Source organism: Dreissena polymorpha, chromosome 8, assembly GCF_020536995.1.
Source record: "Dreissena polymorpha isolate Duluth1 chromosome 8, UMN_Dpol_1.0, whole genome shotgun sequence".
Lineage (NCBI taxonomy): Eukaryota > Metazoa > Mollusca > Bivalvia > Myida > Dreissenidae > Dreissena > Dreissena polymorpha.
This window is the reverse complement of record NC_068362.1, coordinates 11,471,478-11,543,566: the sequence shown is the minus strand read 5'-3', so window position 1 is coordinate 11,543,566 and position 72,089 is coordinate 11,471,478. Positions and strand designations below refer to the sequence as shown.

At 37.0% G+C, this 72,089-nt stretch overlaps 2 protein-coding genes and 1 long non-coding RNA gene across 3 annotated transcripts in view; 1 reads left to right on the top strand and 2 right to left on the bottom strand.

The window, feature by feature from the left end:
- Positions 1 to 13,289: 13,289 nt before the first annotated feature.
- LOC127842075 (uncharacterized) lies at positions 13,290 to 32,129 on the bottom strand. The gene is made up of 2 exons (XM_052371393.1): positions 31,512 to 32,129; positions 13,290 to 14,430 (listed from the first exon to the last, which is right to left on the bottom strand). The coding sequence occupies exon 2, from the start codon at positions 13,999 to 14,001 to the stop codon at positions 13,507 to 13,509; it is 495 nt and encodes a 164-aa protein (XP_052227353.1). The 5' UTR covers positions 14,002 to 14,430; positions 31,512 to 32,129; the 3' UTR covers positions 13,290 to 13,506.
- A 6,022-nt stretch (positions 32,130 to 38,151) lies between these two features.
- On the bottom strand, positions 38,152 to 45,748 carry LOC127842076 (uncharacterized). The gene is made up of 2 exons (XR_008031481.1): positions 45,070 to 45,748; positions 38,152 to 38,999 (listed from the first exon to the last, which is right to left on the bottom strand). It is a non-coding gene; the product is annotated as an uncharacterized LOC127842076 (long non-coding RNA).
- Positions 45,749 to 65,299: 19,551 nt separating this feature from the next.
- The window catches only part of LOC127842362 (NACHT and WD repeat domain-containing protein 2-like), an 8,141-nt gene continuing 1,351 nt past the window's right edge, over positions 65,300 to 72,089 (top strand). Inside the window, exons 1-5 of the mRNA XM_052371823.1 lie at positions 65,300 to 65,317; positions 66,785 to 66,889; positions 68,381 to 68,523; positions 69,902 to 70,004; positions 71,338 to 71,550. Coding sequence (XP_052227783.1) covers positions 65,300 to 65,317; positions 66,785 to 66,889; positions 68,381 to 68,523; positions 69,902 to 70,004; positions 71,338 to 71,550 — 582 coding nt within the window. The remainder of the gene's footprint in view (positions 65,318 to 66,784; positions 66,890 to 68,380; positions 68,524 to 69,901; positions 70,005 to 71,337; positions 71,551 to 72,089) is intronic.

Here is a 72,089-nt window from a genome sequence, read left to right as displayed (position 1 = left end):
AATTAACAAAGAATCGAAACAACGCTGAAAAATACGAATGGCTATCGGCCATTTTAGTCCTAGTTTATAACATCACTTGAGGTAATTAGGTCAACAGTTTACCGTAACATAATTGAGGATATTTTACACTAAATTTTCAAATTCATTACCATATTCATTGAAAAGGGATATCAATGTTTAAATGTTATAGTTTTTCAAGATTATTCATACATTTTTTTGTTTTATTTGATTAAACAGTGTTTGTCTTTCATTCTTCAGCAGAACAGTGAATGCACAAAAATGTGCTATCTCTTCTCAGGACCCTAACATCACAGCAGTGACAGCAGATCACAAAAAGATCTGGTTAATTATCTTTCATTGATTGTCATTGTTAAGATTGTCAATACTTTTGTATTCACAAGTTAAATGAAAGTGTTGAGCCTGACTTATAAACAAAACTGATAGAATTACTTTTTGTTAACCGTTTTATAAAGTGTTTTGTCTGACCTAATTGATAGGCAGACGAACTTGTAAACATTGATGAAAAGGTTGACAAATACCGATTTTTTTGATTTTTTTTTACTAGATTTTAATTAAAAACATATACATAACGAAGAAAATGAAAAAACTTACCAGTATTCCACTCATTTTCACCCAGAAAATAGTATTCAATGAAAACGAAAGTAAGTCTGCTTGTAGTCCAAATTTTTGACGCTCTCAAATATTAAGCTACTTATATAATGGGTAATATTTGGAGCGTACAAAGGGGGAAAGACCAAATTAATGGTGGGAATTTTTTCTTTGTGTCTATATTGTTGCGCAAGGATTTTGTGCGCAACATTCAAGCCCCGATATAAGACACTTAATATCAACGGATTGCAATAATGTTTACATACCTGTGTAGATAATTCATTTCTCGATAATGTTCCGTAGAAATTATGTAATGACACTTTGAATTTTGCACGCCTGATCAATTTAAATCCAACCACTATTCAATTTTTCAATATCTCTCGATTCGCTCGCTGTGTAGATATAAATCGATAACACGACCTCGCTGTAAAGCATCTGGTTTAAAGTGGGAGAATAAACAGCCTAAATAAAGTTTGCGTTCGCCTGTTGTGGTGCAGAGCGTTACACAACGCGTCCCGCGATTTTTGCCTAAATCACCGACACTCGGAGGTCATTATTTATTTTGGGTGAAAAATCATCACGATCTCGCGCATTTCATCACGCTAGGTCGAGCATGATCACCGTGTATGCTATAAATATCATCTCCGCGGTGATTCACCGCGATTCACCCGTTCACGGTCAACGCAGGAGTGAAGAACGATTTTTCTATGTTACATGTACATGTCTAATCTTCACAAAGATTATAGCAATATGGGATTATTAGTATTGTTGGCAGATATAAGAGTAGCCTTTTTAAAATATCAGCATGTATTTCACACATGTCCCTGACAGGTTATTTTTTACTTTTTAAATGCTGCGTATAAAACAAAACAGTGTTCGCACCTAGCTGTATGATACCGCAACTGGAGGAGTGATAATTGCGTTATTGATATGCAATTAACAGTTTGAAGCCATGGAGAACTCATAACTGATTGTAATGTAATCGTCGTATTTTCCCACCGAGTCTCTCGCTTCCCCAAGCGAATTCTGGTTAATATTGACGATAAGAGTCCTAAAAAATGTCATACACGCTGTATTGTAACCGTTGCGCTGTTTCAGTTCCTTCATTATTGAAACAGTTATTGTATTGTATACTGACTACACACTTAAGTGTCATGTACAGTTCATAATCTTCTTCAACGACCAATAAAAACTTAATTTATATTTAGATTACATGCAACATGTACACGATCATTTTCTGGGAATCAAGAAAGCGAGTTTATTTTGTGAAAATAAACCAATATCTGTTTATTGAATTTGTCAAACTTATATATATATATATTAGCAAATCTTATAAAATAAACATCGTTATTTTAAATGTTTTAAGCAATTTAAGTCTTTTTCTGAGAGCATATATGGGAATTAACTGTGTGAGCTACTTCAAAATGTTAACAGCTATACAATCATTGTTTTGACAGACAACGCGTGCTTATCTTAAGTTTGTTTCTGGTAATACACCGGATATTGGATGTTTGGGGCTTGATTGGATAATAAAACAAAGATGCAGTCGGCGGTTTTCAGTAGAACTTTTGTACAAACCAAGTTAATCAACAGTGCGTCATGCTTATCTAACATTTAAGGATCATCAACACAGGTCCAAGCAACTTGCATGGACCATAATACACAGTCCTATGGTTACATTTAGTAGCACACGTGGTCAGAGACTAACAAGTTTGAGTAATAAAGCAAATAGATTATGAAAAATTGCATGGGGTCCGAAATGAAACAGAATGCCACCAAATCAAACGATTCACAGCCTAATTTTAAGTGTAACAAACTATGTTTGAAACATTTAAAATAACGATAATTCCTAATGAGCACAGCTTCCATTTTCAAAAGTATAGGCTGTTCAACATTGCTCGAGAAATTGTAAAGACAAACGTCTAGTAATGTTCCATTAAATGAATTTTACATGCTTCTATTTTATTAAATAGATCTAGCAGCCCAATGGCGATTGGAGAAGCATACATCACCTGAAGCAATGTGTAAATTTAAATTTAGATGCACATGTTAGTCATTTTCTGAAAATCAGGACGAAGTAAAAGTATTAATTTTACAAATAAACCAACATTTGATTTTATTCAAATGGTCGACATTGTTTATATCGTCTGTGTATTTGAGCAACTCTTAAGCAAATAGATATCGTTTATTTCAACGTTTAAAGCAAGTCTCGTTTCCGATATTAAACTATAAAAATTTCTTCGGTATGGTTACTGACCTACACAATCATGCATTGACAGATGACATTCGATGGTAACTGTATGAAGTATGCAGAGAAGCTGACGAAATGTTAAAACAATCGTGTAGAAGTAAAAATATCAGACTATTATGTACCTGTTTCTTTCGGAGTGAATACTCGTTGTGGCTGCGGAGAAACTTGAGAACAAAAGAATCTGTAGCCGCGAACTTTGTTGGGTTTGCGTGATCCGTACTGTACAATTGTTATTTCAACAAATAAAGATATTGTTTGTAAATCAGGATTCGACATTCAGCAAGTACGGTGTTTACTTTCATATTGGAATACATTGTCGCGATCTAATGTAATCGTCAATAGTGATGACATTAGTTAATAAGTTGAAATTTAAATCTAGTAGTCACCGCGAATCAAGGTGTTTTCGCAATGATTCTACAGCTGATCTTTATCGTCAGATGGTGGCAGTGAGATCACGGTGGAATCACTGTGAATCAACCACAGAGTGGATTCACCGCAATTTGCGGCGAATCACTGTGATTTGCCACGTTGGCCCAAACGCGGTGGTCGGTGATTTAGGCAAAAATTGCGGGGCTCGAGTGTACATAGTAAACCGATGTTATACTTTTCTGGATTAATTTAGCATTGTCTTTTTTCCAAATTGACAATTAAAAAGTTCTGAAATAAATTACATCTTTTTTTTTTATACTGTACACAAATAATTTTGATACAGATTGTACAGTATACCGTCCTCCTATGTAACATAGGATGTAAGTAAACAAAACAACACAGACAGAGGTGCGAAAAAGACATGCATAAAAACTTGCTGAAACTGAAAACAGTGAATAGAAACTGCACCATATCTGTTTTGAACATATGCTTATTAAATCGACAAAGATTAGCATACTAGATCTAGTTAGGTAAAAGTCGGTGTAAAAAGCTCATGTTAAATAAAATTAAGCGTACACGTTACACCGTAATGCCTTTCTTCTGATTGGTTCATTTTCAAATCGGTTTCATGACATGGCTACAGGTCAGTGATTGGTTTGCGATTTAAGCAGAAGTTTAACTGAAAAATTTATGCCTTTCCAACTTCAATTCGACGATATTTGAGGTAAAAATGGACTTCTGAACTAAAACTGAATGAGTTGGTAATGTTATTTTTCAATTTTACGCAAATCAATGAAAATTCAAACTTTCTGGTTTCCAACACATTTTGGACTTTTCCCCGATAAGACGTTCCAACGAATTTAGCCCATATAAAAAGTATCTCTAAATTCTTTGGGCGTCCTATAAATAAGACTTGCCTGCTTGTTGACAATGTAAACATCGGCTAGGTGGCGCACAACGAAATACCGCGAGATAAGTGATACGGGCAAAAGCCGCTGAGCAAAACTGACTGCGTGCTTTGTACTCAACAACGAAGCAATTCTGGACCTATAAAGCTTGACCGGGACTGAAACATTAGCAATTGTGACTCTGTAATGTTCAACGTTAGTGGACTGTTAAGAAACTGCAATTATTGTGAAGAGACTCTGTATGTCTGTAAGCAAAAAGAATATACAGCATAACAAATATCAGGTGTGAAAACAATGTGAAAGAATACTGAAATTATTAATTTGCAATCAGGCATGAATTGTTGATATTAAAAATGATAGTTCCCAGGCAGCTTTTTTTTCTGTATTTTTTTCTGTATTTCTATTACTAGTATTACTAGTATTAATTCAAAAAATGTATGCCACAATTAAAAAGCACTTTGACTTTGAGTAATACATTGTACATTAAACAATATCTAAGTGGTTTTTAAGTTTCAGATTTCTTGTTTATTATATAAATGAATGTTAATTTTTGCTTAAATATAAATGTGCATAATGCAGTGCCAGTAGCACACTTTGCAATATTTTTATTACAAAATAGTGTGTTGTACACTTGAACATAAGTCTTATACCTATAATTAATAATCCTTGGCTAAAAATTCATTTGACACACCTGAGACCATGTTGTGTATTACCATTATTATTTTGCACATTGTGCTGACACTTTGAAAAAAATGCAAATAAGCAAAACGCAGAAGTTTAGTCTTGTCAACTGTCTCTGATTAATTTTTTGAAGACCATATAAGAAGCAAAAGTGTAGGCTACGGTATTCATTTTATTTTATGACTGCTTGTTATTATTTCTTTATAGGAGGCGTACTGGATGAGTGGAGTTTTTCTTTGGTTCTACATCTTTGATGAAGTCAACTCATTGACATTTAGTGCCATGACTGAGCGTGTTTTTGAACTAACAAACGCGTGGTAGGAACTTATCCGAATATATGCAAACTCATAACAGTGTGTCTAATACTATATGTGTTGAGTGCACAGAAACAAGGGCGAGAAGATAAGGGTATAAATGAACATACTGAATGTGTTATTTTGTTTATGAGCTTGAACATACAAAAACTTGACTTTAATCAATTGGGATGTACATGCAGTTTAATAATCGGGTTGTTATTTTATAATCATATTCATGTGGAAACTGCCTCATTCACATGCAATACGCAGCTGCTGTCTATATGTTTAATGCAACATTCCATAATGACTGAATATCCTTACTTTCAAAACATGAAAATGAATTAAATGAAATGAAAATACTAGGAAACGAAATAATGAAATTAAATACAGGTGAAAAATATTTGATTATATTTTATTTAAATATGGTTGGTAAATTATTTACTGGTAAAACAATTCTTGTTGATAACAGTAAATTCATGATAATAAGTATGTTGTTGTTTATTTTTTGTCTCACACATAAAGTGACAGGTACACTCATATATTTAGCTTTAAGCTTATGATGTGGGTCTTCATCATAAATCTAAATTTTTGCTACTAGTATTTTCACCTTAGCACCAACCCTAGTAATGTTCAATCTGTGTATCACATAAGCGATAGTTTTTTACCAACTGTTAATTCCTGAGGATTCCGAAAATACAATAAGTTTACCACATTTCATGGACATGAGCTCTAACCAGTCAGGATTCGACATTAACTTTTTTTTACAGCCAGACCATCGGACCAGCTCCTCTAAAAATGTACTAGCCCGAATATGATGTCTACTAGACCATAAATGACATAACAAATTAACACAATTGTGTCGTGTAACTGTTTAATCAATTATTTATCAGTAAATAATTAGTGAACACAAGAAAGTCATTTTGATGCAATGAGTAAAAATAAAATAAAACTATTTAACAACATTAATTGTTTGTTATAATTTCACTGTTTATCACCAGTTAAATAAATGATGTCTGTGCAGCAGGTGACATTTATTCAAGGTCATCAAATTCTGGCCTCCTTGACCACTGTGCTCCATGCAACCACAGCTCCAAGGCCCTTTTTCCAGCATAATCTGTGTCAGTTTTACCGTCGGATTCTCTTTATTAACTTATTTGTCGGATGAAAATCCAATCTTGAACAAAGCCATTCTTTAAATTACATTCTCTCGTCTGCTACGCCAAAATGTTTACATTGATGATTACCGATTGTCAATAGAAGTCGTAAAAACATGATGTAAAGTTCTAAGACACTTCAGAAAATCATTAATATTCATGACAACTTGACCAATGGAAACAAGCAATTTCTGCGGGAAGCTCTCCTTCGCGTCTAAAAAAGCGATGAATCATGTGAATTCTCCGCGTTTTATTTATATACGCTAGTTTTGTTCTGATCTAAATAACGGATACGAGAGTTATTTTACACATTAAGAGAAAAAGGTTTTCGGTTAGGTATAGTTATATGAATCAGTATACAGCGATTTTCCTCCTTCTTTATAAAGTACCGGTAAACGGCACTTTCCCAATTACGAAAAAAATACAAATTTCCCAATTGCTGTCCTTAAATTCCCAATTTAAGGTAAAAAAAAAAAAAAAAAAAAATTTTTTTTTTTTTTTTTTTTTTTTTTTTTTAAGCAACATTTAGTTAGTTTCCCTTTGCAGCTCTATAGCTTGAACCTAGGTTTATATAATATTGACAGCTTGAAAACACTTGGTTATCAATTTTAAAGTATTTGGGAGCAAAAAATCAAATACACCAATTTCCCAATTTGAGGTTTTCACGACTCGATTTTTTCCCACTTTTGAGATTTCACGACTTGATTTTTCCCAATTGGACCGGTACGGGTACTTTTCCCAATTGGACAAGGAAAATCGCTGGTATAGATTTGTTATGTACGACCAGTCGGACAAGCTAGCCCACAGTATTACTACCCGACCACCGATCTTACTAGACAATGTCTGTCGGACGTGCCTTAGTGTCGAACCCTGACAGTGCGGAAGATATGCAAAGAGTATTGTGTGAATTTGTGTCCAAAGCCAAAGGTGATATTTCTGGTCTGTGTAATTTTGCGCAGTGAATGAGGTCTATGCACTTCTTTCAAGATAGATGCAAACACTCCCGCAAGCATTGTTGCATTTATATGTTTATTAACATTAATTAAGTACAAAAAGTTTTTCATTTACATATGCAGGGGATACATTTACGATTGTCGATGATTTAGACATGGGACCAAAATAATGAAGTACGGCACCTTTCTTTTTTATGCTTAAGTTAAATAAAATCGTTTTAGAAATAATCCTCGCCCCTAAAACATAAATGGCATCCCTGCATATGGAAAACATCAATAAAACACAGTTTCGCGAGATTAAATTTTTTTTTTAAATTCTAACATTGTTTTTAAAAGTAAACAAAAAATGAAATACATGTTTAAGAGTTTGAAAACAGTACAAGGGGTTATTATACATAAAGCATAGCTTCATAAACTTGTTTAAGATTAAAACAAATTATATTTTATTGCTTTGCTAAATTATCCTCTAAGGCCCGAATTCCGTGGGGGTCCGAATTCCGATGACATTTGTTTTTGTCTCGTATCGCGAGAGTTAAGATGACGTCATGCACGCGCAGTTCGGTGAATAATGACAGATGCCAACGCAACTGTCACCTACAAAAGACGCTCGAAATGAGACCAAAACAAGGTAACACTCGTGTATAATGTTTCTCACACCTTAATTTGTATGTTTTCTACTATTCCTAATTCATGGCCCCCTTTAAACCCCTTTATTTGGTCCCAAACTCGCTTTTAAACATGTGACAGTCCGTTTGCATTGTCGGCTGGAGTGACTCGTAGAAGTAGACCGGAAGTTTTCGTTTTTTCAATTAGGCCAACCTATTTTTTCTATTAGGTTGCTGGTCGTATCCCTTAGACTACTTTTTCATATTTTTTCAATTATATGCATTTAATTGCTGAATGTGTAAATAAGTTAACCTATTATGTGTTTGACTGTTTAAAGAGTTATTTTAAAAGAATATTTATAAGTTGGAGCTCTAAGGAGAGGTGACACTTTACTCTGTTTGTGTTGTGATTAGGAAGAAAAAACGAAGGAAAATATAAATGCATAAACTAATTGTAAATAAGTTTATATATTTTGACTGTTATAACAAAAATTAAAGAATATTTCCAAGTTAAAAAAAAATACAGAAAAACTAGCAAATAGCAGTTGCTTGGCCTAAATACACCATTAGGTTTGAGTAATTTCCCTTTGAATGACGTCACCGGAATTAGGTCCTTTCTAAAAATGGCAGACAGCTTCGACCAGGGCTACTTTACAAAGCCGAATCTTATTTATTAAGCACATATTTGCCAAATTTGGTTTGGTAAATGTAAATAAAGGATTTTTCCATAAAGGTATGTACACAATTTTGTGTTGTGTTTGTTTACTTTCACTTCTTTTTAAAAATCGATTCTTACCCCCAAGGACTTGGTCCTTCGAGGATACATATTGTTTTGTAAAGAAATTGAATGTTTTGTTGCATGATAATGTGCAGACATATATTTATTTTATACCCGTGTTATCTTAAACAAACATCAAATAAGCTTTTGCCCGTTAATTAGGTAGCACCTATTATCATATTACCGCGAGTCAAGTGATGTTGAGTATATTGCAATATAACTAAAAATAATAAATTAACAAAACATTGTCATAGACATCGAGCGCCTATGCATGGTTCAAACCTCAAACGAAATACAAAGAAAACAATGTATTGCAACCGTTTTCAATTACATACAATAAAATCCAAACACAAGAACCAATACTAACCACTAGAGTGAACTTGGACTCGTTTCCTCCGATTTGATCATGTGACTACACTCACAAAAATATCATGTTAAAATAATAAGTACGGGTTATAAACCACTAAACAAATCGGGAGAAAGTCGACCCGGTCACAAATAATAATGGCATATGTATAATACATCAACAAAGATTTCTCTGCGGATAAATAATAATGCCGACGTACCACATTGATATAAACTAGATTGTTTACTGGTAAAAAAAGAAGAAAAACTTGATGATTTCACAACCAATCAATGATGTACACAAACGATGTTTTCCATTGACAGTGAGGTATCAAAATTTTAGAACAGAATATATCAAAACAGCGAAACCCATGTATCAGTTATTGAATGTATGTAATTAGAGCTCATTATCATTGTCGACCTGAAAAGGCCCACAAGTCAACCGGGGGTGACTAAAAGCCGATTCATGTCACCCTGCGGTGACTTCAAGCCGACGGTAGTCACCCTTGGTGACTAGAATCGGCTTTATCAAGTTTATGTCACCCCAGGGTGACATGAATCGGATTCTAGTCATTCCCGGATGATAAGAATCGGCTTCTAGTCAACCGTGTATTTTTTATCAAACGGCACCGCATCCACAAATAATTTCCGCAATTAATTATTTTTATTTTTTTTAGACATTTAACTCTTCTTTCGTTTTTGTAGTATTGTTGCGTTCCGTGGTACTATAAATTCACAACGCAATTCCGATACGAAATGTTCAACGGGTTTATTCACAATAAACGGTTATAACTGTGTACCGATAAACAAAATGCTTAATTCCGATACATTCAATAAACTTAATATTCATCGGATTTAACAGTCTTGACAAAGTAGCGTAGTCAAATAATAGTAAACAATGGATGTCAAAAATTCAATGATGCTCCTTTCAACGTAATACGGTAGTTAAAGTTAGATTTAATAGTTCAATTACTCCATATTTAAAAGAACTTAGAATAAGCTATTACTTATTTCTCAAAATTCAACGGTTCAATACAAAAGTTACTATTGTTAATGCTAATCTTACTTTTTAGAGAAAACATTGATAGATGTTACCCCTTTAAAGATTATAACTAGAATGAACCCTGTGACCAAAATTTGGTCACTTTATACTATCGCGGCGTCATTTGTGACCAGAAATTGGTCACTGTGACCAAATATTGGTCACTGTGTGACCAAAAGCGGGTCACAATAACTGCCGTGACCAATTAGGGAACGCTCGCACGCTTAACACTTATAAATAATAAAATGGGCTTTAAATGACAAACCAATTTAAAACAGATTATATGAACTAATTAATAACCTTTACATGCTAATAATAGCGTAGATTTCTTACCTAATGCCTAAAAATAGGTCTTGCGATAAAAATGTTATCACAGCAGTTTGTTGCTATGCAAGAATTACCCATAAGTCAGCATTCCAAGATGGCGGACAATGGTGAAATGACATGACGACTTCTAGTGAAAAATGTGAATAACAATCAGACTAACGAAGATTATTGTGCAATACCTATGGATTCATAAAATATATGTGTTCATTAACCCAATACAGTACTTTTATTTATGAACAATTCGCTAAGAATATAAATAACTCGAGTAAAATAAACTTAATAAATTAACGTTATCATGCCTATCGGACTGTGAAGGCCAATCACTTATTGATATCCTAGACGAACATAGTGCTGAACAACTCGTAAATTTTCCCACGAGGGACGAAAACATTCTGGATTTGTTCATTACAACACTACCCGGTCAATTTGAAAATATCTACTCGCCAGACAAGTTTAGTGATCATGATGTTATCGCTGGTACGTTGAAGTGTGACATCCCGTACAAGAAACAACCAAAACGTTCTTATTTCCAATATTCCAAAAAGGAGATTATGATGCAATGAGAAAGGAAACTTCGGACTTTGCTAAGGACAAGTATTTCAACGGTTATCAAAACACCAGAACAGTGGAAGAAATAGTAAATTAATCAAGAAATTCTTATTAAAATGTGTAGACACTCATGTTCCAAGTAAACTATCTAAAAGTCTACAATATTTACCTTGGATTACCCGAGAAATTAAAACATTGGTAAAACGTAGAAATAAAACTCATGCAAATTAAAAAAAAACTGGAAATCTCAGACTGAAGATTAAGTGGAAATTGTTATGAAAACAAGTTAAAACTGAAGTTCAAGATGCTCATGACAATTATGTGAATAATTTAATTGGTGAAATTAAAAAAGACTGTAAGCCTTTTTGGAAATACATAAACTGTCAAAAATCCGACAAACAGGTATACCTCCGTTAACAACAAAATGTGGCTCTACTGTAGAATCAGATTTAGATAAAGCTAAAGTTTAAAATGAACAATTCACCAGTGCCTTTACGCACACTGAATATACGTCAGTTACATATGAAACACCTTTATACGAGAAAATGGACTTAATAAATATTACTGAAAAAGGAGTTGAAAAATTGCTGCAAGGCTTAAATACAACCAAGGCCATGGGTCCTGATAGTATACATCCAAAAGTATTAAAAGAACTTGCAACTAGTATATCAAGCGTCTTAGCGCATCTCTTTCAACAATCAGTAAACATTGGTACTAATCCGGAGGATAGGAAATCAGCAAATATTTGTCCGTTATACAAGAAAGATGACAGATCAAACCTAGTAATTATAGACCTGTGTCGTTGACTTGCATATGTTGCAAACTTCTAGAGCACATCATCTGTTCCAACTTAATGCAACATTTTGATAACAACTCTATTCTGAATAAAAATCAACATGCTTTTCGTAAAAATCACAGTTGTGAAACCCAACTTGTAACCGTCATTAATGATTGGGCAACATCTATAGATAAATCCAAACAAGTGGACATTTTTATACAAGACTTCGAAAAGGCGTTCGTCACCGTGCCTCATGAATTATTAAAAACTAAATTACACAAATATGGAGTTCCTATAAACATTCTACAGTGGATAGATTCATTTTTAGTAAACCGTAAGCAATGCGTTGTAGTAAATGGCGCCAGATCAGAATCCTCAATTGTTAAATCCGGAGTACCGCAGGGAACTGTGTAAGGCCCGATCCTATTTTTGGTGCATATCAATGACATCTCTATAGACATAACTTCGAATATTAGACTTTTTGCCGACGATTGTGTTTGCTATAGGGAAATTAATAATTTTGAAGACTGCTTAGACTTACAATCAGACATAAATAAACTTGGTTATTGGGCCACTTCTTGGGGTATAAGATTCCAACCCAGTAAATGCAACACGATGACTCTTTCACGTAGAAATAAGAAAATTAATTTTGACTACACATTGAAAAATACTCGTCTAGACGTCTTATCTTGTATTAAATATCTTGGAGTGAATATCACATGTGATCTGAATTGGAACAAACATATAAATGAAGTCTGCAACAAATCGTACAGAACGTTAGGTCTTCTCAAAAGAAATTTATCCATGTGTGCTCAAGACGTAAAACTTCAGGCTTATAAAGGATTAATCCGCCCAGTGCTAGAATATGCCAGCGCGGCCTGGGATCCACATCAAATTTATTTACAAGAAAAACTTGAAAGCGTACAAAAGCATTCAGCTAGATTCATCACTTCTAATTATCGGGACTACGAACCAGGATCCATGACTAAATTTTAAAAGTATTAGAACTTCAACCTTTGAAAGAAAGAAGAAAACAAAATAGATTAATATTACTATGTAAAGGTCTAAATTCACGTGCAAATTTACCATTGGATCAACTCCATCGACCTATTCGTTTTACTAAAAACATGCATAATGAACATTTTAATAGAATTTCGACAATGACAAACGTACTAAAGTTCAGTTTCATCCCAAATACAATATGTGCCTGGAACTCTCTTCCTCCGGACTTGATTCGCAAGTATCAAACAGCTACAAATGATCCAGTTTCTATGTTTAAAAACCAAATTAGAGGGGGGCTCGAAAACTAAGTATGTTTTACAGCTACTTGACGCACGCGCGGTGAGTAATTTTTTTTCAATGTTTCACCGCAACACATCAATATCAAGATCAAGATCAAGAAAAACAGAACAGAACAGAACTCGGAACAGACACTCTCTGAGTCATCCTAAATAAGAAAGAACAATGTCCACATTCCTGGTTAAAATTGCAAGACGCAAACATGGTTTGATTTATATGTTATGGGATCTGTTAATAGTCAGATTCATATACATATTCTGCTTATTATGTTTGTCAAAACGCACTGACTATTGGAGTGAATGAATCCAGAACAAGTATTTACAGGAAAGGTAAAACATTAGATGAAAACCCCAGTGCATATCATTACCCCCCCCCCTCACAAAATTTGGCTAAACTACTGTAGCCAATACACATTTCAATAAAATTTAAAGTTAAACACAAACATCACCTATAGTTTTAAAACATTAACACTAGTAAACAACTGTCATCGTCACATTAGTTAGTGCCGTTGTAAAACAACATTAACACAGTAAATGTAATATGACACAGCTAGTGTTTTTATTTAAGTTTTTTGTTTTTCTTTCTGCAGTGCGTCCCGAATCTCCTTAAGCACATTAAGCATGTCCTTGTGATTTGCATTGATGGCACTCAGTATTGTAGAATGTCCCTCCCTAATTGTGTTTTCCATCAGTATTGTTGATTGCCTTATTGCCTCCCTGATCGGATCCTGGACTATAGCTGTCGGCACCTGTGAAGCTGTCATCGCAGTGGAAAGCACCGCTGGCTGTTCTGATGTTACTACCCGTGGCATGGGGCTCATCCAATCCCGCTGTTCAACAGAAGACAGTGTTGGTACAACCTGCTGATTAGGTTCCTCATAAGAAACCGTTTCCTGATCATCAGGGGCGGTCAAAAAGCCCAGCCAGACGTTGAACTCCTCCTCCTCCTCGTCGTGCTCGTCTAACAGGGGCGTTGGTGCATCGTACTGACCCATTGGAGGGTCAGTCAAACATCCTGGCTCGATGGATAGATCAGAAGATGTTAGAGAGCCGCCCATTTAAACGGACGTATGGAAATTCAAGGCATGTTTCGTTTGCTCCTGGTCCGGTCGTTCCAATTTTGACGCAGAGCCCTTTTCAATGCTGCTTAGTGGCAACACAGGATCTTGGGTTTGCACTGTGTCCTCTATGGCTTCTACATAATTGTCGATGTCAATCGGCCGTTCCGCTTGATCTAGGAGCACTGGCGTATTGGTCATACCAAGTTTACTTGCCTCATCGATATGCCTCCTGTACTTACGTACATGGTCCATAAGTTCGTGTTGCTCAAGGCAGCGGAAATTGCATAAACTGCAAGAGAATGGTACTCTGTTCATCGACACATGGTATTTTAAAACATGGCCTACCACTCTAGACTTTCTGTCAGTTTTTCCACAGGCACGACGTCTATACTTCTTATGACGATCGTCTACAGCTCGCCACATTTTCTAAAATAAACAACCAGTAGTGACGTAACAATTTATTATTACTAAACTTAATGAACTTGAGAAGCGTCATTGTTCTTTTGCGCCACTAAATGTTAGATTATACTTAAAATAATCCCTTTTTTGTAATAACCCCCCACCAAAATATTTATGCACTTTTCTTTTCTTTTCTTTTTTTACGCAACGTTTTTTTTTCGCGCAAGATCCCAAGTCTTTGATTATGAATTAGGTATTGGCTCACATATTAGTTATTCGCTTATGTGTTTCTTAAGTTTCTGTTTCGCAGAGATGAACCATTTAGGAATGTGTTTGCCGCTGTACGGGTTCAGTTTATCGTGATGCACCATTTTAGTATGGCCCTCTCGGTCAGTTTGCAATACAAACTGACAATACTTGCAATGCAAAGTTTACTGTTGAATTGTTTTTCAATGAGCATGGGCCCCTCGTATATATTTTCGAGTTTCGGACATAACCCAACTTTACGGCCCTCATTAAGACACCATACAAGGTCGCCCATCTTGAAGTCTATTAACGAAGCTTTTTGTTCAAAATGAACTTAACTGCGTTTTGCCCTTTGTTTAAGGTGTTCCATCGCTACCTTTCCCGTAGTTGTCCCGCATATCAGGCCTGTTGCATGGTGGTGATATTTCTCATCTCGGTGGAACCTCCAGAAGATGGATCAGCATATATGATGTCTGCTTGGAGTCTAACTTCACGTCCAGTTACCATCATATTAGGGGAGAAACCAGTCGCTTCATGCGGTGTTGCTCGGTACGCACCCGCCAAACTACCTAGGTGTAGATCCCAGCTTGTTTGTTCACCCGCCAGGAAGGACGTTACCATTTAAATAAGTGTGCGGTTAAACCATTCTACCTGCCAATTGCCAATTTGGATTCGGTGCACTCGTCCTGGACTTTGTCATTTGTAATCTACTGCACAGTTCCTTGAAGAGGTTAGACTTGCAAAAATAAACAATCTCCCTTGTTCTTCAGGTCAACGGGAGTCGCCATGTTCCCGATAACAACAGACTGGTTTATCACAGTTACTGCGTATTTATACGCACAAGAACGTAAAATACCAAAAATAGTACAACCCGACCGCTCAGTGCGCGATGTCATGTATAAAACGCGGAACGTTTAGAAAACTGATAACTGTTCAGACCATTTTTGTAGGATCGGGAATTTTTGTTAAAAAAACAATGTCAAATCTAATTTTATTTTTTTCGGGTTTTTGAAAAAAAAAACGTCTGCCGGTTTTGTATACCAATAAATATATCAAAGTACTGGCAGTACTGGTGTGACGATGCTTTAGAAGTGGATGGATATAAAACATCAATTTAAGTTTATCTATATCACCACAATTGTGTATGTTGATACGAACATTTGGGTACGATAACAAATTTGGGTACGAAAATTTGGGGTACGAAAATTTGGGGTACGAAAAAAAGATTGTTACGAAAAAAAATTGCGTACGAAACATTTTTGGTACGAAAAAAAGTTTAGGGGTACGGGGAAGTAGTACCCGTGGGTAACTTGACCCATTGAGCGAAACTGGGAGGCGGGTCACATTCTTGTTCATTAAGTATGGCAATACATTCATGATGATTCTCGAAAGTAGGTATGAGCACATAGCCGGACCATGTGAGCTCAATCGTATGAGCACTTGACTATCCGAGTTCGCCCACGAACATATGGATAAGTTACTTAATAGCGAAATGACCTTAAACATGTATATGCTGAAATCTAACAATCGAACGAAATATCAAACATGGTATGTACACTTAGGTGGTTGTGTAATTTCTGTTAGAATATCGTATTCAATATGTAAATTTTAAATGATTGTGCCCGCACTTGAGTTTGTTGCCTTGTTTGAGTCTATACGCGCCTAGGCTGCACCCAGTGTATGTATTTGTGTTTTTCCAAGGTAATGAGTTACCTCCGCGCTGAGGCTGCATAATGTTGGGACCCGGAGTGAGTCCAGCACTCCTACCTAATAAGATTAGATTGACGACAGTTGGGACGAATTTTGAATGATAGCTGCAATTTCCAGCTATTTGTTTTGTACTGAAATACTTTTTAATTTTTTATATGCTCAAATGCTGCGGGGGGGGGGGGGGGGGGAATGAGATTTTCCGGAAAAAAAAACAACTGTCAGGAATGGTGACCACAAAACATACAAAATATAACATTGCGCCGGGAGCGGGAATCGAACCGGTGTCGTAAAGGTGAAAAAGCGAACGTCCTTACCACTGCGCTAGCGGGACGGACAATAACGCAATGAAATGTTGTTTTATCTATATATATCATAGCAGTGCAGCGTTTACAATTTGCAGGTTCGAAATCGTTCGCATTCTTCAGTTTTGTGATCACGTAAAAAGTTAATTTTACATGTTTTTATGCGCAATTTATTTACTAAATCGAGAACAAATATCAAACAAAATAGAGAAAATATATAGTTGTTTCATTAGTCCATAAAAATAAAAAGGATGTAAAATTACTAATTTGAAATTAACGTTCTGATACACTTATTGAATCTGTTTCCCCAGGATATGCTGTTCTATTAATATTTACCTTTATCAACACGAACGACAACTCTGCTAGGAGAATGTTATCAATGAAAATCAACGAGCAATCTCCTACGCAGTGGCGAATGCCAAGGGAAGTAACTGAAAAAATCGAGTTATCTCAATCGGACTGGCTCGGTCTTTTACATAGGGCGCCATTGTGAAGATTTTTTTTACTGGTTATCAAACCTTGGACGCTGCTGTTCCAGCATCGTCAAAAAGTAGTCGCCTTATGTAATTAACAGTTTGAAGCCACGGAGAACTCATAACTGATTGTAATGTGATAGTCGTATTTTCCACGAGTCCCTCTTTTCTCCGATACATACGTTTCAACTGTCTCAATCGCATACATGCAACTTCTTCCGTCTTTATCCATGACTCGATAATCCAGCTTATGCCCGTTTTCATTTTTTTAAACGAATTCTGGTTAATACTGACGATACGAGTGCTAAAGAATGTCAAACACAAACGTTAACAATTTTTTGAAAGTATTAAATGAACTTCTGCATATGTTTCTATTTAAAGATTTGATGAAATGAGCGCCCAATCAGATCAGTTGTAATCCAACATGAGTAAATCACCTGACTCGGTTTGCACGCGTCGTGTACAGCTATTTTCGGTTACAAATTCTATCCAAAAAGTGCACATAAATTAAATGAGTTTCTTTGTTCTAATAAAAGCGCGCAAAAATTGGCGTGGCTGTATTTATTTGTAAATACACATTTAATAGCAGCAGAGACGAAGATATCTACCGACTGCATTTTTTTTATAAAAAAAATTAATAATCTCGTGTTACACTACTTGTCCCTTATTTAGATCGCAAATGTATTGATTAAAATAATGACATTCAAAACAATGTATTACGGGACATTATGGACCAAATCGTTAGAGTTGCATTCTCACATGTTAATCTCTTTTGTTTAAACACCGCAGACAGCAGTCTACACAATAGGTCAGTAGATGTGCAATGCGTGTTTTCATAACGCCCAATACTTAATCCAGTTCCGTCCAGATGTTCTCTTGAATCAGTATACAGTACAATTACTGTTTCAATAATTACTCAACTAAAGGACCGTAACGATGAAGATACGACGTGTTTGATTTGAAATTAATTTTGAGGAAATATCAAATTAATTGCGGTATAATTGTGTTAAAAAATACCAAATAAACTTTTAACCGAAATCAACATAATTCAATGTTCTCTGCGCTACACAGTTTGTATAAAAATATCAACACACGCTACCTTTATAATTTTTGCGCTCTTTTGTCGGGAAATATACATGATGACTATATTGGAAGCATTTGTAAACGTCGTGTTAACATTAAACTAGAGATGTGTTTGTCAGAAACACAATGCCCCTTAATGCGCCGCTTTGAATTATTTGTTTGACCTTTGACCTTGAAGGATGACCTTGACCTTTCACCACTCAAAATTTGCAGCTCCATGAGATACACATGCATGCCAAATATCAAGTTGCTATGTTCAATATTGCAAAAGTTATGAGGAAGGTTAAAGTTTTGGTTAAAGTTTTTGAATTTGTTTTTTTGACCTTTGACCCTGAAGGATGACCTTGACCTTTTACCACTCAAAATGTGCAGCTCCATGAGTTACACATGCATGCCAAATAGCAAGTTGCTATCTTCAATATTGCAAAATTTGACCTTTGACCTTGAAGGACGACCTTGACCTTTTCACCACTCAAAATGTTCAGCTCCATGAGATACGCATGCATGCCAAATATCGAATTGCTATCTTCAATATAGCACAATTTGACTATTGACCTTGAAGGATGACCTTGACCTTTCACCACTCAAAATGTGCAGCTCCATGAGATACGCATGCATGCCAAACATCGAGTTGCTTTCTTCAATATTGCATAATTTGACCTTTGACCTTGAAGGATGACCTTGATCTTTCACCACTCAAAATGTGCAGCTCCATGAGATACGCATGCATGCCAAATATTGAGTTGCTATCTTCAATATGGCAAAATTTTACCTTTAACCTTGACCTTTCTACTTTGAAGGATGACGTTGACCTTTCACCACTCAAAATGTGCTTCTCCATAAGATACACAGACATGCCAAATATCAAGTTGATATCTTCAATGTTGCAAAAGTTATGACCAATGTTAAAGTTTTTGGACGAACGGACAGACGCCATATTTTTGACATTAGACCTTGAAGGAAGACCTTGACCTTTTACCACTCCAAATGTGCAGCTCCATGAGATTCACATGCATGCCAAATATCAAGCTGCTATCTTCAATATAGCAAAATTAGACCTTTGACATTGACCTTTTACCTTGAAGGACGACCTTGACCTACCACCACTCAAAATGTTCAGCTCCACATCCATGCCAAATACCAAGGGATATCTTCAATACTGCAAAAGTAATGGCAAATGCTAAAGTTTTTGGATGGACGCACAGACTGACAGACAGTTCAACTGCTATCAGTGGCATTAAAAAAGGGAAAAACAAAATGTTGGGGGAGGGGGGATTCTGGGGTGGGGCCTGGGGGATGTTTTGGGTGAAGTCTATTGTGGTATGTCAGGTAAGCGTTGTTTTGTAAAAGTATGAATCAAATCTAGTCCTAAATAAAGAAGTTATGGCAATTTAAGCAAAATTTATTTATTTGACCTTGAGAGTCAAGGTCATTCAAAGATCAAGGTCTAATTCAACTTGCCAGATACAGTACCCTGATGATAGTAAGAAAGTGTTTGAAGTTTTAAAGCAAAAGCCTTGATACTTTAAAAGTAAAGTGCATCTAAACACAAAATTTATCAAAATATTAAAAGTTACTATAAAAAGGGCCATAATTCTGTCAAAATGCCAACCAGAGTTAATTGCAACTTGTCTTGTACAGTCCCCTTATGATAGTTAGCATGTGTTCCAAGTCTGAAAGCAATAGCAATGATACTTTAGGAGTAAAATGGACCAAAACACAAAACTTAACCGAATGTTCAATGCTCTTAGTATAAAAGGGGCCAAAATTCTGTCAAAATGCCAGTCAGAGTTACTTACTTTGCCTACACAGTCCACTCATGATAGTTAGTAAATGTTGCAAGTATGAAAGCAATAGCTTTGATACTTTAGGAATAAAGTGGACCTAAACATAAAACTTAAACAAATTTTCAATTTTCTAAATATAAAAGGGGGCATAACTCTAGAAATAATGCTGACAGAGTTATTCAACTTGACATACACAATTGTGTTGATGCCATAAAGAAGTATTCCAAGTTTGAGTTAATTATCTTTGATAGTGTTATAGTAATTTGACTTAACAAACAAGAATATCTGTGAAACTGATGGATGGTCCCCGATGATGCGCTTTGTCAATGTATGTGTTAATAAACACCTAAAAGAATCTAGTATAAGCCTCGGTGACCTTTACCCAGTGACCTCAAACCTCATCAAAAGGTAGAGGTCCATGCAAGGTACCTACATGCCAAATATGAAAGCGATTGGTAAAGTATTGAAGGCGCTATGAGCAACGGTAGCAAAAGTGTGCCAGAAAGAAGTCTATTATTAGCCTCGTTGACCTTGACCTTGACCCCAGCGACCTCAAACCTCATCAAAAGGTAGAGGTTCATGCAAGGTACCTACATGCCAAATATGAAAGTGATTGGTTAAGTATTGAAGGCGCTATGAGAAACGGTAGCAAAAGTGTGACAGAAGGAAGTCTATTATTAGCCTCGGTGACCTTGACCTTGACCCCAGTGATCTCAAAAACCATCAAAAGGTAGAGTTCCATGCAAGGAACCTACATGCTAAATATGAAAGCGATTGGTTAAGTATTGAAGGCGCTGTGAGAAACGGTAGCAAAAGTGTGACAGAAGGAAGTCTATTATTAGCCTCAGTGACCTTGACCCCAGTGACCTCAAACCTCATCAAAAGGTAGAGGTCCATGCAAGGTACATTCATGCCAAATATGAAATCGATTAGTTAAGTATTAAAGGCGCTATGAGAAACGGTAGCAAAAGTGTGACGGAATGAAGGAAGGAAGTAAGGAACTACAAACTGGCAACTTTATGCTCCTCTGAAAATATTTTCGAGTAGCATAAAAACTTTCACCAACGCCGACGGCGATGCTGACGCAGGGGCTAGAAGTATAGCTCTCATTTTTCTTCGAAAAGTCAAGCTAACAAGAGGGTCAACACACATCCTTGTTAACTGCCAATACTAAGACAATTTTTGTGGGAATAGCAGTTAATTAAGATTGCATCCGTTTTCTGAATAAGTGCCTCTTGACTTACTTCATAGAAAAAACATGTAGAATGCATTTTAGCACAAATCTTTCCCCATCACTGCCATGTCATGATAGAGATAAATTATTATGTATATTGAGCATCTATAATACAGATCCATGTGAGCTGATAGGGTGTTGGGTAGTTAAGCAGGACTTAAAAAAAAACATGATGAGACATACTTGCACAAGAAACAGCTTTTAATATACCATGTATAGATCAGTAATGTAAAGTCTGTAATTGGTCACTAGCCTTAGATAGAACAACAAGCGTCATCAGATAGGATGCAATGTGCTCACATTATGTTCTTTGGTTAACAGTCAAAAGAAAATAAAGTACCAACTGAACAATTGTCATGATTTCAGATTAGCAATGGAAAGTGCTATTAAACTAAAAATCTGATCCAATTTTGATCCAGGCTAAGTTCTGACTGGCCTTGAGGGTATACAAGAAAAGACACAAAAGGCAAAAGGTCCTAAGGCGCTAATCTAAGGCTTTCAGACTAAAGCATTATGAGCAGGTGGTTTTCGCAAGGTATTACTTTTTTTATTTAAACTACCCCAGCACCTGGCAGCCATTTTTTTTAAACAACAACATAATCATTCCAAGAAATAATTACAACACATTTTGTGTTAATGTGTTTAACAACTTTCCCAATGAGTGTGTTACTGTAAACAAATGTGACTGCTGGAGTCGTCAAATTGTTTTCCTATTGCCACAATAGAGAACTGCTGCACCTCATTGCTGTCTTGTTTTTTTAACAGACATTAAATGACTTCCACTACGCATATGAATTATTATATTTCATCTTGATAAATAACTAACATAATCATCATCATCATCATCATCATCATCATCATCATCATCATCATCATCACCAACATCATCAGCATCATGTTATCCTCATCATTATCATCATCATCAATATAATCATTTTTCTAATTATCACCATCATCATTATTTTCATCATCAACATCATCATTATCATCATCATCATCATCATCATCATCATCATCATCATCATCATCATCATCATCATCATCATCATCATCATCGGTCTATGTTGTTTTGGGAACATATTGTTTCAATTTATTGAACATGCCTAAACCAATTTGGGTCATTTATTATCTGTCTTTTTTATTATATAGCACGCACCAATTCCACAAAATATTTAAAAACATATTTGTACAAATATTCTTAACTTTCATTGATTGTGAAATCAAAATGTTTCTATAATTATGTCATTGATCCAAAAGCATGAATAAATGGTTTTCTGTAAAATCCTAGTATTAAGCATATGTGTTCAATCCTTAAATTCTGCTATTTCGATATGACAGAAGTGGTTGCATTTTATTTCATTAAGATGTATATGCTTGATCTTATAAAATTGTTAATTTTATTTTTAACTAGCAATATACATCACCAACGTTTTGTTAGTCACATATGGTGAACACTGTCCCAGAAGTGGTTGTCACACACTGCTCATTATTCCTTATTATCAAATCAAAGGGTTATGTGACTTAATCAGTGACATCACAATTTGATCCAAAGACAGGACAAGTTCAAGGTCAAAATGAGATCAGGTGTACATTGTGTTATAAATGTCATCCTGTCATACATGTATAACAATACTTTACAACATTATAATTGCTGCTAGAAAGACAGACAGGCAAACAAACAAATGAATGGACAGCAAATGGCAATATACCTCTAGGCCACGACTTTTATATTTCTTGGTTTACAAAACCGCCGACCCTAATTTTTGGAAAATGGGAAAAAAAATAAAATCGGAAAATCGTCTTTTTTTTATATATTTTATTCCCGACCGCACTGAAAAACGAGCGAAACGAGAAAAAAAAACGATCCGGTTTGAGTACGGTTGCGAATAAAATCAAGTAAGTACAATCAACGATTGGTTCACATATATTACAGAGATCGGGATATTTTTCAATGTGACACAGTATGTACCAGTCCTTTTATGGGCACTTCTCAAAATTTATTTAATAACAGACAATAGGAAAATCAGCGTCAGTAAAATGTCGACCGCATCAAAATTTATTTCCTAGTCTGTGACGCAACTATATTGTTTAACATGTTTATTATATTAAACAAACCCGATATTATAGTAGATAAAAAAGTATTACCTTGCAATTTGATAATTAGTATAAATAATCCAATAAAACACTGCCATTATTTACGATATATGTGTTTAGGAATTTTGTAAACACGTCCGCCATAGTTTATAGGAACTGTACAGAAAGTTTGGAAATCGGAACAAATCGGTATATCTCGGAAAATCATTGATAAATGTATTTGTCGTTTTAATGCTTAGGGCCGAGTAATTTCGGCAAATCGGAACTCAACTTGCGTAAAATACTAACTCAATTAACCGTTAAACTCCGCCTCCGTTCTCTGCAAAAGATTCGAAGGCGGAGCTATACACGTGCTATAATTAAATTGGAGGATTGCAATTGAGAAACAAACGCACGATTGGTTCGACATGTTGATTGCTAGACAAAGGAAGCCAATTTTGTCGGCGCAAAAATTGTCGCTTTATTGCTTCAGACAGCAAGCGGCTTTCCTTTGATGACGTCAAACTGTCAATTCACACAGACTGCACATTTTCGTAAGACTTTAACTGGCTCCTTGTTTACAATTCCAGTAAAAACACTTGCTAACATTAAACTTTGGATTAAATTATCAAAATAAAGCAAAAGCCAAGTTGACAAATATGATTGTATTAATTCGCGTCAGTTCAAATAAGACGTTTTGCGTTGTAAATCAACGAGTTTTCATGACAACAACTTTAACAAACATTACCGCGACGACGCGGGGATCGATCTACCTCGATTTTTTTTCATGGACGATGTCATAAGTCCAATAAGAGCAAACACATACTTTGTGTATGAGTAGTTTATCTTATATAAGATTTATGCAACGGGCATCGCATTGCGTAATGGTGCGCATCGAATTACGGAAATGAAGCGCAGTTTTTCGTTTTAATGGGAGAAGAACGCATGTCATTTAATGGAGTGTTTAAAATTGCCTGATGTTACAAAAAGGTGCTTTTAGGTGACTCATTTCATTTGAAGATATAGATGTGTTTCATTGCATAATTTGATTTTTCGTCTCTGTGTTAAGGTTATAAAAGATATGATGTCTTTGTTCTGATGTTATTAGTATTAACTTATTTTTCCAATGATGTTTTTTTTGTTTTTTTTTTTCGACCGCCCGATGGACCATTTTCAAAATAATTTTTGTAAACCAATAAAAAAAAAGTCGTGGCCCTAACACCAGGAAATGCCAGGAACATGAATATATTGTCATAATAAGGGTTAACCAAGAAATTGGCACATGCGAAAAATGTAAAGGCCAAATAAGGTAAATGTTAATATGAAAATAAAGTCAGATGTGTTGAGAGTGGTCGACAACAACACCCATACAAGTATTAAATTTTTGTAGGAGGTGGTTTTGATGCTAGTCAAAATTATTAAATTCGGTTGAACAATAATTGTGAACTTCTGAATGAGTTTAAGTCCCACAGTTGGTCAATGTCTGTCATTGTCAAAATAAGGACAGGTGATGTGTGTTGATAGTGTTCAAAGATAACACACATGTAAGTATCAACCCTTTGTAGGAATTGTAATTGATGTCTGATGAAATGCTTAATTGTTTGTTAAACAAGAGATTGGACCCTCTGAATAACTCTGAGCCAAAAGTATGTCAGTGTCAACAGCAACAAGAGGTAGGTTTGATGTGGGTGTGTTGATAGTGTTCAAGGACAACATCTATGAAAGTATGGAAGATTTGTAGTAAACATTATTGATATTACCGGTACATGTATATGAAATGTGTCATTTTGTGTTAACCGTGTAGAGATGGAAGGGTGGGTCAAGCAATATGTACCTCCAACATCAGTCAATGCCGGGGCATACAAAATATTTTAGGATTGTGTCTGCTCTTAAATATATTAATGTTAGTACAAGACACACTTTGGTGTCACTATTTTTATCAACGGAAATAACAATTGGTAAAGAGCATCAAGCAGATCTTGTTTATGGAAGATCCTACTTAAATGTTCACTGTGGAGAATAGATAGCTAAGTACTGCTATTAAGAATATCCTAGTTCATGCATGCAACTACAACCAAATTAGCCCATTTATGCCTAGTGGACTCTCCCATCCTTCTAAATTGAATCAATTTAATCCAAACTTAGGGATGTCTAGTATATTTATTTATATATTTAGAATATTTCTTACAGAAATTTCTTTTAGCAAACAGCGCAGACCCTGATGAGACGCCGCATTATGCGGCTTCTCATCTGGGTCTACGCTGTTTGCCAAGGAATTTTTTCTAGACGCTAGGCATAAATGGTTTATGGTTTAAAAACGATAAAAAGTTTACCACTTTACAGTCATATCAGATAATCGCTAAAAATTGTTCTATTTATTCGTAGCTCAGGGTTGATACAAACAGGGCAAATTGTTATCAGAAAACACAAGTGGGACTTCCACATTCATGCTCACAAGAAAATCCTAGTAAGGCTAAATGAATGTTAAAAAATTATCTACAACATAACATTTTTGCATATTTTAATACAATTACCTTAAGGATGTTTCTTATAGGTTGTTTATATTTGTATGGCAGAGAAGTTTGCCTAACTGCTCCAGATGTATATTTTTGTTGTTATAAACACTAATCCAAATAGAAATTAAATGAAATAGAGTGTGGGTAAATGACATGAACTTAATTACAAAAATAAGATCTATGCCCTGCAATTTTGTTACCTTATAGAAATTAAGCAATTTAACAAAGGGAAGATAAAACGCTGCTAAATGAACGTAATATAAAATTCATACATCACTGTAAAAACTAATTTCTTTGTCAACGTATGGATGGCCATGGTTTAGTTGTAATATGCAGCAAAGACATTGACCTGATTGTTGGTTTATCAGTGCCCCAGATAAGCTGCGTGTCTGCGTCTTTCACCCTATTAAAATGTTTAAAAACGCAAAGAAATACAATATCATGCGTATTGAAAACGCAATCATTTTGACTTTCACGCAAATTTGTCAAATTTGATGCGTATGATACAATAGCTTCAATCATTTTTTTGGTATTTTCTCTTTGGAATTATTATAGTAACGCGCGACGCTTGTATTCAGCAAGCGCCTGGATGACGGAGCAGGCAAACAGTCAAAGTTATTCAAACGCTCTGCGGACTATATTTCTTAGTTAAATAAAGCGTCTGACCAAATTATTTTCGACGACATACATGTGGTTTCAATCTGACTTAATCCGTTGCTCATTGAGCATGTATTTGTAAAGCGCCTGCACTTTCAGTTTCTATTACGATGAAAAATAAAAATGTCTAAGAGAGGTCGAAAGACGTCCGCGATTGTTGCGCCAAAATATCAGTCGATCGCAAAAAAATTCTAACAAGGTAAGCAAGAGCCAATGAGTGCCGAAAGTTTAAAGTTGATGTTATTGACAGTTTCAAGGATTATAGATGTCACAGGGATCGTTAGGTAAAAAATAATCTATTGTACTATATACATATATACAAGGGTTACAACTGTCAAATTTCCTGCACAACATCATGGTCTGAACAATAGCAAAAAAATCGCTTCCAAAAGCAATAATTACACCAAAAAAACTGTATAACAACAGCTCAGACATTTATCTATCAGATAATAACTATGTTTATAGCAGTAAAAGTGTTCATAGTTGTGTTTGAAACGAAAGTTTCATGAAAAACGGTAAAATTTTCGAAATGCGACACAGGTGTGCACACCCACTTTGACACATTTTGTTTCATAATTTAATAATTACAGAGAAGTTGAGCAAATTTTACCTTGTTTTATTATCCATAGACACTTTATTAATCAAAGTAGACACCTTCCATAATTGCATGTAACTGCATATATGTAAAACACCGTAAATATTAAATTTGTTTACATTTCTACTATCTTCAAGGATGTGTATGCAATTTGTCAGGTAATGTTACGTGGAACGTGAATGGCTGGATTTATTACTGCAGTGGAATTTCAACCAATCAAATCGCATGTTAGAAATACATGTGAACTATCCAAAATGAAAGTAAAACATTGTCATTGTGAAATTGAAGCAGATTGATATGAATTTCTAGCAAAATATGCTCACTTAATAGTAATTATGTTCTATTTTACTGTGAAAAAAAACTATCCAAGGAATATGTACCAGCAAAAGAGCTTTATAACAAAGGAATACGAAAATTACTTCTAAAATTCCCAGTTTTCAGCTGTGCACACCTGTGTCCAAGTAAGGATTTTGAGAATTTTGAATGAAACTTTCTCTCTTAGTTCAATGAAAAGCTTGTACTTTATAGTCAAGTGTATTATTTTCTGAAAGATAAATGTCTTGGCTGTTGTAATACAGTTAAATTGGTGTACTTTTTGCGTTTGGAAGCAAATTTTTCGCTATTGTTTACACCATGGTTGTGTGCAGGAATTTGCACAGTTGTATCCCTTGTATATATATGTAGTATAATAGAATATTTTTACTTAACGGTCCCTATGATAGATGTATGAAACATCAGTTTATTTAAGTTTACAGTTAACAGTTTTATTGAATCAATACAAGTGTGCAGCTTCAACAGAAGTAAAGCCGCAATGATTTTAAGATATGCATTTTTATAACTCATTTCACCCTATTTCAAGAATAAAATCACCCTATTATTCAAAACCAATGGGTGAAAACCCTATTTCCCAAATAATTATCTGAGGCACTGGTTTATGCAGCAAACACATTGACCTGATTGTGTGGTGTTATGCAGTGAACACATTGACCTGATTGTTGTGTTATGCAGCAAACACATTGACCTGATTGTTGTGTTATGCAGCAAACACATTGACCTGATTGTTGTATTATGCATCAAACACATTGACCTGCTTGTTGTGTTATGCAGTGATCACATTGACCTGATTGTTGTGTTATGCAGTGAACACATTGACCTGATTGTTGTATTATGCATCAAACACATTGACCTGCTTGTTGTGTTATGCAGTGATCACATTAACCTGATTGTATGATGCAGCAAACACATTTATCTGATTACTGTTTGATGCAGCCAACACATTGATCTGATTGTTGTATTATGCAGCAAACACATTGACTTGATTGTTGTGTTTTGCAAAGAACACATCAACCTGATTGTTGTATTATTCAGCAAACACATTGACCTGATTGTATGATGGCGAACACACATTGATCTGATTGCTGTTTTATGCAGGAAACGCGTTGATCTGATTGCTGCATTATGCAGCGAACACATTGATCTTGTTGTTGCATAATGCAGATAACACATTTACCTGATTGTTGTGTTATGCAGTGAACACATTGACCTGATTGCATTATGCAGCAAACATGTTTATTTGATTGTTGTTTTATGCAGCAAACACATTGATCTCCTTGTTGCATTATGCAGATAACACATTGACCTGATTGTTGTATTATGCAGTGAACACATTGGCCTGCTTGTATTATGTAGCAAACATGTTTATCTGATTGGTGTATTATGCAGCAAACACAATTTGACCTAATTCAGTTGTATTATGTAGCAAACACATTTGCTTGATTGGTGTATTATACAGCAAACACATTGAGCTGATTGAGTTGTATTATGCAGCAAACATATGGACCTAATTTAGTTGCATACTGCAGCCAACAAATTGACCTGAGTGTTGCATTATGAAGCAAACACATTGGCCTTATTTAGTTGTATTATGCAGTGAATACATCAACCTGATTTAGTTGTATTATGCAGCAAACATATTCATGTGATTTAGTTGTATTATGCAGCAAACATATTCATGCGATTAAGTTGTTTTATGCAGCGAACACATTGACATGACTTTGTTGTTTTATGCAGCTAACACATTCACCTGTTTTCGTTGTATTATGCAGCGAACACATTGACCTGATTTAGTTTTATTATGCAGCAAACAAATTGACCTGATTTAGTTGTACTATGCAGCAAACACATTGACCTGATTTAATTGTATTATGCAGCAAACAAATAGACCTGATTTTCAAAATTTCGATTGAAATAGGTTTACGTTAATTCATTATCTTCAAGGCTGTCTGGTTAGTGCAGTGCTTGGTACATGCAATTTTCACTTCTGCAACCCGTGTTCAATGTCAGTTCCCAGGGCATGTGAGTTTAGTAGGTTGTCACCATACCAGACAGGTGCGTTTCCTCAGGACACGCCGGTTTCCTCTCACAGCAAAAGACCACACCAAAATTATATTACTTTCGGTATGAACAAACAAACTGGAAACTGCAGCTTTAAATCAAAATTCATTTCCACTTTCTTGAGTCTAGTAATCAAATTAGGTCGGAGTGCTGGGACACACTCTGGGTCTTCACATAATGACGAGTGCTGGGACACACTCTGGGTCTTCACATAATGACGAGTGCTGGGACACACTCTGGGTCTTCACATAATGACGAGTGCTGGGACACACTCTGGGTCTTCACATAATACAGCCTCTGTAGGTAAGACATCTGGAACACCCTCTGGGCCTTCACATAATGACGCCCTGGCCCAGAAAGACCACATAAACTTCAAAATACACGCACATAATCTATGATTATGATCATTCTTTTTTTCATAACACAGCCACTTTAACTAACATAGATCTCTTTCCAGCGGTTAAACAATGCATGGTCATCAGCATGTTTCTCAATATTTAACATTCCTGCCAATCCCTCTTAAGAGTAATATTTTTGTCTACATTTAATCTCGATTAACATCACAAACACCAGGGTGTACATGAAAGGGTATATTACATAATCTAGTCTGAGTGGGATATAGATCAAACATCAAGGCATATTCACATTATTCAGGGATTGGCTACAATATTTTACCACTGAAAATTGAAGTGTGATATACGAGTAATGACAGTCCAAGTGGGACAACTCAAAATTTAAATTGTACCAAACTTTTACCATTGAAAATGGAAGTGAGATATACCAGTAACGAAAGTTCAAGGGAGACAACTCAAATTTTAAAATTGTATCAAACTTCTCTGTTTGTCCAGGAATTATAAGTAAATTCACTTCATTGAATTTTAAAAGTTCTTAAAGGCCCGATTAAGGTGGTGATCCGTAATTATTTACCGATTTTTAAATATTTCTTTTCATATTTTATTTATAAAGGTTATCAAAAACAATATATATATATATATATATATATATATATATATATATATGCTATTGGACATTACCATAAAAAGAGCAATACAACTTGTTTTGAGCTCAAAATACCGTGTCCTCCAAGTCAATTGTGTTTACAAACAATCAGTTTATTTACATCGCTGTTTACTCGGGAAAGTGAAAGTGAAAGTGACTCAGGTCACCAAAAATATATCGTTAATTTTCAACGTTTTCCGGTATCACTCACAAAGCAGGTCTCTTTTAAATGGTTTAAACGTTTGTAGTGATCTAATAAGTTACTTTCTGCTGGTAAAAAGTTGTTTAAAATATAATTAAAATTGAATTTTCTTTCGGCTATTTTAGCATAAGTCACCGCTTTGAGGCTACACATCACGTTAGTTGAACAGTTGTAAACATTTCATCCAATTATGAAACGGGTATATCTTCCATAATTCTTGACAACTTTGCACCTAAGCAGTGTTATTAGCTTTTTATGCAAAAGTAACTGAAACCTTTATATATTAAACCAGTTTAAATGCATAATAATTGGATTTGTCACCTACATAGGGTCTTTATTATTGCAATGTCTTTATAAAACTAAAATACATACTGCATATACTTTTAGACATGAACTAAAGACATGAACATGTCATATACATGCTTTAATGTTACAGGTTAATTAATGAGATTTATGAAAACACACAATTTAAAATAATTTTACTAAATTGATACAAGTATTAAATAGATAATGTCATAATGACTTGATAGTTGCTTAGAACAACTTAATATTGACTGCAATGAATTGACAAAAGATTACACTGTGTGACACAGTATCAAATATGGATTTCTTCTTAATTGGGTTAGGAATTGTGACACTATTCCAATGTTTTTAACTTCTTTCCTGTGTCTTCAATGAAGACGTCAAACAATTAAACTTGAAATGACAGGCAACACACATTTGACACCAGACAATGACTGACCAACATAGCATTTGAACCTCAGTTGAACACGCAATCTATGATTGGGCTGCATGCCACTAAGGCTGTGGCTATTATTGATATAAATGTAATCTTACCTGACACAACTTGGCATGTGATTCTTGACTTGACAACTATCCGAGGCACAGTCACTATCACCAAAACAAGAGGGAGGCCAGTTCAGGTCCAGTGTATGGCTTGAACTTTATTTCTGCTGCTCACTAGACAACCACTTTCACTTCCAACTCAACAGGAGGGAGGTCAGTACATGTCCAGGGTTTGGCTTGAGTTCCGTTTCTGCTGCTCACTAGATAACTATCCCAACAACTGTCACTTCCACCTGAACAGGAGGGGGCCAGAATAGTTTCAAGTGTTTAGCTTGAGTAACATTTCTGTCACTTCCAACTAGACAGGAGGGATGTCCGTGAATGTCCAACTAGGACTTTAGTTCTATTTCTCTTGCGTAAAATGCTTAAGCCCCTTGCTTGCCAAAGTGCCCTCTGTACATCAACTGTGTATTAAAAACAGAAACATAATTAGCTCATTCATTATTTCCCAAAAAGATAACACAACTCTGTGAATACATATTATTCATGTCTTAATACCTGTTCAGCCACCAAACACCTTATTAGATTCTAAAATTATGTGTAAAAAAAACATCTACTTTAAATCAACTAACCAAAATGGCTACCTGATTTTGTTTAGGAGTGTGCGGGGAGTGCTTTTATCATGGCCACAAATATATTTCAATGTTTTATTAAAGGTTAATTATATCTTATTATAAAACTAAAATCAAATAATATTTATCTCAATCACATACAATGTAGGTTGCTATGTCTGATTCACAATATACACATCAAGGATAAAGGATGTAGAAGTAAAGAAAAGTGTAAACTTGCGATGTTTTAAGAATGAAAACAAAATGAAGCTTGAGAAAATAAGTGTGTTTTGTGTGTCTTTGGCTAATACAGAGCCATATAAATATTGCATTTATCAGTGGCCCTATTGCTTTTGAGATAATTCACTTTGTTTCTTTTCATACTTTATGTCCAGAGCATAATTATGAAAAGTTAGTGTACAAAGCGTGCTTTGCAACATAATCACCCTTGTCATAAGCTATCTAATGTCAGACAGCACATATGATTCGCTGAGTTTTATTAAAATAATATTTGTTCAGATAAGATACAAAAATAAAATGCTTAAAGTTAAGAAAGACAGTTGGCAAGAGAAAAAATTGCTGATTAAAATTCAGTGAAATTGAGTGGTTGAACATTTAATTGATGCAAAAAAGTGATATATAATTTCTACTTAAAGCCCAAGTCTCACTATTTCCGGTACAGCCCCGGTCCATCCCGGTTTGCTCATGCCGGTTGACCGGTGAGAACCGGGATGATGCGTACAAATTTGTTTATGCGGTCACACTATTTCCCAGCGCCGCCCTTGTTGAAGCCGGTCAACAACACGGCAGAGTCCCGGTCAACCACGGACTAGCTACGGTTTATCCGGGTGAAGCCCCGGCAGAGCCCCGGTTGTCGCTGTTTATGCCCAGGTGGAGCCCCGGTGAAAGCCGGCAGTGTCCCGGCAGAGCCCCGATATACAGTAACTCCACAGGCACTCAAAGGGGCTATACTGGCATCAGACCCCAGCAGAGCAACGGTTTAACCCCGGTCATCGCCAGTTATGCCCAGGCGGAGCCCCGGTGAATGCCGGCGGCGTCCCAGCAGCATTAGTCTATACTGATGTTAAAGTCAGAGACTTGTTGACACCGTGTAAACTGTAAGGGTAACAAGTAATGCATCAACAACCAAGTACGGGTCAATAGCGCTGTCTTAATAACTACCTAATTCATGGGTAAAAAGTATTGCTTGCAAATTGATTTTTATTTATTTTAATCAATTCTCTTCTTGTATATTTAAACTTTGTTTATGGCGTCAAAAAGATAAAAAAAGTCTAAGGGGAATTTTTATCATAAAATATTCCAACAATGTTCATGTCATATAACTGTGATTGCAAATTTTATTCGACATAAACTGATTATCATTATATACCATTTCATCATGTTTTCTATTCTTTCAGAATGTCTAAAAAAGACTTTTTGTTTTTTGTGTGTGTCTAAGTTATCTCTATAACTTAAAAAGGATAAACAGAGTGCCTACAAACCTTGCTTAAAGGGGCCGTCCAACAGATTTTGGCATGTCTTGAAGCATGTCATTAAATGCTTTATATTAATAAATTTAAACATTTGACCTAAAAATCTCAGTAAAAAAAACAACAATACAATTAAAAAAAGGAAAAAAAGTAACCCTCAACAGGGCTTGAACCACTGACCCCTGGAGTCCCGGAGTAAAAAGTCTCCCACCTAAACCACTAGACCATCCATGCTCATGCTTAGATCAGATGTATTTTTTACCTATACATGTATAAGCAATCCTTGTAGTTTCCCAAAATATAACTACAACAACAGAATTTTCCAAATTATTCAATCGTTTTGTGTCACATGGCGCTTTATAATTTTCAGGTTTTGAAATCGTCAAAAGATGCATATAATGGATATTTAAGAGCTAGGTAAATTGTCGGTATTACTATTTCCTCAAAAAGATCATAACAAGGGCTGTTTGTAAAACATGCATGCCCCCCATATGGGCTGTCATTTGTAGTGGCTGCCATTAAGTGAAAACGTTTTTAGTCACTGTGACCTCGACCTTTGACCTAGTGACATGAAAATCAATAGGGGTCATCAGCCAGTCATGATCAATGTACCTATGAAGTTTCATGATCCTAGGCCTAAGCATTCTTGAGTTATTATCCGGAAACCATCTCGTGGATGGACTGGCGGACGGACAGACCGACCAACATGTGCAAAACAATATACCCCCTTCGAAGAAGGGGGGGGGGGGGGATAACAAAAACGAAAATTTGCGAATCTGAAAGAACTTTTTTTAAATTTTGTCAATATACCAATATGTTGGACGGCCCCTTTAAATACATACTTTTTCCAAATTTGAATGGGTTGTGTTTATTTCAATATTGTATTCAAACAGTTATACCCTGATTTTGAAAAATGAGATGCGTCTCAGATTATGCAATGACTTACAACTTCGTTGCTTTCAGCGCATTGATAAATGTAAACAAAATCATCAATATTATGTAAATTTCTAAATGACCGAACGATATTTAAAAAAAGGGGAGCAACTCATTCATCTTTAATGATCTGTCTTGACAATATGTACAATTTCCGATTCATTTTGTTTCAGAAATTGAAATTGTATGAATAAGACCATCATACATTTATATTTATTTAAGATGATTGCATGTAAGAAACACATATTAACCTTGTCATGACATTTTAAGTTTCAGTTTACTGAAATGTATGTTTTATGTTCGTATACTTAATGCGTTGTCAAACGCAGCCATCTGTATCTGTGGGGGCAGGGGATATATTTTTGACCAAATTTCGAGTTTCGAAAGGCCGCAAACAGTCAAATCCATTGCATCAAAACAGAAAGTGACACAAGAAAGCCTTTTTGTGTCAGTGTCATAGCATAGGCAATATACATTGAAAATACAACCAAAGACAAGGCTGGCTTCTTCACTTGTGAAACTATGGCCCTTGATCTTTCCCCCCACCCACCTCATTTTTAATGAAAAATTGAGAAATTTGACCCATTTCATGGCATGCACAGAACATTCAAACAGAATGCAATCCTAGTTTTGGCTACATTACTCACTAATTTCATCCCTGTGCTTTGTTTATTTGCCTAGAAAAGTGTCTCCCATACGTTTAGATTTTTCACAATTTACCTTCAAAATTTTGTTCTGTTTCTGCAGCGTGAAATATTGACTTCCGACAAAAGTGAAAACCTCCTTTTTGAAGATTCAAAATTTCCTTGCTAGGGAGCTGTGGCTAGTTGTAATGTTTTTTTCCAAAATTTTGAGACATTCTTTCTACAACCTAACACAAGAAATACATCTTATAAATACCTAATTGATTTTTAAAGACCATAGGTAACACCTACCCTAAAGATATGTAATTTTCATGGACCCCCCTTTCACTGATATATCCCCTGCCACCTTAAGTTTTTTAATATATGCATAATAAAACAAAAAGCTTTTGTTATATTAAAATATAATGTTTAATGAATTAAATGCAACATTTCTGAACTGTATCCTGTGTTTTGTTTGTATTTCATAGTAATTCCAAAAATTCACACAATTCAAGGGAAACAACCAGAACAGAAATAATCAAAAAAATAGTGTTCCTATTCACAACATTTGACTCTATTTAGTAGAGAAGCACACAAGTTATATGTCAAATGTTTAAAATGATTATTGACACTATCAATCAGTCTTACAGATGTATATTCCCATATGATTACATAATACATGCACCAAATATTGATATTCATTCATTAAAATACCATTCAAAATTAGATCACTCCATAAGAAATCACAGCACAGTTATAAAAACAATCACGCTAGGAAAAACAAAGGTGTACTTTTCAAAAAAGGAGAATTTCCAAACTATAAAGTTTCTGCAGGCATGTGCCCTGTGTAGAGAAACAAGTTCAAGATTCTATTCCGTTGAATTCAGACCCTGACCTGGAAAGTGTCGTGCGATTGGGTGATTCTGTGGCTTACGATGTCTTGAATGCGTGTAATCGTTCTCGGGGTCCACTCGTTCTCCCTATTAAACTGCGACCACATCAAACAGTACCACAGTCTGAAAATCAAAGTGCTACAATTGGAAACAGTGGGCAAATATATCTGACTATGAGAACATCATTGTAAACAAGACACAGCTTGGAAACATTTTCAAGTGCATAAGGAACCTTTATGAATGAGCACATATTTTCCTTTTGTTAATGCTTTGAGGCCCATAACTTAAGTACTTGATGTTGACACAAAGTTTACTGTGGCATAAATGTGACACATGCATTTTTGATGACATGGCATGTTTATTTTCAAGATAATATAGTGCATGGTGAGCTTTAAGCCTTAGCCTTTTGCCGCGGAAACTACACCGCAGAACACCATAGACGCTTGGAGTGTACGCCCCCTTCCAGATGTGGCATTCACTTATTATTTCGTATTTTTTATCAAATAAATGCTTCAATCTTAGTCTTTCTTCATCGGTTAGGTGTCACATGAAGAAATATGTTGCCATAATGACTTCAAATAAGAAGAAAAAAAGAATTTATGTTTGCGGCATGTTACAAACCACTATTTTGCATACTTTTCCTATTTTTACCAACTTTTTCTACAAAACTGCAGACTTATCTTGCTTATTTAAGTATTCAAGCTCAGAAAATGTGCAAATGTAGATGCTATTACACAAATATGAGTTTAAACATTGTTTTCCAGTGCGAAACCAGCACACGTGAAATTTTCCTAAAATTAGCAATGGTTTTTACATTATTACCTCCCTTTGTTTTCCATAATCTCAACCATAGCGGTTAAAAGATATATGCAAAATTATGTTCGATTTGTTACCGCAACACATTTGTGGAATACATGTATCAACTTTCGTATGATATACACAATTTTAAAATTTTGCGTTTTGCTATTAAGTTTTTTAATATATGCATAATAAAACAAAAAGCTTTTGTTATATTAAAATATAATGTTTAATGAATTAAATGCAACATTTCTGAACTGTATCCTGTGTTTTGTTTGAATTTCATAGTAATTCCAAAAATTCACACAATTCAAGGGAAACAACCAGAACAGAAATAATCAAAAAAATAGTGTTCCTATTCACAACATTTGACTCTATTTAGTAGAGAAGCACACAAGTTATATGTCAAATGTTTAAAATGATTATTGACACTATCAATCAGTCTTACAGATGTATATTCCCATATGATTACATAATACTGTAATGAGCTGGTTTTTAAGATTGTAGGACATAAGCCCCCCAGGACAAAACCCCCCGGATGAAAAAATGAACATTTGGACAATTGCCCCCCAGTAGTAATAACAGGTAGGATATAAGCCCCCCAGTGCTTATTTTGCATCTGGATATTTGCCCCCCAGTGCTTATTTTAGGAGTGGACATTTGCCCCCCAGTGCTAATATCATATGTTGTTTCCATTAGACTAGTATATCTCTGTATTTGGATTCAGTATTATTTCATATCTCATAAATATATAATCATAGAAACTTGGATCATTATAATTCGAAATAAAAAAGGTCCAGAAACTCACTTTAATTGCCTAATCTTAGGTAAAACAAACATCTTAAAGAATTTGAATTGTTTTTTAATTAATCAATCAAAAGGATTATCAGCTTGTTAGTGGTGTTACATGTGGCGTTGATCATATACTAGTTAATGAAAATTAAAGGCTTCTGTATTTAATCAATCAAAAGGATTAAAAGGTGGTGATAATTGGACATGATTATCTGCTCAATCAAGTAATGTCGTTTAAAATTAGGCACTGGGGGGCAAATGTCCACTTCTAAAATAAGCACTGGGGGGCAAATGTCCAGATGCAAAATAAGCACTGGGGGGCTTATATCCTACCTGTCATTTCTTCTGGGGGGCAATTGTCCAAATGTTCATTTTTTCATTGGGGGGGTTTTGTCCTGGGGGGCTTATGTCTGGATCCCGGTTTTTAAGTACAAAAATGTTTACTTTTTAAATACTTGTGTGTACTGTAGTGTTTTCACCCGGTTAGCTATTCGTGGGTTTTAATGCAATTATCACAACCGCTAGCAAAGATAATATACTAGACTACTCACATGGGCATCGACTGGAATCCACGTCTGGACGGCACCAATCGTCCTCGTCGTCTTCGAGGGAACTTGTCGGCTTCACGCGTCGGCTCGTCGGGTACACTCGTCGGCTCGTCGGGTGCACTCGTCGGCTCGTCGGGTACACTTGTCGGCTCGTCCACGTCACGAAATGGCACTATACATGTACTTCTGGGAATACACTTCCAGGCAAACACGTACTTAAACACACAGCCACCGGCTTACATACACAGTCACAGACTCACTTATATCTTCTGGGAATGGCCTTCCAGGTAAATACGTGTTGAACGCACATAAAATACAATATAATACAATACACACAGGCTCACAGCTAGACACTGGCTTACATACACAGGCTAAACCCCCTGGAACTACTTACGTACTCAGGGTTACACGCACAGGTTCACAATTACAGGCTCACAGTTACCGACACACATATACAATACAATACCATATAATACAATATAAACTATACGCAGGCTCACTATTTCACACACAATACTCACATAGGGACATAGGCACATAAACACATCTACTCACCTCAACGTCCCGTGCACAAGAGACCGTACAAACTCGTGCTGCCCAGCATGCACTATACCGATTTGTCGCTGGTTCCCAGTCACGAGGTATGTGCGCGTTTTATAGGCTGGGCACCGGCACAACACTCCTCCCACTTTTCTCCTTTTGGGACGACGCCACACAGCGAAGGAATCGTACCGGCGCTATATACCGATGAAGTAATAGTGCCCCTCGCGTAAGCACCTTGACCGAACACCTCAATGTTATAGGTCTGCATGCCGGCCAGCTTTCGTCCGACCTCTCTTTCTGCGCAACGTCTGCAATATACCACAACTAAAATTAATTCATCTCCATTAAATGTCAGATACTTCCTTTTAATAATCTTAGAATAATAACCCACAGTAACCCACAATTGGTTATGCCTTAGTGCAAATAGGCTTGCTTACAAAATGCAAAGACATGATAAACGAAAAAAGGTTTCAGTGAATTGCTAATTTGCACAACTATGAAACTATACGCTTTAACCATAAAGCCATAATTAAATGAAATCAATAGTCACTGTGACTGCTTTTAATTTAATGATGCATATAAGCCTAAAATTGTGTAAAAACAAATCTGCCAAAAAATTCGCCTACATTTCAAAACAAGGTCCTGTAACTCCTGTCCTTTTCTTGTCTACACAATGAATGGACAGGAGCACCCACCTTACAACCTATTTTCACAAATTTTAACAAATAACATAAATGCGACAAATACATCCGCTTTGCAGCACACATGAGAAGGCCCTCACCCCCACATGGAAATGCATAATCTACAATAAAAATCATCTTGGTTATATTATACAATCACAAGAATTTTAACAAAGGGACTACAAATGCGTTAAATACATATCTAAGTCGCAAAAGGTTAAAAGTATAAGAATAAAAATAATCTTATTTTTGTCCAAGTATAATACCTTTAATTGCTTTTAATGTTACAAATTCATTTTATTGACATTATCTGGAGGGAAATACAACTAAAATAAAACAAAAACTATTGTACCCACTACACTCCTCCCACTTTTCTCCTCTTGGGACGCCGCCATCATGGTAATCGTACAGTCGCACCCAAGGCAGAAAAGACAGAGACTCAAAGGGGACTATGATTTCCCCCTTCCCGCAGGCACAGGAGTGCCTTTGCCAAGCGGGGTACATACAGACCGCTGCATTCTAGCGGTTAGTGACCAATATGTTTCTTGCATATTTAAAATTCCATCAAATTAGTAAAATAAAAAAGAACATTCTTGTCGGCTATCGTCTGACAATTACTTAATCAAGAAAAAACATTATTGTTGGCTTTTGTCCAACAAGTACATTCCCTTATGTATTAGAATGTGGAGATCCCACTGAGAAATAATGTACTTAACAAAAATAAAAACAAAATAAAGTGTACATGCACCTGGAAACACCTCCGGCCATTAACAAAAAATGAAATTGATGCATCATGACAGTTGCCGTCAAGCATGGTCACGTAAAAAATTCAAAAGACCTGCAAATATTGTTTAAAAGAACAATTCCGGGAAATACCACTTCCGGCCACAAACAGTATGGAGTGTGACAGTGGTCGTCCGACAATGTCACATCCGACCATAAGGGAAACCAGACTTCACGGGAAATAATCAAACACATCCGTGATTGTGCAAAGCACTACTTAGCACGGTAATACAAACATTACAGGAAGTAAAGCGCGGACGGCACAAGATAATTTGGGACGACACTTTATGCCTATTCATTAAACCCTCATTTCGCAGAGCACTGCTCAGATTAATTTCAAGTTTATAGTTCCAACAATATTGCAATAAAAGACTGGGCCTAAACTGAGACAATAGGACATATATATATATTCAAAACAATCTAATCAAATTAATCAAAATGTTTAAGAGAACTATTACTTTTATACTCCGCGTACTTTAGGTAATATTCATTTATTGTATGGTGGTAGTATATGTGGAGTTCTTATTAAGTATTTGGGCATACTATTATGATATAAAATATATCTCCCAGGAAACAATCATCAATCATTTATAAATGAATTTATTTAATGAACTTTGTCTTCATTCATCCATTAAAATTTTCAACATTACTCTAGAACTTAGTTTCATATGAACTATGCTTTTACTATAACTACAACTAAAGTAACTACTACTACAGCAACAACTTTTACTACTACTACTACTACTTCTACTACAACTACTACTACTACTACTACTACTACTACTACTACTACTGCTACTGCTACTGCTAATACTACTACTACTACTACTACTACTATTACTACTACTACTACTACTACTACTGCTACTGCTACTTCTGCTGCTGCTGCTTTTAGTGTTACTACTAGAGTATACCCTTACTATAAAAAACATTTTGATACAACAATCCTATTTCAAATCTACTTTTATAACAAATACTACTACCACCAATCATAGTGTTGACTTTAAATTGTAAAAATGCAATATTTCCAAAAAACATTGAATATGTCTTAACACAAGCAAATTTATTATAATCAAAATGTTTAAGAGAACTATACTTTTGTTATTCTGCGTACAACGTAATACATTAACAACACCGCGAATAGGATAGAGTTTCCAGTAACTAAACATCAGAGTAGTAAAGAGGATCACAAAAATAGGTGACCATACCGCTGTTTGGTATTATGTGACTGCAACGTTACTGTAATTGTTTAAATTGGGGGAATATTGTATTTTTAATTGTTTTCCTAGTTTTACTAACAATTAACCTCGCCATTTACAATGTTAGGCGGAACAGATTTTGGAAGTTAGACGCTCTGGTGGTCGCCAACCTAATTTCCAACGCTGGGACCGCTCCCAGCGGCGAGAACTAGAGGGTCGCCACCCTCTTAAGCCACGCCTAACAGGCCTTCGAAATTCATCCTCCCTTCTTTTGTCCGGGGCAACTCGGTATCCGGATGCGCCACCCCCTCGGTGGTCACCCGCGGCGACTCCGTATCCGGTCGCACACTTCCGGCGGTCCGCCGCAGCGACATCAGCCGGATCCACATGTCTGGCGGTCGGTTTGGCCCCATCTTCAGTGGCCGACCTGGCCATCTCTCGCGCTGCCTGGCCAATTTCCCCTCCCTGGGCAACTTCTGCCGCCTCTCGGCTGGCTGCTTCCGCAGACTCCCCGTACACCCGTTGTACGCGAAATGCATCCACGCACACAGGATCCCCATGGTCTCCTTCAGTGATATTGCCAATGACCATCCCTGGATCACGGACGACATCTGGCACAGTTGGCTGCACCAAGGGAACTGCATCGTGCACGTCCTTGGCATGCTGTGGGACTCCCCTCTCAAGGTTCAAAACCTGTCCATCAAAAATAATGGTGGCCTCTGCCATATTAATGATGGCTCTGCCTGGATTTACCAAAATGTCGAACCCAAGAAGCATATCGACATCTGTCGGAGCTACATGCAAATGCTCCCGATACCAGCAGTTGCCAATCTTTAACTCAACTGGGCCTACGACAAAACTCGGCATGGAGTAGTCCCTTCCTGTCATCAACAACTTGACATCACCCAGCTTGGGAGGTGGCTGCTTCATGGCCTCATACATCCGATCAGAGATAATACTGACCTCTGCTGCCGAATCAACCACTGCGTCAACCACGATATCTCCCACCTGCACCTTCATGCAGAACTGGGACACCGAACCTGGCTGGTTTTCATGAACCACTTCCGGTTGACCCGACTGCTCATCCGCTACCACTACGGGCGCTTTCTCCTCATGGTTGGCCAAGGACATGGTATTTTCAAGACAATTCCGCTGGAAATGTCCCAATCCACCACACTTAAAGCAAGATATGCCCCGCCGCGCCATACCAGGATATTCGGCCCAATTAGACCCATATCTTCCTCGCTTGGATCCCTCAGGGCGGACTTTTGAATTTTGGTTCCGATGCCCACGTAAACCTCCGCCACCCGCACCCGCAGGATACATAACCTGGCGTTGGTCGTCGTACCACCGGTTCCGGACCTTCCCTGGGTAGGGGCACTCCACAGGGTATTCGGCATAGCCTTTTTTATTTCGAAACGGCTTACCCGGTTGTCGGACAACGGGATCAACGGCCGAACTTCCAAAAGAGTTTGACAATCTCCCCACAGCATCCAGCAACTTCTCGACCACCTGGGTCAATTTATCGACCGCCGACACACTGACCTCATCCGCAGTGGGTGCTTTCTTCACCTCGTGAACCCACCTTGACTCTTCTTGCTCAGTCTCCTGGGTAGGGGCACATGCAAATTGAATGTGATGGAACATTCTAATTTTTTCAATTGCCTCTCCTATCGACTTTGGTTGCTGCATGCTCACCTGCAGGCGTGCTTCTTTGTCATGTAGCCCATAGCAAAACTTTGCCACTGCCTGCTCGGTGGCGTATGTTTGGGGCAGATCTCGGAATGCCTTAGTGGCTAGCGTGAGTACGCGATCTGACCACTCATCCAATGATTCTCCTACCCCCTGAGAAATCGCCTGGAAACGCCCTTGCGCAGTAGCAGGGAGCTCTTTGGCGTCGAAACGCTCTTCCAGACGATGCAGTAACTCCTTATAAGGGACAGTTTCCCTGCCTTCAGTTATTACTGCATAGAAAGCTGACGCTTTTCCCACCAAACACCAAACCAACCCATCGGCGCGCTCATCATCTGACCATTTGTGCAATTTGGCATAGCGCTCAAACTTGCCCCGGAATACTGGCCAATTGCTACGACCGTCAAACTGCAAGTTTTTAGGTATCGGGGTAATCACATCCTGATTACTCGGAGTAGCAGGATTTTGTGTAGTTGCATGCAGGAGTGCAACAGGAAGGCTCGGTATTACAGGCGGGTTGATGAGCGTCTGCGTAGCCGGCTGATTAGGTATTACCAGTTGGTTGATGGGTACCAACATAGCAGACTGATTTGGTATGCTAAGTTGGTTAACGGGCGCCAGGTTAGCAGGCTGATTGTACATGCTATGTTGGTTAATAGACGCCAACGTAGCAGGCTGATTGTATATGATAGGCTGGTTTATCGGTACCTGGGGTTTTGTAAAAAGGGGCAATGGTTCCCTCATTCTAACCTGAAGCTCTTCCCAGCAAGCCGTGATATCCGCCTCCAAGTCGGATATCTGGGAAGCAAGCTCGGCCTTTACCCGATCCTGAGCATAGGGCCCCTCCTTTTGGACAGGCATACCTACCCCCCACCTTTCGTGTGAGTCAACTGATCCACCTAATAACAACCGCCCCATCCCCTCATCATGGGTTTCATCCTCTTCCCCAAAGGCCTCAGCCAACAACATTGGGTTAGGACGGAAGTCCAACAACCGCATATCCTCTCGATCCAGAGGCCGCCGAATAATCACTCCCAACGAGTCTGGGGACAGGTTCCCCGTAATCTCCCTAAACTGCACAATGACCTTAGCCAATTTTGGCCCCACCCCCGGAATAGATGTCAATACATTGGGAGGGTCAAAATTTACTCGTATTAATTGTGGCCCCGGTGAGCGACTCTTGCTGCCCACGCAACTCATCATTGCCAATTTATTTATTTAAAATAAAAAAAAATACTTCGGAAAAATAAAATTCCAATCAGCGTAGAACTGGACGACAATTAACATAAAATTGCTCACTAATAAACGATAAATAAAATCGCTACCGCTGTTGTTCCTATACATAGTTAATCAAAAACTGCAAATAAAAAAACACGTCGCTTTAACTTTACGTTAAGCACCAATTTCCCGGGACCCAGTTTACATTCGCAATAACACTGCTCTAAAAAGAATTATATATAGACAAAACTCGTGCCCGTAAACTTCTATTTCCTCGGACTTTACTGATACAAAGCAGTCAACCAAACACGTTTATTATGAACTGCTGCGCACAGAATTCGCGCCAACTAATAACGGGAAAATTGCCAATAAAAAACACGTGGCCGTCCGTTGATTACACAAGCAATGAACCTGTTACAAACAGCATTGGACAATCACGTTTTTTAACAAATATTTCATCAACTGATAACACGGCCGGCGAATGTGAACAATGAAAAAAAACTATGATGCCGTCTGTTTTTACACACGACTAAAAATAGACGAAAGATGCGTGCAACAGTTAAATTATAGAAATAACGTTTTAAAACGAACGCAGAACTTTAAATTCGATTTGACGGTCCAAACTTAATTTCACGATGCCGATTTATTTGCAACAAAGTTAAATATAGAACTAGCCTAACCGTTAAAACACAATTACACAAACCCCATCCGTACTACCATTGTAGTGTTTTCACCCGGTTAGCTATTCGTGGGTTTTAATGCAATTATCACAACCGCTAGCAAAGATAATATACTAGACTACTCACATGGGCATCGACTGGAATCCACGTCTGGACGGCACCAATCGTCCTCGTCGTCTTCGAGGGAACTTGTCGGCTTCACGCGTCGGCTCGTCGGGTACACTCGTCGGCTCGTCGGGTGCACTCGTCGGCTCGTCGGGTACACTTGTCGGCTCGTCCACGTCACGAAATGGCACTATACATGTACTTCTGGGAATACACTTCCAGGCAAACACGTACTTAAACACACAGCCACCGGCTTACATACACAGTCACAGACTCACTTATATCTTCTGGGAATGGCCTTCCAGGTAAATACGTGTTGAACGCACATAAAATACAATATAATACAATACACACAGGCTCACAGCTAGACACTGGCTTACATAAACAGGCTAAACCCCCTGGAACTACTTACGTACTCAGGGTTACACGCACAGGTTCACAATTACAGGCTCACAGTTACCGACACACATATACAATACAATACCATATAATACAATATAAACTATACGCAGGCTCACTATTTCACACACAATACTCACATAGGGACATAGGCACATAAACACATCTACTCACCTCAACGTCCCGTGCACAAGAGACCGTACAAACTCGTGCTGCCCAGCATGCACTATACCGATTTGTCGCTGGTTCCCAGTCACGAGGTATGTGCGCGTTTTATAGGCTGGGCACCGGCACAACAGTACATTGACATTCGGTTGGTCTGGTGTTTTTACAAACATAATAAGTAGAATATGCACATGAATCTGATAATACACAGACCCACTAACATATAAATCAAACCATGTTTGTAATTTACCATTTTTTACCAAGAATCCTGCCACTGTTCTTTCTTGTAAAGTTGACTTGAAAACGGTCTGCTCGTAAACACACTTTTACTTCAATTATCTATGTTTAACACTGAATGTTTATAGCTTAAAATAACTCTCCGTGAAAGTTGAGTACACATATTTTGCTAATCCATGCATGTTATACGAATATCTTCATTATATGTATTGTTATTTGTAATGTTCAGTAGAATTCGGCATGTGATTTTTCCACTGTCCGCCATCTTGGAATGTCGACTTGTGGGTAATTTTTGCATAGCAACACACAGCGGTGTAAACATAAATCTCACCGGCGCTATATTTAAGCTTTAGGTAAGAAAGCTGCACTATTTTTAGCAGACGTAAGGTCATTATTTAGTTCATATAGTCTGTTTTAAATTGTTTTGTCATTTAAAGTCTATTTTATTATTTATAAGTGTTAAGCGTGCGAGCGTTCCATAATTGGTCACGGCAGTTATTGTGACCCGTTTATGGTCACACTGTGACCAATATTTGGTCACAGTGACCAACTTCTGGTCACAGTGACCAATTTCTGGTCACAAGCGGAACGCCGCGGCTATATTATATAGCCTATATAAAGTGACCAAATTTTGGTCACAAGATTCATTCTAGTCAAAACCTTAAGGCAGGCAACATCCACGCCAATTTTTTTCTTAAAAAGTACTTTTTCTTTTCGTGAGTAATTTAAGTAACTTATAATAACAGTAATACCTTTGTAAGCAGATAATATAGCAAACATTTAACATATTTCATTAAACTTGAGCATTATTTAAAGTATTCAATCTATTTTGGTTATGATCGTTGGCAAGTGTCATTGTTCCTTAAATTCGACGAAGTCCCGTTTACGAGTGTAATGTCCATTGTCAAAAATATCTATTTTGACGCGCAGTTTACCGTCGCAAGATTGAAAGTATTGTAAAACATTAATAAAGGTTGCAGGTCATTTTGTTGTTGGAAATATAACATTTTGTTGAGTTATTCGTGGAAACTGAATAAAAGTTGTTTGAAGTTGAATCGGACTTTGAGTTAAACATTAACCACCAATGATAAGGAGCGCACTAACGGAGCGTAACATAATTTATGGTGACGTAGCGGTGGGATCAGTTGTTATAATTATTATATGCTGATCCAGTGAAATGAACGAAACGCAGAATAAACAGTTGGTGTTAATGTAAAATAAAACCGCAACAAATTAACGCTTGATATTTACGCTACCAAATCGAATTATTTATAAACGAGATATTTAGCACATCTAATAGAAAATAAATAAATAATAAACTACACTAGAGTTGACATACACATTAAATAAATAAAATAGAATGTATTTCCAAACACACATTAACTGAAAATTATATTAAGCGAGAAAAGTAATAAACATTACTAAACATGCTTTCCCCAAATCTAGTCGATAGCGAAATAAGTTTTCAACGACGGACTGAAAATGAGGAGGAAGACAGCGACGTACAGGCAAGCCACGAAAGGGAGCGGGACGACGACGTGGACAGTACCGCCGACGTTGGCCAATCGACCGAGGGTTCGGTGATCCAAACGCAGTTGGCGAGTATCGCAACTGTGCTCAAAGATGTTGTTCGGGAGTTGAACAATTTGAAACAAGATCGCCAAACAAGTAGTACCGCTATGTGCATGGACACAAACAATAACAAGGACAAGAGCACTGGGGCAAGTGCTGTTGAGTCGGGGTCGGCTACTTATACGCGGAACGGAGTAGCAGGGCCTCTGCAAGGGAGAGAATACAGAGACGGGAGTCGGCAGGTGTACGAAAATATAACCTCCCACGGGCGTTGCAGTGTGCCTAGGTACCAGGATGGTACCGGTGCAGAAGAAAGGGGTTCATATGTCCATCGATACGACGGTGAACGGCGTGAACTGGACGAGGTTATACTTAACTACGATCGCAGACAAGCCGGTCAAACAAGGGACAGTGCGCGTTACGGTCCGGAAGTGAGGTATGCGAACAACATGGAACCATACGGGGTTAGGTTCGCTACTCCACTTGTCGCTAAACCGCTTCCAGTAAAACTGCCGGCATACTCCGGAAAGGAAGAGTGGGCTACCTGGATTGCACAATTCGAAATTGTTGCGAGCAGGTTCCACTGGAGCGAAGACGAGAGGCTGAACCAACTGCTTCCTAGATTAGAAGGTGCTGCAGCCCAGTTTGTGTTCACGCAGCTGTCGCCGCGTATCATCAACAATTACCACGAGCTAATTGCTGAAATAAATAGCCGTTTCAGGGTGATTGAGACACCAGGTGCGTTCGCTGCTAAGTTCAGCAGAAGGTCCCAGCGACATGGTGAAAGTTTAGAGGAGTATGTGGCTGAGCTCAAGCGTCTCTATGACAAGGCGCACAGTTACAGAGACCGGCGCACCAGGGACGAAGACTTAGTTAGAAGGTTTCTCGACGGCCTTAGTGATGATGAGCTTAAATTTGAAATTGAGTTCAATAAGGACCCAAGGAACATTGACGAGGCGGTCTATTACGCCGTAAATTACATCCAGATACGGAAGTCCGGTAGGGGTGAACGGAGGGACAAGCACAATGCTCGGAGGGTAACTCCAAGTTATTCAGGTGATCGCGACTTCCGGTCGTCTCGAGATGCTGAAGGAGTGGGTGCAGCAGCGAAAAGGACTAATGTGACATGGACACCTAAAGGATCGAGTGAGGGGGCGAGAAAGCAGATGGAAGCTGAAACCGATGAAACAAATAACAATGATATCAAGGAGCTGCTGAGCAGAATTGAAAAGTTAGAGCGACAGAAAAGGTCCAGTAGATGGTCGGGTAACGGAAGACGAAACGTAGAATGTTTCCGACGCCATAAGCAGGGGCATTATGCAAGGGAATGTCCAGGTACACCAGATGGCTGCTCAGAAAACCTCATTGTCGCATCAGATCACCATTTAAATGTGCAAGGACCGACTCTTGCGGCCAAAGAGTGGTCCAATTAGAAAATAAATCTGAAGGCCATACGAACACTGAATCATTATCAGCAGAATATCAAAATCCACCTAAAGCGCGAATCACTGATGAATACCGAGAAGTACATTTCGCCAAAGGGGTGTCCTATGTAAATCGGCGTAGCCAGGGGCTTTATGTCGAGGGGTATGTCGGGGACATACCAGTTGCGTTTACTGTGGACACAGGGGCGACAATATCCGTGGTATCCCAGAATATTTATAACAAGATGAGCATGCAGGAGAAACCAGCCTTAAATAGGTCTGTGAGTTTAATGGGAGCCAATGGGTTACCTATAACGGAGTTAGGTACGGGCTGGTTTAAACTCAGGATAGGACCAATCACGTTGGAGCGTGAGGCGGTTGTGGCAGATATTAAGGATGACGCGTTGATTGGTTATGATGTACTAGGTGATGAGTCAGTGGACATTTTGTTTAGCCGGAACGTTATGGTGTTGAATGGCATTGAGATACCAGGCATGAAGTGTGGATCAGCCAAAAGAGTAAATGTAATAGAAAAGGCAGCTAAACCATGTGGACAAAACACAGTTTCTGATGAAGCTTGCATTTTGAACAAGGACAGTAGTGAGCAGAGTGCTGGATGCACTGCGATCGAGTCGAGGGATACACAGCGACGAGTGAAGATGACGGAAGCTACAAAGATGAGACACACATCTGGGTTGTGTTGTAGCGGTCGACCCTTGAGGGGAACGAAAGCCTGTTCGCATATTGGGCGAGATTACGAATGCAAACAAAGTGTTACGGGCGAGACAAGCGGCAATCATAACGACGCGGTAAAGTCATCGGTACGTGATACATTGGAAGTTGCGGCGAGGAGGGCGAATGAGGCTATAGATGATGTTGTTATGACGGAACCACCAGACCATCCATTACTGCTGTATGAGAGATCAGCGTCAGAGAACGTGGAACCTCTAGGGCAACCAGTAGGCGATCCAGTGAAAAGGACCTTTCGTTTTAGATGTTCTAGGGAACCTTACAGGGAGTTGCAACTACACAGTCGCACTGAACAGATTTAAATGTCATGGTGTACAGAACATATTAAACAATTAAAACAGTCTATGGGAGCGCATTGATGACAAATACTTGACTTCAAGTGAACATCCCACTATCAGTTGACTAATATTTTTGTTCACTAAAATATTGTGTGTATTTAACAGAATGGCAGTGCTATTAATGCAAGAAAATTATTAAAACAGTGCGCGTTGTTGAATTTTCTAGTATTAAATTAATTAGGATGCCTTCTTTAAATTTGAACGGTTATCTTATAACATTAATTCTACGGAAGCTCGTTATTGACAGTTATACATGGATATTCAGGAAACTGACATTTTAGTGGAATTTAATTAAAGTGACATGTTGGCTACGGGAGTTTAGCCAAAATTTGTGGGGGGTAATGTAGTGAGCTGGTTTTTAAGTACAAAAATGTTTACCTTTTAAATACTTGTGTGTACATTGACATTCGGTTGGTCTGGTGTTTTTACAAACATAATAAGTAGAATATGCACATGAATCTGATAATACACAGACCCACTAACATATAAATCAAACCATGTTTGTAATTTACCATTTTTTACCAAGAATCCTGCCACTGTTCTTTCTTGTAAAGTTGACTTGAAAACGGTCTGCTCGTAAACACACTTTTACTTCAATTATCTATGTTTAACACTGAATGTTTATAGCTTAAAATAACTCTCCGTGAAAGTTGAGTACACATATTTTGCTTATCCATGCATGTTATACGAATATCTTCATTATTTGTATTGTTATTTGTAATGTTCAGTAGAATTCGGCATGTGATTTTTCCACTGTCCGCCATCTTGGAATGTCGACTTGTGGGTAATTTTTGCATAGCAACACACAGCGGTGTAAACATAAATCTCACCGGCGCTATATTTAAGCTTTAGGTAAGAAAGCTGCACTATTTTTAGCAGACGTAAGGTCATTATTTAGTTCATATAGTCTGTTTTAAATTGTTTTGTCATTTAAAGTCTATTTTATTATTTATAAGTGTTAAGCGTGCGAGCGTTCCATAATTGGTCACGGCAGTTATTGTGACCCGTTTATGGTCACACTGTGACCAATATTTGGTCACAGTGACCAACTTCTGGTCACAGTGACCAATTTCTGGTCACAAGCGGAACGCCGCGGCTATATAAAGTGACCAAATTTTGGTCACAAGATTCATTCTAGTCAAAACCTTAAGGCAGGCAACATCCACGCCAATTTTTTTCTAAAAAAGAACTTTTTCTTTTCGTGAGTAATTTAAGTAACTTATAATAACAGTAATACCTTTGTAAGCAGATAATATAGCAAACATTTAACATATTTCATTAAACTTGAGCATTATTTAAAGTATTCAATCTATTTTGGTTATGATCGTTGGCAAGTGTCATTGTTCCTTAAATTCGACGAAGTCCCGTTTACGAGTGTAATGTCCATTGTCAAAAATATCTATTTTGACGCGCAGTTTACCGTCGCAAGATTGAAAGTATTGTAAAACATTAATAAAGGTTGCAGGTCATTTTGTTGTTGGAAATATAACATTTTGTTGAGTTATTCGTGGAAACTGAATAAAAGTTGTTTGAAGTTGAATCGGACTTTGAGTTAAACATTAACCACCAATGATAAGGAGCGCACTAACGGAGCGTAACAATACATGCACCAAATATTGATATTCATTCATTAAAATACCATTCAAAATTAGATCACTCCATAAGAAATCACAGCACAGTTATAAAAACAATCACGCTAGGAAAAACAAAGGTGTACTTTTCAAAAAAGGAGTATTTCCAAACTATAAAGTTTCTGCAGGCATGTGCCCTGTGTAGAGAAACAAGTTCAAGATTCTATTCTGTTGAATTCAGACCCTGACCTGGAAAGTGTCGTGCGATTGGGTGATTCTGTGGCTTACGATGTCTTGAATGCGTGTAATCGTTCTCGGGGTCCACTCGTTCTCCCTATTAAACTGCGACCACATCAAACAGTACCACAGTCTGAAAATCAAAGTGCTACAATTGGAAACAGTGGGCAAATATATCTGACTATGAGAACATCATTGTAAACAAGACACAGCTTGGAAACATTTTCAAGTGCATAAGGAACCTTTATGAATGAGCACATATTTTCCTTTTGTTAATGCTTTGAGGCCCATAACTTAAGTACTTGATGTTGACACAAAGTTTACTGTGGCATAAATGTGACACATGCATTTTTGATGACATGGCATGTTTATTTTCAAGATAATATAGTGCATGGTGAGCTTTAAGCCTTAGCCTTTTGCCGCGGAAACTACACCGCAGAACACCATAGACGCTTGGAGTGTACGCCCCCTTCCAGATGTGGCATTCACTTATTATTTCGTATTTTTTATCAAATAAATGCTTCAATCTTAGTCTTTCTTCATCGGTTAGGTGTCACATGAAGAAATATGTTGCCATAATGACTTCAAATAAGAAGAAAAAAAGAATTTATGTTTGCGGCATGTTACAAACCACTATTTTGCATACTTTTCCTATTTTTACCAACTTTTTCTACAAAACTGCAGACTTATCTTGCTTATTTAAGTATTCAAGCTCAGAAAATGTGCAAATGTAGATGCTATTACACAAATATGAGTTTAAACATTGTTTTCCAGTGCGAAACCAGCACACGTGAAATTTTCCTAAAATTAGCAATGGTTTTTACATTATTACCTCCCTTTGTTTTCCATAATCTCAACCATAGCGGTTAAAAGATATATGCAAAATTATGTTCGATTTGTTACCGCAACACATTTGTGGAATACATGTACCAATTTTCGTATGATATACACAATTTTAAAATTTTGCGTTTTGCTATTAAGGGGGCAGGGGATATATTTTTGACCAAATTTCGAGTTTCGAAAGGCCGCAAACAGTCAAATCCATTGCATCAAAACAGAAAGTGACACAAGAAAGCCTTTTTGTGTCAGTGTCATAGCATAGGCAATATACATTGAAAATACAACCAAAGACAAGGCTGGCTTCTTCACTTGTGAAACTATGGCCCTTGATCTTTCCCCCCACCCACCTCATTTTTAATGAAAAATTGAGAAATTTGACCCATTTCATGGCATGCACAGAACATTCAAACAGAATGCAATCCTAGTTTTGGCTACATTACTCACTAATTTCATCCCTGTGCTTTGTTTATTTGCCTAGAAAAGTGTCTCCCATACGTTTAGATTTTTCACAATTTACCTTCAAAATTTTGTTCTGTTTCTGCAGCGTGAAATATTGACTTCCGACAAAAGTGAAAACCTCCTTTTTGAAGATTCAAAATTGACTTGCTAGGGAGCTGTGGCTAGTTGTAATGTTTTTTTCCAAAATTTTGAGACATTCTTTCTACAACCTAACACAAGAAATACATCTTATAAATACCTAATTGATTTTTAAAGACCATAGGTAACACCTACCCTAAAGATATGTAATTTTCATGGACCCCCCTTTCACTGATATATCCCCTGCCACCTTAATGTATCTGTGTAGTCTTCACCGCATAAGATGGCGAACCCCAGTGGTTGCTGGGAGTACAAGTCCAATGTATAAATATCACACCTTCACCACACTAGTTCCTATTTACATGGTTTTCACAAGTATATCACAAGGTACATATATATACACATCACAGTCATTGCACAGTTTTCACAGGTATATCGTAAAGTACACATATATACACACGGGTTATTACAGACGTTGGGGACATATCTGACCACATGTTATTTTTTTCACACGTACATCACAGGGTTCGTATATCAGTTTAGGGACTTTGCCGGAGCCTCAGATGCACCCCAGAAAGCGTAGTAATTTCACTCGTGATGTAGTTAATTTTCACCTATGTGTTAATAGCCATTTTGTGGTCAGGTCCTCCCATAAACCAATTATCTCTGACAGCTTGACAGTGGTCAGTGGCTTATCAGTTCTAAAACTCAGAACTAAAGAGTGTTATCAGATAATATGAAAATGAGGCATTGTTACTGTATTGCTACAGTTTTGTGCTGAATGCTTTACACACCGGATTCTTAACTGCAAAATGTGCTGTGCAGTTTAGGGACTTTTCCTGAGCCTCAGATGCATCCCAGAAAGCGTAGACTAGTAATTTCACTCGTGATGTAGTTAATTTTCACCTATGTGTTAATAGCCATTTTGTGGTCAGGTCCTCCCATAAACCAATTATCTCTGACAGCTTGACGGTGGTCAGTGGCTTATCAGTTCTAAAACTCAGAACTAAAGAGTGTTATCAGATAATATGAAAATGAGGCATTGTTCTGTATTGCTACAGTTTTGTGCTGAATGCTTTACACACCGGATTCTTAACTGCAAAATGTGCTGTGGTCAGTTGCATGTGAAGAGAGATACTTTGCAAATTTTGTTACTGTGCAATGCTTAACTTACAAGATGATAATATATTTTACAATTGCTTCTTAATTAGTACTTAATCATATTCGTTTGCTAATCAGTGATTTTGCCAGTCTATTTTTTTCATTGAGAATGGGATTCTTGTTCAATGATAATTATATACAAGCAAGTATATAGCTCAAACTTGCTTGAATATTCTTAATTGCTTATGGGGAAAAAATTTCATGTAGATAGATCCATAAAAAATAATTCCCCCCATAGACCATTATTTGCCGAAGGTAGGAAAAGTTTAAAATTATCTGTTATCATCTGTTTTGTCCTATAACGAATTTTACTGACATAAATATCAGGGCAAGTTTGAGCTAGATTGAACCAATATCATGGAAAATAACCCCCAATATTTTAGGTAAAATCAAATGTCATATACAGTAGGTGTCCTGGTAATAGGGATTGGTTAAGTATTTTGCTAACAGATATATTCCAGATCAAACTCGGAGCTATTTGCAGAATAAATTTCACTTATGCATTAAAATTAGAAAAAACAACAACACAGGATTGAGACATTAAGGAGACACGGATTGTACACTTGGTTATAATCAGAGGCTTAGCTTAAGCTTCTGACTATAGATTTATTCTGTTTGCTATCAAAATGGACATTAATTTTACATTGAACATATATTCCATTTACACATGATATCAGTCCGCTGAAACATTATAAAATAACATATCTACATGTATATTCAAAACACATGTTTTATTTGAGAAATAGCAACATGTACTGTTACAATTAATTTCAAAACATTACATGTATGTAAAACTATTTAATGTTTACAAACGTTATGAGAAATACACATATAATACCAAAAACGTTATTGGCAGACACCGTAAATCAAAGAAATCAATAAAATTATAATACAATCAGTCTACTATTAATATCTCGAACTCGGTTATCTCGAGTTCCATGGATATTTATGATGTTTTATCTGAATAAAATACCTATTATTTTACATTTTTTTACTTGTATCATGTTAGGGATAACTAATAATACGTGTCCGAATTACCAGATATGCCAATAATTCGATAATTATGTGAAACCTTGTCCAATACAACTCCGAAATATTGAGAGTAGACTGCACATATATTATACATACAATTATACAATTACTATTGTTACATGAAATCAGACAAGATTTTTCGATGTGTCTTACATAAATTATTCAACTGATTAAGCCCTAAACATTCACAACAAAAAATCTGATGCCTTCACATAGAAAAACAGAAGTTTAAATGATTTCTTCTCCAACATGGTCCATGTTGCATGGCTCATCTGTTGTTGAACTGCAAGAAGGAAAGGAAAGGGGATCTAAGACTAAATCACATGATTTATATACCCATGGATTAACTTCTATATCTTATAAAGATTAACTTAACATAGATTCATATATCTGCTTTGTTAGCGTATGATAGTCGATTGAACTAAATAAAAAAATAATTCCACCAATAAGAAAAAAAGCTTCACCTGACATGTTCCGTTTTGCTGTTTGAGCCTTCTCCAGTTTTGCCTCTTGCCTGGCGGAAGTTCTTCCTCTTCCTGTGAATTTAGAAGTAAAAACCATATCCTTTAGTATTGTTAAGTAAAATGTTACCATCTATACAGTTTGGTATTTTCAATACAATAAATAAACTACATGTAATCGAGTTTGTTTAGCAATAGAGAATTAATACTGTTGTGATAAGTATTGCCTTGCTGACAATTAGTTTGATCATTTAAAGTAAACATACTGAAAAAATAATTCTGATAAATGTCACTTGCAATCCTAATTCAACTGTGAAAAGTTGAAAGTGAATGAAGCAAATCAAACATTAACCGAATTCGCTTATGTATTGTATGAAACAAAGTCCTCGCAAGGAAAAGAGAAACGCTAAAATGCGTCGTTCAAAGTGATCCATAGGTTATTACAAAGGCATGAATTGCTGCCTAATACATTTACATGTAAGTGTTCAAGATATAATGAAGCATAAAGATATAAAGATCACGCCATGCTAACCTCATTTAATAAACATATTCTTATTTCTTTTCAGACAACCCGCGTACATAAATTGGAAAATAGTCCGCACCCCCTGGCGGCTATGTGCTTTTGTTAAAAACAAAAACAAAGTGTCACTCTTGTCTCAAAATATTGTATGAATCTACCCAGCGGTTTCAGAGAAGAAAATACGCCCCGCCCAATGGCAACTATGTTTCTTTTAGATATCCATACAATTTAAGGTTCATGTAGAGGCTTCAATTTGAAAAATGTGGGACCCCTAGCATTGAACTCAAATTTGACTAAAGGAAGAGTGCCACATTGAAAATGTATACATATATGCTTTAAAGGATGTTTTTCCTTCAAACTGCTACCAATTTTGTATATCAACGTATCATAACATCCACAAAATCAATCAAAATACAACGCGATTTTAACAATAAAATATACATTATTTTCAAAAATCTGAATCATGTTTATTCCACGTATTTCGGCGGAAAATTATATAACTAGTGATTAATATCGACATTGACGAGGGCAAGTTACGCTTAAATAGTAAAAAAAAGTTTACATATCTAGAAATATCAAAACTCGAACACATGTCATTTCATCACCATGGGGGCAGCCATTTTAAATTAATAAAATAGAAAGAAACATGCTAAAAACTCACTCATCGCCTGATTGACATTCCAAACGGTTGACGATGACAAATGCATTGGATTGTACTCTTTCCGTTGATGTTTGCAAACTGCACGATCAGACCTCATAAGCACTCAAAAGAATAACTATGTAAGAAGCATTTCACCAATGTTTACAATCGTTGTCGAATCACATTACTTATATTATTGCGCATAAAATAGTACGCTTACAGACTGACAGAAAGATCGATACGTAACTCCGTTCAATTCATCACGGTATACTATTTTAATGATAATACATAATAATACATCGCTTTAACAATATAAAAGTAGAAATAATTCTTTTAAACGGAGTTTTTAATAACGAAAGTGAAAACAACGGAAGTTGGATGGATATTCTGTGAGATGCACTTCGGCTCCAGAAAAACAATACAAATAAACTAAAAAAGACGTGTGGGGGACAATTTTCAGCTGGAAAATATTTGAAATAGGGTAAGTGATGATATCTTTACGTGGTCATTTCTGTTAGTTAGTGCGATCTCTTGCTAATTAATGTTAATAGTTGTTTTACTAGTTGCCACCCAACTGTCAAAATAAGATATGTGTTTTCTCAGGTATGTGTATACACATACCCGGTTTTCTCACCACTGCACGTGGTTTCGACCGATTTGTTTTGCACGTTTTTCTACGGAGCACAGCGATGGCCACGCTTTCAAAATGGGTAGAAGGAATCGAAATATAAAATCAATCGGTTTGCCAATTTCTTTATTTCTTTATATTCCTTTACAATTTTATATGTCGTCTGCAATCTATTTCAATTTGAGATGGTTTAAAATTTGCAATTTGGTTGAGAGGTAAATAACAAAATTGTTAAGCCTTTGAAATAGAATTGTGACTCTTATTATCCACCATACCTGGATTTTTAAAAAGTAGTTACGTTTTAGTTATTTTTAGAACTTTGTTTAGGAAATTTATCAAAAAAAGGCAGTTGAATAAAAACTCATTTGTTGTCTTATGACAATAATTTTCTGTGAAATGTTGCTAACTTGACCTTGTATATGTATATAGCTTTGTATTTATTCAACTTAAGGTAGTGCATATCCTTCCTAACTTTAGATTGAGATTTTGTAAATTAGTGTAAAAATGTATTGGTTTTAAACCAAAATATGAATAAAGCACACAAATATTGAATGTCAAAAATATGTTTATGTTATTCTATCCGTCTTTAGCTTTAAAATGATATATAGTTTGACCATATTGTACCACATTGAATGAAGAAAAACAAAAGCGAAGTTTTAATGAATTTTATCCCCCCCATGAACCTTAAACAAACTTGATAAAATGTGTTTAAGTACAATGATAATACATTTTCTCTAAAAATGACAAGACATTTATTATACAATTTGTATGATTTATTTAACATTTTGCAAATTTAATTGCACAATACCTCTAAAGGCATAATTAGGGCTAGATGGGTTGGAATAATAAAAATAATAATAAATTCATAATAATAATATTTATATGATTTATATGAGCGAATCGGACCGTATAGACGTGCACTACCCGTGTAGTGAAAATTAGGTTTTATATACATTTTTCAATCGGTTCTGTGACACAAAAATATCGGATATTGTGAAAAAACTAATATGGAATATGAAACCGGTATGAAATTTTAACTTTCATCAAAAAGAAACGTTTTAAACCTATAAACTTGTTTACTAACTCATGTATATACCAGTAATACAGTCCAGTTGCCTGCATATACTTTGATTTAAACTACACGAGGAATACATGCACGGGTGACCACTATCAAATTTTAAATCTACGGAAGCGTATAAGGGATATCATCGCTTAACAAGTTCGCAGCTATTCCAGTTCTAGTTAAGGAGCAGCAAATTTTCCAAACAGTGCATATAAATAGCATTTGATCCACATAATATAGATACCCGACGGAATGGCATTTCTAAATTCAGTGATCGCGGTCATCACAGAGTTCATCGTATTAATCCACATTTTAAATAACGGTAGCCAAATACAGAGCGATTATATTGACTTGAAATTGGATCCAACGTCTTATATTATAGATCGTCGACAAACTATTGAGCATCTTTCCATTAGTGGTATTCTAATCACGAAACGTCAAACAATCATCGTTGATCGTAAACACTACGATCCAGAAGTTCGTTTCGTAACTTTGACTACACAATTTAGACCTAATCCCAAAAGTCTATTTATATTGTGTCTGTTACAATGTGGCGATATAGAGACCAATCCCGGACCCTCAACAGGAACAGCATCCTCTCAAAGAAAAAGACAACCAAAGTTCCCTTGTTCTGTTTGCTCAGGCGGTGTAATTGCTTCGAGCAAAGCAGTTAGTTGCACTCAGTGTAAAGCAAAACACATATAAGATGCACAGGCTTCATCACAGACGCAGTCTTTATCAAAGCATCCAGTGAAAACATATCTTTTAATTTTACTTGTAACAAGTGTACTTTTAATCTTCTTCCTGGAGAAACATCACTCAGGGAATCAACGGAGGAACATCCAGGAACCTGTGATCTACAAGACTGTGATAGTTTTAATCATCATTCATCGTCATCAAACTCTTCCAGTGATTTTAACTCAACGAAATTAACAAGTGATTTTAATTCTTTTGATGTTTTTAAACAAAAAGGGTTACATTTTGTCCATTTTAATTGTAGATCTCTTTTATCAAAAATGTCAGAAATTAGACTATTTGCCAGTTTATGTAAAGTACATGTGATTGCAAACGAGACTTGGTTGGACGATACCATCACAAGCAATGAAATTTGTATACCAGGTTTTAATGTCATCCGGAGAGACAGAAATCGTAATGGCGGAGGAGTGTGCTTATTTATAAATGAAAGTATTGCATTTTCGGAAAGAACTGATTTACACAGTGACACTATTGAGGCGGTTTGGGCTGAGATACATCTTGTAAAAACTAAACCTATTCTGATTTGTTCTTGCTACCGGCCTCCGAATCAAAAGGATTTTACGGAACATTTAGAAAACATTTTATCGAATTTACGATCTGATTTTGAATGGTTTATTTTAGGTGATTTAAATATTTGTTTTAAAAACAAAATGTGTTCACTGTTTAAAAAATATGCACTTTTATTAGACATTTTTAACCTACAACAAATGATTGCTCATCCTACTAGAATAACTGAAACAACTTCATCAATTTTAGATCATATCTTGTGTAATCAAAGTAATAAAGTTTCACAATATGGTACTTTACCCATAAATCTTAGTGACCATTTCCCAGTATATTGTACAAGAAAAACTAGCAAAGAAAAAATAAGTAAGCATAACACAGTTCTTGTTCGGTGTATGAAAAACTATACTGTGGAAGATTTTATTAACAAACTGAACACTTGTGATTGGAATTCTATGTTTACTGCTGACACCGTACAAGAATCTTGGTTATTTTTCAAAGACAAATTTTTGACAGTTTTGAATAGTGTAGCTCCAACCAAAGAAGTTCGTTTAAAGCAGAGAACAGAGCCATGGATGGATTCCGATATTTTAGAACTAATTAAAATTAGGGACTATTTTATGTACAAATTTAAAAAAACTAATAATAAGGATTTTTTTCAAAAGTTTTGTTCATATAGAAATAAAGTCCAAAGGTCTGTGAAGAAAGCAAAGGCAGAATATATTTGTGATCAATTAGAAGAAAACAAACACAATCCTAAAAGTCTGTGGTCTCACTTAAAATCGTTAGGTCATAGCAATAATAGTAAATCCTCACCCAATGTTGTTTTAAATGTAGAGGGCAACCTATGTTTTGAAGCTAAAATAATAGCCAATCATTTTAACTATTTTTTCACAACTGTTGCTTCAGTACTAGTTGATAAGCTTCCTACTGCTCCAAATCTATTTAATACAGCATCTAACATTTTTAAATCGTTTTACAAAGACAGAAATCCTGCTCACAATTCTTTTAAACTTCATACAGTTTCTGAAGATTTTGTTTACAAAGAGTTAAGCAAATTGAATTGTTCTAAAAGTACTGGGTTAGACGAAATCCCGGCCAGATTTTTTAAAGATTCTGCTCCTTATATCAAAACTCATATTACATTTTTGATAAATAGCTCTATTGTTAACAATGTAGTTCCCACTGATTTAAAAAGTGCTAAGGTTAAAACCACTGTTTAAGAAAGACAATAGGTCCGAGGTTTCTAATTATAGACCGGTTAGTATTTTGTCCATTGTTTCAAAAATATTAGAGAGAGCTGTATACAACCAGTTGGAATCCTTTTTAGTGAAGAACGGTCTGTTGTATGAGTATCAGAGTGGATTCAGGGGGAATCACTCCACTGACTCCTGTCTTATTCACCTGTCTGATCATATACGTGGACAAACCTCTAATGGCTGGTTTACTGGTATGATTATGTTAGATCTACAGAAGGCATTCGACACTGTAGATCATGACATTCTGTGTCGGAAGCTTCGTGCGATGGGAGTGGAGTCTGTGGAGTGGTTTCGCTCGTACCTACCTGATAGGACGCAGTCTGTACATGTTAATGCCGCTAAATCGGATTTCAAATCAGTAGTGTGTGGTGTTCCCCAAGGGCGTATACTGGGTCCTCTTTTGTTCTTGACCTACGTTAATGATATGAAAACAAGTATATCATCCAACTGTAAATTAATACTCTATGCTGATGACAGTGCTATTTTGTATTCACATAAAGATCCAAGTACCATCAGTCAAGTTTTAGGCAAAGAACTCGAGTCCTGTAGTAAATGGTTAATTGACAATAAGCTATCCCTCCATCTAGGCAAAACAGAATGTATTCTTTTTGGTTCGAAACGTAAACTCACCAAGGTGGACAATTTTCATATACAATGTAATGATCATGTTATAAAATCTCAGACGTATGTAAAATATCTTGGTTCTATTCTAGATGCTGATTTGTCCGGTACTTCTATTGTAAATAATATCGTCAAGAAGGTTAACTCTAGACTTAAATTTTTATATAGACAACGTGATTTTTTAAATAAAAGTCTTAGAAAAGGCTTATGTAATTCTTTAATACAATGTCATTTAGATTATGTATCCTCTTCGTGGTATTGTGGACTCACGAAACAGCTTAAGCACAAGTTACAAATAGTCCAAAATAAAATGGTTCGTTTTATTAACAATTCCCATTGTAGGGCATCACTTGTTGTATCGCATTTTGAAGAACTTGGTTTATTGAACGTTGAACAAAGATGCAAGCAACTTCGGCTTAACCACATCCATAAGATTTTCTACAATAAATGTCCAAGCTACATGAAAGACAGTTTTGTCAAATGTACAGATGTCCATCAGTATGGGAATAGATCCCGATTTAATTTTTATGTACCTCAAGTTGATGGCTTTACTAGTTCTTCATTTTACTACAATGGTATTACGGATTGGAATGCATTACCCGATAATATAAAGTCCATCGAATCGAAATTTACTTTTAAGAAACTTGTTAAGACACATCTATTAAATGATATGAAGGTAGAAGAGAATTACATGTATTTTTACTTTTAGATTTGTTTTATTTTATGTAATTCATTATTTTTATGTTTTTTATTCGTGTCGGTGTATTATCATGTCAACTTTTGAAAGATTCACTTAATTCGTAGAAGAAATCATGTGTAGGATCATGTCGATTATATATTAAGAACTGAAAAAACAATATATTTATAGTCACGTATAAGATCTGTTCGACTAAATCCAGGGACCCCGTTGGAAATAAGCTTTTTCATGTTTACATGTCTAAGCTTTACGGGTTATCCTGTGTATACATCATGTCGTAATCTTATTTGGATCTGTGATAAATGGCACCATTCATGTAATGCATGTTTCTGAATATGATAATAATGCAATCTATACGTTATTATTGCCTTGATTGCATTGAATTGTAAATTGCTTGACATGTATGCACAAATAAAACAAACAAACAAACAAACAAACAAAATAATAAAAACAATAATAATAATAATAAAAACAAATGCTTACCTTTTATTCTCAACATCTCAGTACTTTGATTCTTTGTAAATTCCGGTCTTACTGCTAAACAGACACAAATACCAAGACCAGGGACTCATGTGTAATATTGATGCCTTATCTCTGTGTGTTGAAGAAACAGGGGCAGAGATTTATTGCTCTGTTAATGTTCCATGTGGTGAAAGGGACCCCAGTGGTCAGCTCTGGCTGATATCCCTAATCAGCAGCCATGAAGGTGTGAAAGTAGAAAGTACTCAGGTCCAGGGGTAAAGTCTCTAGACTGATATACACACATCAGCAATTACAAACACTGAACAAGTATCTAGACCGCATGACATGCAACCAAGAAGTCCTCAGTTTCCAGACAGTTCTTTATAAAGCCTATATCTTGTAGTATGTAAGTGGAAGAATAGTCTTCGTATATGAAATTCTAACATGCACGTTTTGTCTCTATATGAATGAAGGTTTGGGACTATGATTGACCAGTCAATCAGGGTTTGGGCTAGTTGAGCAGGGGAGGTAACTTGTTTGGTGAGATCCATAGATTCCAGTATATTCCAAATTTCGCACATAACTGGGGCTCTTACCTGTTCCAGTGCAGAGCAGTGTAGCAGGAAGTGTTCGACTGTTTCATCTTCCACTTTACAGTTCGGGCACACTGCGCTTATGTCATACTGGTTGAAGCGGCATCTATTTACTTGGAGTACGTAAGTGCGGGTAAGAAGCCTGAATCTTGTAGGGAGTCGAGTTACCTCTAGTGCTGAGGAGCATCCAACTTGTATCAAAGGATGAAATTTGCCAGGTGAATATTGAATGTTCATGTATTTCAAAGAGGAATATGTGCGGGCGATCCTATCGATATATTTTTCCAATAATTCACTACCGTTTTATGTACCTTTAATCTCCACTGGGATTTAGTAAGAGGGTTTTGCAGATAATCATCAACATCTCCTAGGCCGTATTTTACAAGGAGAGGGAGCACACAGTTTATCCATGATGAGGATTTTCCTGATTTCATAGAAAGTTGTCGTACCACAATTTGGCGTTCAATACTAGACTCATTTTGGCCACATATATTGTTGAAAAAGTTTAAGATTTTCAAATGATATATTGCTTCAATTGGTAAAAGTCCTGTAAGGATAAGCACGCAGGGATCTGTTTAAAAGTATCTGTTTAATAGTTTTCCATTGGAATAGGTCCAGTTGTTTGAGGATAGTTCTCTTTGGTGTGAATATTTCTATACCGTAGGTGAGCACAGGAAGAACAAATGACTTATAAAAACCCAGCATTGATTTGTGGTCCAGACCATTGTGACCGTGCAGCCCGGCTCCAAGAAGACTGTACAGAGCACGTCTTGCCTTTGAGATGTTCCCTACTACGTTCACTTCAGCTGTTTCACAGACAGACGTCGTTCTTGTTATACCTAAATGGACGGAGGTATCCACATGATTAAGGTTAATTTCACCCAGTTTGAAGCATTTACTTTTAGGGATTGTTGTTCTTTTGGAAGGTTTGATATTTAAGGTCACAGTCTTTGTGGGTTGAAGAAGGTAACGTTCTTCATTTGCAAATGATAGGGACATATTTATCATTAACTGTACATCTGTGTGGTCTCTACCCATTAACCATATATCGTCTGCACACGCCGAGCTATTAGCGAGTACGGTGCCAATACGCCCACCTCGTCCGGTGTCGGCTAACCTATCCAGTAAAGGATTGACGTAGAGCTTGTAGAGGTCCGTAGAGAGGATCCCTCCCTGACGTACTCCTTGTGATATATCAAAGGGACCACTTATTTAGGACCTATACTTAACAACACTGGATGAGTTTTCATGCAAGGATTTGAAGAGGAGCCAATGACCGTCGTTTATACCTGCATGGTCAAGTCTGCGTAGAAGTTGTGAGTGGTCGACCACGTCGAACGCTGACTTGGCGTCTAAGAACACCACATGAGCAGAGGTTTTTAGGTCTGTACACTCACGATAGTACTCTTCCAGAATAAAAGCAGCATTTAACGGGGAAGACCCTGACGTGAAGCCTCGTTGTGAAGCGTTTTGCACTTTTAAAATACAGTCTTGAATTCTATTTCTTAAAATTGTCTCTAAAATTTTACACAGAGTAGGTAGTACTGTTATTCCTCTGTAATTCCCTACTTCGGATGGGACGCATTTCTTTTTAAAGACCGGGGTTAGGATGCCTCTTTTCAAACAGGTAGGAATTTTTCGGTTATTGAAGATAATGTTGATGATTTCAAGAATACTAGTTCTTAAACTGTCCGGGCCAAATACATTGTGCTCTATGTTAATACCAAAAATATCCTCCGCTTTACCTTTATGAATTGTTTTCAGGGCTTTTGTCAGTTCAGCAAATGTCACAGGAATCACAGGTGAGTTGGAGACGATATTGGTGATTGCGGATATCTCACATTGAACTTGACTTTGATAGGTTTTATCAAAATCGGTGTCGTCTGAGTGTTGTGCTAAATGCTCGAAGTGTGCTTTGAGCCCCTCGAGAATACCATCTGTTCCTGAGTAGAGTGTTTCTCCTACATATAGATCTTTGACCACTTGTTTCAGGGATCCTCTCTGTTTATTAATCAGTTTATAAAATAGTTTCTTGTCACATGACCTAGAGTTCATAATCTCTTGTTTCTCATCGCTCAATTTCTTAGCGGCACTAACCCTACATAGTCGCCTAAATTCCTTCTTGGCGCTCTTTCTTTCAATGAATGTCTGGTCACACGAGTCATTCTCACTACCATTCGCTTTCCATAGTTTGTTTATTATTCTGAGATTCTTTAAGGATTGAGATATTTCATTGTTCCAAATTGCTAGTTTGGGTTTAGTGTTTCTTGGTTTTTTCCTTTCTCCCTGTACTTCATGAGCTGCATGGCACATAATATTACAAATCAGTAACTGACCTTTCTATCGGTTGATTAATACGCGATCCACCACTATTGAGCTTTGAAGCAACAAGATCAGCATAGTTTTGTTTATCAATTTTGTCCCACTTTACACTATTCACAATAATTAATTTAGCCTTAGTACAGTCTCCTGATGGTTTTGCTATAAGCTTAAGTTTTATAGGTTATGTTCAACTAAAACATCGTGTAATTTCTCAAGAGTTTTTGTCTCTTCTTGCATAAAAGCCATTTAAAAATCTTAGACCTGTAATATGTGGCTATTTCCTATATCATATATGTGTATGGAGAATTTTGATGACCACAATTGCATTCTAACTTAAAATATTATGTTAAGTGTGTGTTTTCTGTTGTATGGGGCTTTTGTGGAGCAATGGTTTGTAAAAACGATGTTTTTATCGTGTCTGCATTCGTAGGTCATGCCTTTTTATTGCATTTTTTTTTCAAGACGACATATAGATCTTTAAAATTATACCATGCTTGGAACAGAAAAATGAGAGGCCAAAAACATGCTTTAAAAGTTGGCAGTATTATAATTTGTTCACGTATAGTCACTTGCTCACGAGGTGTGTGTTGTCATGTGGTTCATTTCGTCACGCATAGTCACGTGCTAACCTAGTGTTTGCAGTCACGTGGTTCGTTCTATCACGTGATTAATTTTGTCACATTTAGTCACATCCTCACGTAATGTGTGTTGTAACGTGGTTTGTTCTGTCACGTGTTTTGTTAACGTATAGTCACGTGCTTATGTAATGTGTGTTGTCACGTGGTTCGTTCTGTCACTTGGTTCATTCTGTCACATACATCCACGTGATCACGTAGTGTGTGTTTTCACGTGGTTCGTTCAGTAACATGGTTCATTCTTTCACATATAGTCATGTTCTCACGAACAGTGTGTGTTGTCACGTCAATAAACGTTCAGATGTATTGCAGAGTGCCGGGGTGCGCAGGAGAAGGCGGAGGTTGCGGGAACTCAAGGAGCACCGAATGGAGCGGCGCATGCATTCCGACCATATCTTCCACTACAACGTGCACTGGGTCGGCCGGGAAAGTATGTCGGGAGCCCAAAGACTGGTCGGCCATACATTCGCTGAACCCTTTTACACTCCGCTTTTGAGCAGGAAAGGGTTAAACTCAATTACAATTACGCACGATTTTAGACGACAATAGCCCCTTATTCCCCGCGTTTGGCTTTCACAAGCGTACGGGATCAGCTACGGACGCTCTTTTCCATTTGCAGACAATCAAACGCTTATACGCACCTTTAATAAAAGTAACAGTAACAGTGTTTTCCACTATTGGATTGTATATGCGGACGAGAAAACAAATATCGCTACTAAACATGTACACCTTCAATTCAATGAATCTAATGTCAAGACAATTACTTCTTTACCAATTTAAATGCCACGATTGATTGTGTTTTATATTAATGTTCAAATGTTAAAGCACATCCGGTTTGCGCCGCAGGTATCAAGCCGGATACATGCTAAGAGCACCGGAAGTACCTGGCGCGCCTCTGCAAGGACTTCGCGGACAACATGATCTCCCGGGTGACGTAAGCTATTCGGAATCGAAAGCTTCTGCACGTCCGACTCACCGAGGAATTTTGCAGCACATTCGGTTGTGCGCGGTGTTCCATAGACGTACCGAGATGCTGGATGTACACGCGCTCAACATTCCAACGCTATCAATTTGGAGAATCATGAGCGATTTCTCTGTTACTAGTTTGCTACACCTAATTGTGTAATGCTCTATCGTATTCAAATCTGTATACTACACTTTGAGTATGTTCGGGTTTTCAATCAAGGATCCTCCAACTGTCCAAGACAGAGTGGTGATCAGAAATAAATTGGCACCAGTGTTTATCTTAGTTTACACCTATTTATTTTAGCTCTATTGCATCGAAAGTTTCAGGCTTAAAGAAACGCTCTCGAGTCCGTTTCCTGAGTATATAACTAGTACTTGGTGTCTTTGGGAAAGATCTAGAGAACGCTCCCCCAGTGGGGGTCGATCCAGTGACCTCCCGATCTCTAGGCGGACACCTTATCCATAACGCCACGGCGAACTAAATGTTTATCTTAATAAGTAGTTGTAGAGAGTAATCAATTGGTGGTTACTTGTGTAAGGTATTTTCTGTATTAGGACTTAAATATAGTATTTGTGTTAATAGTATGTGGATGTTCGATTATTACTGTTAAACATGAAGCTAAGACAAAACGTGTGAAAGTTATAAATGACTTAAGATTTGAGCCTCGCTCTGGGAAAACATGGCTTAATGCATGTGCGGAAATGTTATTCTCAATTTAGCCTGTGGAGTCCGTACAGGCTAATCACAGACGGCATTTCCCGCTGTTGATTTTTTCATTAAAAATGGGTCTCTTTAAAACGAGAATCAAAGTGTAGGCGGAAAGTGTTGTCCTTAATTAGTTTGTTGGGACTGCACAGGCTATTATGGGACGACACATGCATTAAGCCCTGTATTCTCAGCACGAGCCCCATTTGTTGCCACTGTGCATTCTTCTCTTACAGCGGATCATATCCTACTTGATGGACAAATCGACAAAGGCCCCGCTCGTGGTGCACGGAATTAGAGGTTCGGGCAATTCCATCCTGGCGATGTCGGAACAATTGAGCAAGATCTTGCTGGCCAAGACGCCCATGCTCGTGTTAAGGTAACTGATGCCATGTCGATTTGAGCAAATCTTGAGTGCCCTCGAACTGGTGGGTGTAAAGATTCATTGGAAAAAAAAACACTTACGCACGCACGCACGCACGCATGCACTCGCGCGCGAGTGAGACGATGGATGATGGAAAATGCAGTATTTGTTTTTAAACTGTTTAAAATAAGGTTTCCTATATGAACTACCGATATAGCAGTATTGGAACTAGTAAATTTACTTATGTCATAAATAAGTTGCGAAAGAGACAAATTTATCGAATATACTTTTTTTCGTAGTTTTGTAAGACCTTTATAAATTAAAACCGATAAAGTGTTCATTAGTTTACGTGTTTGTGTATTTCGAAGTTTAGTAGGCCAGTTTTGGCCTGAGGCTTCAATAATATTTTTTCTATGATGAGTCCACGAATAAATTGTGGTCGCAGAAACTAAATAAACGCGATTTATCAATTTTGTGTAGTCCGTTAGCAGTGTATTGTGATGTCCTCTTTATCATAAGAAATAACGTCATTTTGCTACCATTTACACGCAAACGCATTATTCATATATTTCGGCTTGTTCTGGAAAAACGAGGCTTAAATCATGTGCGTAGAGTGCCTTCCCAGATAAGCCTGTGCAGTCCTCAAAGGCTTATCAACGAAGACACTTTCCGCTTGGAGCGGATTTTTGTAAGAGTTTTAATGTAAACGAAAAATTTCAGAGAACGCGGAAAGTGTCGTCCCTGAGTAGCCTGAGCAGTCCACACAGGTTAATCTGAGCCTACACTTTACGCACATGCATTAAGCCTAGTTTCTCACACACAGGTTAATCTGAGCCTACACTTTACGCACATGCATTAAGCCCAGTTTCTCACACACAGGTTAATCTGAGCCTACACTTTACGCACATGCATTAAGCCCAGTTTCTCACACACAGGTTAATCTGGTCCTACACTTTACGCACATGCATTAAGCCCAGTTTCTCACACACAGGTTAATCTGGTCCTACACTTTACGCACATGCATTAAGCCCAGTTTCTCACACACAGGTTAATCTGGTCCTACACTTTACGCACATGCATTAAGCCCAGTTTCACACACACAGGTTAATCTGAGCCTACACTTTACGCACATGCATTAAGCCCAGTTTCTCACACACAGGTTAATCTGGTCCTACACTTTACGCACATGCATTAAGCCCAGTTTCTCACACACAGGTTAATCTGGTCCTACACTTTACGCACATGCATTAAGCCCAGTTTCTCACACACAGGTTAATCTGAGCCTACACTTTACGCACATGCATTTAGCATAGTATCACAGAGCAAGGCTTCATTATTATTATGTACCTGAAACGTTAACACATCACATGACGCATATTTCTCTGGGCTGCAGGTTTCTCGGTACAGCAGTGGAGAATTCTTCCGTACTGCCTCTGCTTCAGAGTCTGGTGCAACAACTGAGTATGCTGGGGAATCAAAGCCCACGAACCGGCCTGGTATGTGTGTCATTATCATCATCATCATCATCGTCATCATCATTATCATCATCATCATCATCATCATCAGCAGCAGCAGCAGCAGCAGCAGCAGCAGCATCATCATTATCATCATCACCATCATCATCATCATCATCATCATCATCATCATCATCATCATTATCATCATCATCAGCATCATCAGCAGCAGCAGCAGCATCATCATCATCATCATAATCATCATCATCATCACCATCGTCGTCGTCGTCAATATCATCATCATCATCATCATCATCATCATCATCAATAATTTCATCATAGCAACTCACCCTTTTCTTATTTTCAGCTCGGCTGTTTTTCGGAGAAAACTCGAGGTATTGTCATAGCCAGCTCGTCGTGTCGTGTCCGTCGTCGTGTCGTGTCGTCCGCGTCTAGCTAAATCCTTAACATTATGTCAAGGTTTTGAACATTGGCTCTAACATCAAAGTGCTTTCACCTACAACTTTGAAACTTCATATGTTGTTGCACCTTGATGGGTTCTACATGCCACACATATATTTGGGTCACTATGTCAAAGGTCAAGGTCACTGTGACCTTAAAATTTTTTGAAAAGCTTTCCTTCATTCAAAATGCATCCGCAGCCGAGCGTTGGCACCCGTTATGCGGTGCTCTTGTTCTTATTATTTTTTGCTAGTAATGTTTTTCTTAAAATTTGTCTTCTTTGTCATAGTCATGCTTACATTATAAATCTGGTCGTACAGTCTTAAATATTGTAGAATGCCAGTTAACCTATGCAATACGATATTATAGAATTCAGTACGGTATTATGGAAATTTTCGTATAAAGGAAGTCTATTTCACACGCAAATTCAGATAAGGCGGAAAGTGTCTTCCCTGATTAGCCCCTGCGGACTGCACATGCTACCAAGAGACGACACTTTAGCACATGCATTAAGCCCAGTTTTCCCAGGGCGGGACTCATATGAGTCGTGTATTGAGAAAACTGGGCATAATGCATGTGCGTAAAGTGTCGTCCCAGATTAGCCTGTGCAGTCCGCACAAGCTAATCAAGGGCGACACTTTCCGCTTTTATGGTATTTTTCGTTTAAAGGAAGTCTCTTCTACACGAAAATCCAGTTAAGGCGGAAAGTTTCGTCCCTGATTAGCCTGTGCGGATTGCACATGCTAATCTGGGACGACACTTTACGCACATGCATTATGCCCAGTTTTCTCAGAACACGACAAAAATGTATATCGAGTACCATACTATTTTCTTTAAAACACTCCTTTCTTGTTTTGCCTCGTGCAAAGATAAATCGTCATGTGGATTCTTAACAATAGTTTCTCTTTTTCAGACCGTTGAGCTCCTAAAAGTCCAGTTGAATCTGCTCTTAAAGCACGGCACGGCAGAGTGCCCACTCGTGGTCATCTTGGACTCGCTTGACCAGCTGGACACCTCTCACAATGGCCGCTATTTGATGTGGCTTCCGGCCTCCCTGCCGCCTCACTGTAAGATTATCGTGTCATCACTTCCGGAGGAGAAATACGAGACGTTTCCGGCCCTCAAGGTAGCGGAACTTTTATAAAGGCAACAGGTGTACTATTATAAAGATAAAATACTATGTAAGGGGGATATTTATTCATATAAGTACTCCCGGCTGTACATTTTAAACCTTGTTATGAGTGATAAAGAGCAACACACGAACCTACATTAATATTCAGTTGTCAGTAGCCTGTCTATTAACAGTTATTTATTATTATTATTATTATTATTATTATTATCATTATTATTATTGATTTAGTAATTTATTTATGCTGTCATGTGGCTTATAGGGAAATAACATTGATTTAAAACTGAGAATTTACTGTTTAAAACAGTAAAAATTATGTTGACGTCCAAATTGTATTATTCCCGCGAAAGTCATCAGTTTATCTCCACATAGGGCGAAAGGCATAAGTTAAGAACATGTATTACATATGGTAGACTATTGATTATTTTAATCACTCGTGACCATAACAAATCAAAATTTTCACTCATGACTGCTCCATAAAGTGTTAAGATATACATTGGTTACCGTATATTTTTTCTATCTGTTTAAAACCAGTT

Excerpts from the sequence above, each read along its gene's own strand:
- LOC127842075 (XM_052371393.1), bottom strand. The coding sequence starts at position 14,001 with ATGGGCGGCTCTCTAACATCTTCTGATCTATCCATCGAGCCAGGATGT.